The 72,089-nt window shown below is 47.8% G+C and overlaps 2 protein-coding genes and 1 long non-coding RNA gene across 3 annotated transcripts in view; 1 reads left to right on the top strand and 2 right to left on the bottom strand.

The window, feature by feature from the left end:
- LOC137545164 (uncharacterized) overlaps window positions 1-26,458 on the bottom strand; it is a 153,555-nt gene extending 127,097 nt beyond the window's left edge. The window contains exon 1 of the mRNA XM_068266277.1: window positions 26,382-26,458. Coding sequence (XP_068122378.1) covers window positions 26,382-26,454 — 73 coding nt within the window. The 5' untranslated portion in view covers window positions 26,455-26,458. The remainder of the gene's footprint in view (window positions 1-26,381) is intronic.
- Window positions 1-35,879, top strand: part of LOC137545165 (uncharacterized) — a 63,251-nt gene extending 27,372 nt beyond the window's left edge. The window contains exon 2 of the long non-coding RNA XR_011026005.1: window positions 35,553-35,879. This is a non-coding gene — a long non-coding RNA (uncharacterized lncRNA). The remainder of the gene's footprint in view (window positions 1-35,552) is intronic.
- A 6,849-nt stretch (window positions 35,880-42,728) lies between these two features.
- LOC137545300 (uncharacterized) lies at window positions 42,729-59,719 on the bottom strand. The gene is made up of 5 exons (XM_068266416.1): window positions 59,542-59,719; window positions 58,745-59,008; window positions 57,146-57,243; window positions 56,086-56,311; window positions 42,729-43,265 (listed from the first exon to the last, which is right to left on the bottom strand). The coding sequence occupies exons 1-4, from the start codon at window positions 59,717-59,719 to the stop codon at window positions 56,123-56,125; spliced, it is 729 nt and encodes a 242-aa protein (XP_068122517.1). The 3' UTR covers window positions 42,729-43,265; window positions 56,086-56,122.
- Window positions 59,720-72,089: the final 12,370 nt, after the last annotated feature.

Here is a 72,089-nt window from a genome sequence, read left to right as displayed (position 1 = left end):
CTTATTCTTTTTAGTTAGCCAATAAATAGTATCATCCTGATTTAAACTCTTTTTTTGTGATTTTCTTATCGATTTCCATAGAAACTAATCAGAAAAGTCGCTCAAAACAGTGGTGTGGATCCAGCATTACAATGTTCATACAGGCGCATGGTTGGGACCTGGGGACAGAAATTACTGTATATCAGAATTGGTGATACATTGTGTATGTTCATACAGGCGCATGGTTGGGACCTGGGGACAGATTACTGTATATCAGAATTAGTCATACATTGTGTATATTCATACAGGTGCATGGTTGGGACCTGGGGACAGATTATTACTGTATATTAGAATTGGTCCTACATTGTGTATATTCATACAGGCACATGGTTGGGACAGAGATTATTACTGTATATCAGAATTGGTGATACATTGTATATGTTCATACAGGCGCATGGTTGGGACCTGGGGACAGAGATTACTGTATATCAGAATTGGTCATACATTGTATATATTCATACAGGCGCATGGTTGGGACCTGGGGACAGAAATTACTGTATATCAGAATTGGTGATACATTGTGTATGTTCATACAGGCGCATGGTTGGGACCTGGGGACAGATTACTGTATATCAGAATTAGTCATACATTGTGTATATTCATACAGGTGCATGGTTGGGACCTGGGGACAGATTATTACTGTATATTAGAATTGGTCATACATTGTGTATATTCATAAAGGCGTATGGTTGGGACCTGGGGACAGATTATTACTGTATATTAGAATTGGTCCTACATTGTGTATATTCATACAGGCGCATGGTTGGGACAGAGATTATTACTGTATATCAGAATTGGTGATACATTGTATATGTTCATACAGGCGCATGGTTGGGACCTGGGGACAGAGATTACTGTATATCAGAATTGGTCATACATTGTATATATTCATACAGGCGCATGGTTGGGACCTGGGGACAGAAATTACTGTATATCAGAATTGGTGATACATTGTGTATGTTCATACAGGCGCATGGTTGGGACCTGGGGACAGATTACTGTATATCAGAATTAGTCATACATTGTGTATATTCATACAGGTGCATGGTTGGGACCTGGGGACAGATTATTACTGTATATTAGAATTGGTCATACATTGTGTATATTCATACAGGGGCATGGTTGGGACCTGGGGACAGAAATTACTGTATATTAGAATTGGTCATACATTGTGTATATTTATACAGGCGCATGGTTGGGACCTGGGGACAGATTATTACTGTATATCAGAATTGGTCATACATTGTGTATATTCATACAGGCGCATGGTTGGGACCTGGGGACAGAGATTACTGTATATTAGAATTGGTCATACATTGTGTATATTCATACAGGCGCATGGTTGGGACCTGGGGACAGAAATTACTGTATCAGAATTGGTCATACATTGTGTATATTCATACAGGCGCATGGTTGGGACCTGGGGACAGAGATTACTGTATATCAGAATTGGTCATACATTGTGTATATTCATACAGGCGCATGGTTGGGACCTGGGGACAGAGATTACTGTATATTAGAATTGGTCATACATTGTGTATATTCATACAGGCGCATGGTTGGGACCTGGGGGACAGAGATTGTTACTGTATATTAGAATTGGTCATACATTGTGTATATTCATACAGGCGCATGGTTGGGACCTGGGGACAGAGATTACTGTATATCAGAATTGGTCATACATTGTGTATATTCATACAGGCGCATGGTTGGGACCTGGGGACAGAAATTACTGTATATTAGAATTGGTCATACATTGTGTATATTCATACAGGCGCATGGTTGGGACCTGGGGACAGAGATTATTGTATATCAGAATTGGTCATACATTGTGTATATTCATACAGGCGCATGGTTGGGACCTGGGGACAGATTATTAATGTATATTAGAATTGGTCATACATTGTGTATATTCATACAGGCGCATGGTTGGGACCTGGTGACAGATTACTGTATATCAGAATTGGTCATACATTGTGTATATTCATACAGGCGCATGGTTGGGACCTGGGGACAGATTACTGTATATCAGAATTAGTCATACATTGTGTATATTCATACAGGCGCATGGTTGGGACCTGGGGACAGATTACTGTATATTAGAATTGGTCATACATTGTGTATATTCATACAGGCGCATGGTTGGGACCTGGGGACAGAAATTACTGTATATCAGAATTGGTCATACATTGTGTATATTCATACAGGCGCATGGTTGGGAGCTGGGGACAGATTACTGTATATCAGAATTGGTCTTACATTGTGTATATTCATACAGGCGCATGGTTGGGACCTGGGGACAGATTACTGTATATCAGAATTGGTCATACATTGTGTATATTCATACAGGCGCATGGTTGGGACCTGGGGACAGAGATTACTGTATATCAGAATTGGTCATACATTGTGTATATTCATACAGGCGCATGGTTGGGACCTGGGGACAGATTATTACTGTATATCAGAATTGGTCATACATTGTGTATATTCATACAGGCGCATGGTTGGGACCTGGGGACAGAGATTACTGTATATTAGAATTGGTCATACATTGTGTATATTCATACAGGCGCATGGTTGGGACCTGGGGACAGAAATTACTGTATCAGAATTGGTCATACATTGTGTATATTCATACAGGCGCATGGTTGGGACCTGGGGACAGAGATTACTGTATATCAGAATTGGTCATACATTGTGTATATTCATACAGGCGCATGGTTGGGACCTGGGGACAGAGATTACTGTATATTAGAATTGGTCATACATTGTGTATATTCATACAGGCGCATGGTTGGGACCTGGGGGACAGAGATTGTTACTGTATATTAGAATTGGTCATACATTGTGTATATTCATACAGGCGCATGGTTGGGACCTGGGGACAGAGATTACTGTATATCAGAATTGGTCATACATTGTGTATATTCATACAGGCGCATGGTTGGGACCTGGGGACAGAAATTACTGTATATTAGAATTGGTCATACATTGTGTATATTCATACAGGCGCATGGTTGGGACCTGGGGACAGAGATTATTGTATATCAGAATTGGTCATACATTGTGTATATTCATACAGGCGCATGGTTGGGACCTGGGGACAGATTATTAATGTATATTAGAATTGGTCATACATTGTGTATATTCATACAGGCGCATGGTTGGGACCTGGTGACAGATTACTGTATATCAGAATTGGTCATACATTGTGTATATTCATACAGGCGCATGGTTGGGACCTGGGGACAGATTACTGTATATCAGAATTAGTCATACATTGTGTATATTCATACAGGCGCATGGTTGGGACCTGGGGACAGATTACTGTATATTAGAATTGGTCATACATTGTGTATATTCATACAGGCGCATGGTTGGGACCTGGGGACAGAAATTACTGTATATCAGAATTGGTCATACATTGTGTATATTCATACAGGCGCATGGTTGGGAGCTGGGGACAGATTACTGTATATCAGAATTGGTCTTACATTGTGTATATTCATACAGGCGCATGGTTGGGACCTGGGGACAGATTACTGTATATCAGAATTGGTCATACATTGTGTATATTCATACAGGCGCATGGTTGGGACCTGGGGACAGAGATTACTGTATATCAGAATTGGTCATACATTGTGTATATTCATACAGGCGCATGGTTGGGACCTGGGGACAGATTACTGTATATCAGAATTGGTCATACATTGTGTATATTCATACAGGCGCATGGTTGGGACCTGGGGACAGAGATTACTGTATATCAGAATTGGTCATACATTGTGTATATTCATACAGGCTCATGGTTGGGACCTGGGGACAGAGATTACTGTATATCAGAATTGGTCATACATTGTGTATATTCATACAGGCACATGGTTGGGACCTGGGGACAGATTACTGTATATCAGAATTGGTCATATATTGTGTATATTCATACAGGCGCATGGTTGGGACCTGGGGACAGAGATTACTGTATATCAGAATTGGTCATACATTGTGTATATTCATACAGGCGCATGGTTGGGGCCTGGGGACAGATTATTACTGTATAAGAATTGGTCCTACATTTGGGACTCATGGAAAAATTTAATACAAGATGTGTTCGGTTTTCCAATCTCTTTGACTGCCCCCCAGGCCCTTTTATATATGGCTAATGATGAAGTTCCTGGAAGTTTCCGGCCCTTATATAGATACATGTTATTGGCTGCCCAATGGTCAATAGCCCTCCAGTGGAAATCCACTGGTTTGGAGTTAGCTTTGGTTACTCAGCGTCTTGACTTGATGATGTTAATTGATCGAGTGTATTATTATAGTGTTGAGAATATAACAAGATTTGATCTTATTTGGGATGCATGGAAAACGTATAGACAATCTTAGTTCCCCTTGGACAGATGTGTGATGGGTTTCTATTTGTTTGAATGCCTCTGACATTCGGGACTCTTGTGTTTAGACAGGATGTTATTTTTCTTTTCCCTTTTTTGTTTTTTTTATTTTTCTGTTTGTTTTTATTTTGGGGTTGGTTTTAGTTTAGAGGTTTTTCTTTCAGTCAAGAAGAGCAACGTACTATAGAACTTATTAGATTGGACTGATCCCTAGGATCTCAGTAGGAGGCACTCTTGTGCCCCATTTCCTAGGTTGAACGGTATGGACATTGGTATTTCGCTCTTCAATATATATATGCGTAGGATGTGTATCCATGTTTGATATTTTTTTTTTATTTGTTCTGCTATCTCTAGCTGCTTGTTGTATTTGCCTTATTTTACAATAAAGCTCTTTATAAAAAAAAAAAAATAAAAGCAGTGCGGCTTGTTAAAAAAAAAAAAAAAAAATTGGTCCTACATTGTGTATTTTTACTGACATATTTGCGGGGACCTGAGGATTGCGTTTACTATAATGAGATTTGTGTGGGCACACACACAGTCTGTTGTGACTACGATTGTCTTTAGCTACACTGTATGTGCTGCACACTGTAGAGGGCAGGATAACTGCATGTTATGCGATACATACATCGTCCAATCAAAGACCACTATTAAAGTTCACTGTTGTGATCGCCGTTACAATTTCCAGATGGCAATAATATATAAGATGCTTGACCACACTTTCTGCTCTCAGAGTCATTATCCTAGAGGAAGATGCTACACACAGTGCATTACTGTTTCTAGAGCTACAAAACCACGCCGCCAGGTGTTTGTGATCCGTGACTTTATATGGGACATGATAGGTTTTTATTTCAGAAAATATAGGAGGTTTCGTGTACTAGGGCAGATGGCAAAAGTTGTGTTTACATTTTGCTAGGTGTAAGAGGTTTAAGCACACTGCTTTAAAAAGGACACTGTAGTGAGAGGGATATGGAAGCTACCATATTTATTTCCTTTTAACCCATACCAGTTCCCTGGCAGTCCTGCTGATCTTTTTGGCTGCAACAATGTCTGCGGCTAGGTTTCCACTTGTGTGAATTTGGGCCGATTTCTCGGCCACGATTTTGGATGGAATTTGGTAGCCTATAGAACTCTATGCAGAACATCCAAATTCCTGGCCGAGGAAAAATCTGAGGCCCTGCGGCATAATTGTGCGCGTCACCGGCCAAATCCCATAGCCATGCATAGCGCGGCTAGAGGGATTCAGCTCAAGACATCACAGATGTGCCGGCATCGTGACTCGCAAGAGGCATGCCGCACACCAGTGGAAACTGGGCCTCTCACACATCTGAAACAAACACGTTGCTAATGGGGCCAGATTTTAATCGCAACACCTGATTTTCATCCTCGCTCTGTGTCTGGAAATATTAGAGACATCAGATCAGCCAGGAAATTGGCATAGTTTCACAGAAGGCAGTCTTACTACTGAGTCCCTTTAAGTATACCTGACCTAACCTGATACAAAGCTAACTAAGGTAAGCACAGAGGTATGATCATGCTGGATCCACATACCTCTGTGTGTTGTCCATTCCTCTAGTGGTCTCCACAATCAGGCCTAGTGCACACCAGAGCGGTTCGGCTGCGGTTTGCGATCCGCCTGCGGGTGCGGATCCGCTTGGGTAATGTATTTCAATGGGCTGGTGCACACCAGAGCGGGAGGCGTTTTGCAGAAACTCATACTCCCGGGCTGCTGCAGATTTTGGATTGCGGATGTGTTTCTGCCTCAATGTTAAGTATAGGAAAAACGGAGCGGTTTGCCAGGCGGTTTTTGTTACAGTAGCTGTTCAGTAACAGCTTTACTGTAACAATACATGAAATCTACTACATCAAAAACGCTTCACAAAACCGCAAAATGCTAGCTGAAACGCTACAGAAAAAGAGTTTCAAAATCTGCTAGCATTTTGCGGATCTGCTAGCGGTTTTTGGTGTGCACCAGGCCTCTCTCCTTAAAATATAACTTCTGTGTAAAGGCAGGTAAGAGGAGGTAACATTGCAGCGAGCCCGCCTCTTCCTGTCAGAGAATTTGACTTTAGGCAGAAGTCAGATTTTATGAGGAGTAGGGATGGTCAATGTGATGCAAATAATTCTGAGTTGATGCAGGATTAACCAGTTCACCCCCAAGGGTTTTTACTCTTAACGGACCAGAGCAATATTCACTTGTCAGTGCTCCTCCCTTTTATTCCCTAATAACTTTATTACTACTTATCACAAGAAAATGATCTATACCTCGTTTTTTTCGCCACCAATTAGGCTTTCTGTGGGTAGTACATTTTGCTAAGATTTTTTTTTATCCTAAATGTGTTTTAATGGGAAAAAAACAAAAAAAAATGAAAAATTATTATTTCTCAGTTTTCAGCCATTATAGTTTTAAAATGAAACATTCACGTGTGGTTAAAACAAACACCGTTTATTTGCCTAGTTGTCCCGATTATTAAACCGTTTAAATTATGTCCCTATCACAATGTATGGCGACAATATATTATTTTGAAATATAGGTGTTATTTTTCTGTTTTTTTTTTTTGTTCTGGCCATAATTACCAGCCCCTACATAAATTAAAATTAATTTTCCCCCATAAAATATAGATTAGAGTCCCTAAGGCAACTATTTATTTATTTTCAGCTGATTTTTATTTACAGGTGTTTTTTTTTGGGGGGGGGGGGGGGGGGGGGGGTTGGAAGTGTTATTTTATTTTTAGCAATAGTGTGTATGTACTTGTGTATATAGCTGTGTAATATACTTTTTGGCCACAAGATGGCGCTAGTGAACACTCTCCCGTATAGGAAGTGATCACTTTTTTTTTTTTTTACTCTTAAACTGTAACATTTCCTGTTTTTATGAATGGAGGTGGCCGCTGTTCGCGGTCACGTCCATTCACTCCAGGCACTGCGATTGGGTAGAGGACCGCTCGGTCCTCCTCCCCAATCACTCAGCACGGGATCCCGACGGTAATGGCGGCGGTAGCGGCGCACACACGAGCGGAGCGGCGGCGGGAACGCGCGACGTATTAAAACGTCATGTTGCCATTAACAGGGAAAAGCATGACGTTTTAATACGATACATTGCCATTAAATGGTTAAACACATTTTGTATTAAAATTTATGCAGCTGGAAAATGGACCACAAGGTTTAAATTGATCCATTTTCAAGCTGCACAGATTTGCATCCAGAATTTGCATAATCATGTATCAATTTGGAATGATTTGCATCTCATTGATCAAGGAGTGATAACAGAATGGGGAGGAGAGGAACAGACTATACACAGAGGTTTGGGGGTCCAGCATGATACCGCTGTGCTTATCCTAGGTAGCATTGTATCGGGTCAATTGTGCTTTGAAGGATGTAACTCCCCTTTCATAACAAAAATAAGCCATGAAACAATCATATAATAGCAAATATCATCGCCAAGGAACAGTGGAAACCGCCGCCGAGAAGAACAATGTCCAAAAGTTCAGAGGTCAAGCATGCATCAAAAGTCAGCGCAGGTTTATAAAGTCGTATGTAGGAAATGGTAAATTCTTCACCACATCCGCCAAAAATCAAAACAAGAAAAGGCTTACCAGCTCCCAACAACCCACATTATAAGGTTGTAAAATGGCTCAGGTCACAGATCACGACGTCTGATGTTCCCTGGACGTTAAGGTCCAGTGGACATCCGTATGGAGGTAAAGTTTCAGGAGTTAACATAAAAAAAAACCAGCAATATCTAAGCGTAACCAGTTTATTTAGATAAAAATTCAGTGTTCTCCCCAGAATTTTTTTCCAGCCGGGTGGCATGAAAAAGTAGCCGGGTGGTGTAAAATGGGCGTGGCCACGACTTGCTGGAAAATGGGTGTGGCAATGACATTTGCGTAGCCAACTGTATTGTAACAGTAACTCAAAAGGGCGCTTTTCCCCCAAAATACAGTTAGGCAAATTGTCCATAAAGGTTTTAAAAATTAAACATTGTTTCCCCCCCACAAAAACAACATATAAGGCAGCATTTCCATTACACCAGATGTCCAATGCGGAAACCATTACTCAGAAATTCAAAAAGGTCAGGCTGGTTGGGTGGGCAGGTAGGTCAGGCTTGTAGCTAGTGAGGTGGATTAGTGTGTTAGATAGGTCAGGCGGCTGGCTAGTGGTATGGGTAGGCAGGTAGGTCAGGCCGGTGGCTAGTGGGGTATGTGGGTGGGTAAGTACGTCTGGCTAGTGGGGTAGGTGGGTGGGTAAGTACGTCTGTCTGGTGGCTAGTGAGGTGGATGGGAGGCAAAGTAGGTCAGGCTGGTGGCTAGTGGGGTGGGTGGGTAAGTAGGTCAGGTTGTTGGCTAGTGGGGTGGGTGGGTAAGTAGGTCAGGTTGGTGGCTAGTGGGGTGGGTGGGTAAGTAGGTCAGGTTGTTGGCTAGTGGGGTGGGTGGGTAAGTAGGTCAGGTTGGTGGCTAGTGGGGTGGGTGGGTAAGTAGGTCAGGCTAGTGGGGTGGGTGGGTAAGTAGGTCAGACTGGTGGCTAGTGGGGTGGGTGGCAAAGTAGGTAAGGCTGGTGGATGGTAGGTCCGTAGGGTGGGTGGGTAATTAGGTCCGTAGGGTGGGTGGGTGGCATGGCAGCAGGTTGCTCCTTACATCGTGTGGTGTGAGAATCCTATCCTCGGCTGCTTCCTGAGCGTGTCCCCCAGCTGCAGCACTCGCTCCTTGCTGTCAGACAGGGCGCAGGCTGCGGCACTCATCCCTGCTGATTCTCCCGGGTGATATCCCACCATCCGTCTCTGCCAGCCAGCGGCGTGCGTCCCACCATCCGTCTCTGCCAGCGGCGTGCGTGCCAACCACATAGGGGCGGGTCCCCAGCAAGGCAGTCTCCTATTGGCCGCTGGGCAGGGCGGATGCGCGTTGATTGGTGGAGGACGCCGATTCATCCCGCCCAGTTCATCGCTGGGAGAGAAGCTTACTCCACTGTGAGGAAACTTCGTCAAAAGTGTCCCTGGCTCGAGGCTGCGCGGCCGCCATTTTCTCGAGGATCGGTGCTCAGCAGAGGGTAAATACTTGGCGCCGGAGGGGTTTTAAAACAGGCGGGCGGGGTTTCAAATCAGCCGGGCGGCCCGCCCACTTAATTAGCCCTGGGGAGAACACTGAAAATTATGTATAAGTAGTATAAGTTATTAGTATAATAAGTAGGTACAAAAACAATAACTCTCATACGGTGCCCATAAACTGGGAACCCCGGAAGATTACTGCGCATGTAATGGTCAATCGTAGGGCAATAGACAATGGTGCCGCCTGTTACCTTCCCGACCGGTTTCGCAATCTTGCGTCATCAGGGGAGAAAAATTAGTTTTTTTTATGTTAACTCCTGAAACTTTAGCTCCATACGGATGTCAACTGGACCTTAACGTCCAAGGAACATCAGACGTCGTGATCTTTGACCTGAGCCATTTCACAACCTTATAATGTGGGTTGTTAGGAGCTGGTAAGCTTTTTCTTGTTGTTTTTTGGCGGATACCTATCCTTGAGCATTTGATGTATTGTAGTCGTGAACCAATCATTACACAAATCCACACCATGGTCTAGAGCACACTTTCTCAACCAGGGTTCCTTGAGGACTCTGCAGGGGTTCATTGGAATCCCCCCCCCCCCCCCCCCCCATCATGGGGGAAGTATAATAGAGCACATTATATAATAGGGGGACTGTAAAAAGAAGCATTAAATCGGAGGTCAGACTTATAAGAACTAATAAAAAGCACTAGGATAAGGAGACAGTATAGTGGGGGGGGGGGGGGGGGGGGGCAGTGAAATAAACAGCCACACCTACTTTTAAAGACCACGCGTTCTGTAAAATGCAGGGGCTCCTCGGGATCACACACATCCAGAAAAGACTATGGGTACCCATACAGTTATAGATTTGCAGCAGATTTGATAGATTTCTGTCAGATGCCTGTCAAGTCAAATCTGACAGGAATCTGATGTGTGCCACACACTAGTAACAGATTAGCACACATCTAAGTGCATTATTGGACCATTCGATCCAATGCAACTCAATGGGCCATCAAGCTGCTGCCAGAAGCAAATCTAGCTCCGTCCCTCTGTTCCAGCGCTGGCTCCCCAGAAACCATACTTGCCTGCTCCAGCCCAGCCACGGCTCAGGTGGAAATAGCTGAGTACAATCGGGTCCTACTCTACTGTGCAGGAGATTTGTGTCTGCGCAGTAAAGTTGACCCAATCAGGCTCGGCTATTTCCGCCTGAGCCGCTTGAAAGGCCACGGCTGGGCTGGAGCCAGGGCTGTGGAGTCGGTACAAAAATATTCCGACTCCAAGTCTGACTCAGTTTCTGAAACCACGACTCCAACTCCGACTACCCAAAAATTGCTCAGACTCCGACTCCTTAGTCTAATACTTAACAGGGCTGTGGATTTTGTACAAAAATCATGTGACTCTGACTAACTCCGGGTGCCCAAAATTGCCCCGACTCCACAGCCCTGGCTGGAGCAGGCAAGTATGGTTTCTGGGGATCCAACGCTGGAACGGAGGGACGGAGGAGGCTCAGGGAACAGAGATGGCACAATGTTCTGACTTAAGAACAGATTCAGTTTAAAGGGGAACTTCAGCCTAAACAAACATACTGCCATTAAGTTACATTAGTTATGTTAATTAGAATAGATAGGTAATATAATTTTTTACCCACCCGGTTTTAAAAGAACAGGCAAATGTTTGTGATTCATGGGGGCTGCCATCTTTTTGGTTGAAAGGAGGTGACAAAAAGCAGGAGACACAGTTCCAACTGTCCTGTGTCCTGATAACCCCTCCCAGTTGCACACGCTAGGCTTCAAATGTCAAATTCGAAATGTAAAAAAAAAAAAAAAAAAAATTGCACCAAAACAGCAGAACTAGAAAAACATCAGAAATCCCATCATGCTTTGTACAGCATCAGGAGAAAAAAAGCCCGGGCAGTTTTCTTCTGTGCAGCTAAAAGTGAGACTTGTATTAGAGAAACAAAGTTCTGATGCTGTGAAACTGTTAAAGAAACACAAAACCTTTTCAGTGCTGCTGAGTCGATTTTTAGTTCGGAGGTTCACTTTAAGAACAAACCTACAGTCCCTATCTCGTTCGTTAACCGGAGACTACCTGTATAGCAATGTGCATTGTGTAAAGTGCTTTAGCAGGCAGCTGCTAGTTCAGAGTCACAAAGAGTAATATGGGGTGAATGCAGAGCGGCTGATAGTCTACACCAAATTTCCCAACCTTCTTGAAGTCGTGACACTTCACACCAAACACTCAGATCTCCGTGACACATCACATCTGTATAATAGATAAATACGAATAACCATAGTATGGATGGAAAGAGTACATTATCCTGAATACTCTTAAAAATGAAGCCTAGATCCTTTCAGGAATATTAAGAAAACAAACCAAACAATCAGCAGGACAGTTAGCCGCCAAACCCCTCCCCCCCCCCCCCCCTCTCAGATTTTGAATGATCGCACTGCACCACATGTCATAGCCAAGGTTACAATGGACCTGAACTCTTGCACAGGACAAAAGAAAAATAGAAAGATATGCACCCTGTATGTATTTCCAGAGTTTAGCCTGTTTAACCACTTGCCGACCGCCCACAGCCAATTGGCAACGGCAAAGTGGCACCCCCAGGACCGCGTAACGCCAATTGGCGGCGGCACCTGGGGGACTAATTAGCCAGGGATCGCGCGCATCTGCCGGCATTAAGCTCCACCCACCCGCGGCATCAACCCGGCGGCTGTTCAGAAGCACCGGCGGGTTGTTAACCCCTTGATCGCCGCATTGAAAGTGTATAATACACTTTGTAATGTATACAAAGTGTATTATACAGGCCGCCTCCTGCCCTGGTGGTCCTAGTGATCGAGGGACCACCAGGGCAAGTTGCAGCTGCGTATGTAAGCACAATAGCACACTGATCCTGCCCCCTGATCGCCCACAGCACCCCTCAGACCCCCCCCCCCCCCCGATCACCCCCTCAGACCAGTTTTCACCCAATCATCCCCCTCCTAATCACCCCCTGTCACTGTCAACGCTATATTTTAGATCAGGTCCTAAACGGCCCCCTGGGGGCTCCTGATCACCCCCCCAGCATACTGTATACATCTATTCTCCCCTGTAATCACCCACTGATCACCTGTCAATCACCCCGTCACAGCTACCCATCAGATCAGACCCTAATCTGCCCCTTGCATGCACCAAATTACCTGCCCACACACTCAGATTGCCCTCAGACCCCCCCCCCCCTCCCCCAATCACCTCGCCAGTGCATTGCTTGCATCTATTCTCCAGGGCTGTGGAGGCGGTACAGAAATCTTCCAACTCAGACTCCTCAGTTTATGAAGCTACAACTTCGACTCCAACTCAGACTCCGGGTTCCTAAAACGACTCCGGATCATTAGTCTAATGCTTAACAGGGCTGTGGATTTTGTACAAAAACCATCAGAATCCGACTCCTCAGCTTATGAAAACGACACCAACTCCGGGTGCCCAAATTTGCCCCGACTCAGACTCCACAGCCCTGCTATTCTCCCCACTAATCACACCCTGATCTATCAATCACCCCATCACCACCTGTCACTGCTACCCATCCGATCAGACCCTCATCTGCACCCTCAGACACCCCCCCCGGATCACCTCGCCAGTGCATTGCTTGCATCTATTCTCCCCTCTAATCACACCATGATCGCCTATCAATCACCCCGTCACCACCTGTCACTGCTACCCATCAGATCAGACCCTAACCTGCCCCTTGCGGGCACCTGATCACCCGCCCACACCCTCAGACCCGGCCTCAGATTGCCTCCCATGTGCATTGTTTACATCTGTTCTCCCTTCTAATCACCCATCAATCACCCCCTGTCACTGCTACCCATCATACCCATCAGAACAGACCCTCATCTGCCCCTTGTGGGCACCAAACACACCCTCAGACCCTCCCCCCCCCCCCCCCCCCCTAATTGTGGCTGAGACCAACAGTTTTGCCATACAATACGCAACCGCCAATCCAAGAAGCTACCATGCTCAGCCTTTTCGGTGGAAACCACTCCAAGTTTCCGAACATAACATTTTTTGGGGACTTCTCCTTAACATGGGTCTAGTCAAAAAGAATGTATTGTGGTCTTATTGGTCTACGCACCCAATACATCACATGCCCATGTTCTCTGCTGCCATGTCCAGGTCACAATTTGAGAACATCCTGCGCTTCCTGCACTTCAGTGCCAATACAACCTGTCATCTAAGAGGCCACCCTGCTTATGACCGGTTCCACAAAATTTGGCCCCTCATAGACCACCTGTCATCAAAATTTGCAGATGCTTATACCCCTGAACAGGCATTTTGAGGCATTTGGTTTCCAGACTACTCCTCACGGTTTGGGGCCCCTAAAATGCCAGGGCAGTATAGGAACCCCACAAGTGACCCCATGTTAGAAAGAACACCCCAAGGTATTCCGTTAGGTGTATGATAAGTTCATAGATTTTATTTTTTGTCACAAGTTAGTGGAAAATGACACTTTGTGAAAAAAAAAAATCAATTTCCGCTAACTTGTGACAAAATAAAATCTTGTATGAACTCGCCATACTCCTAACGGAATACCTTGGGGTGTCTTCTTTCTAAAAATGAGGTCATTTGTCGGGTTCCTATACTGCCCTGGCATTTTAGGGGCCCTAAACAGTGAGTAGTAGTCTAGAAACCAAATGTCTCAAAATGGCATGTGAAATCCTAAAGGTACTCATAGGACGTTGGGCCCCTTAGCGCACCTAGGCTGCAAAAAAGTGTCACATGTGGTATCGCCGTACTCAGGAGAAGTAGTATGTGTTTTGGGGTGTATTTTTACACATACCCATGCTGGGTGGGAGGTGTGTGTGTGTGTGTGTGTGTGTGTGTGTGTGTGTGTGTGTGTGTGTGTGTGTGTGTGTGTGTGTGTAAAAAAAAAATAATTTACAGAGATATTTCTCCCACCCAGCATGGGTATGTGAGTACGGCGATATCACGTGTGACACTTTTTTGCAGCCTAGGTGCGCTAAGGGGCCCAAAGTCTTATGAGCACCTTTAGGCTTTACAGGGGTGCTTACAAATTTAGCACCCCCCAAAATGCCAGGACAGTAAACACACCCCACAAATGACCCCATTTTGGAAAGTAGACACCCCAAAGTATTCAGAGAGGCATGGTGAGTCTGTGGCAGATTTCATTTTTTTTTTCTGTCACAAAAGTTAGCAGAAATGGAAACTTTTTTTTTTGTCACAAAGTGTCATTTTCCGCTACTTGTGACAAAATAAAATCTTCTATGAGCTCACTTGAGATAAAAGTCTTTGGAAAAGGCAAGATCAGACCAATTTTACCCCCTTCCATGTAGTATGAGAGCCATACTCTACACAGTCTATTCTATGGAGCTGCACTCCCCATCAGACAGAAATCTTACCCCCTTCCATGTAGTATGAGAGCCACACCTACACAGTCTATTCTATGGAGCTGAACTCCCCATCAGACAGAAATCTTTGCAAGATGCAGCACACAAAGATGCTGTACAGACACAAAAGATCAGTATCTGCAAAAGATCTGTTCCTGCAAAAGATCCATTCCTGCAAAATTGCATTCATAGTCTGAGATCTGCAGATCATCATACACACCTTTGTTTAAAGTGGACCCAAATTTAAAATACAAGATTTCAGAAATAAAATCTTTTTTCTAAATAATAAATAGCAGCTTTTTTTCAGCTGCATGATGACAAATATAAAATATTTTACATTTATTGGAGGAACCCCTCCCTTTCTTTCATATTGCCGGGATATTTCCAGCAAACTGGTGGAGTAGGTGGTGTCCAGCAAAGGAGGAATTGCCAAAGGTGCGTACACACGTCAGATAAAAGTCTTTGGAAAAGGAAAGATCACAGACCAATTTTACCCCCTTCCATGTAGTATGAGAGCCACACCTACACAGTCTATTCTATGGAGCTGAACTCCCCATCAGATAAAAATCTTTGCAAGATGCAGCACACAAAGATGCTGTACACATTCAACAGATCAGTATCTGCAAAAGATCTGTTCCTGCAAAAGATCCATTCCTGCAAAATGCATTCATAGTCTGATATCTGCAGATCCCATACACACCATGTTTAATGGACATTCATCTGCAGATCAGCCAATTATCTGAAGATCCAACCTGATGGATCTGATCTACAGGTAATTGTCCGTTAAACAAGGTGTGTATGAGGTCTGCAGATATCAGACTATGAATGCGTTTTGCAGGAATGGATCTTTTGCAGGAACAGATCTTTTGCAGATACTGATCTGTTGCATGTGTACAGCATCTTTGTGTGCAGCATCTTGCAAAGCTTTTATCTGATGGAGTTCAGCTCCATAGAATAGACTGTGTAGCGTATGGTTCTCATACTACATGAAAGGGGGTAAAATGGAAAATGAAAGATCACAGACCAAAAGACTTTTATCTGACGTGTGTACCCACCTTAAGGCCCCGTTCACACTGCACGCGTTTCCAGCCGCGTTTTGGAAACTCGTGCAGGTGGCCGACACGCACGACATCAGACATTGCATAGAGTGCAATGTCTGATGTTCACACTGCATGCGTTCCGGACCTGTGCGGTCCGGGAACGCATGCTGCATGCATTTTTTTGTAAAAACGCGTGGCTGTCCCATTCACTTTTCAGTGATGGGATCAGCCACGCAACGCACACAAACGCGGATGGCGTGCGTTCGTACGCGTTGCGGTCCGCATGCGTTCCGCACGCATAGCCATCCGCGTTTGTGATGTGAACGAGGCCTAATGGCTGCCACCTGTATAACTTGAGTTATGAAAAGAGAAGGGTGAAAAGCATGCACTGAAATGTTCATAGGCTTGAAGAAGTGTTTATTAATCTTTGTATGTGTCAGAGTGGTGCAACTAAATATTTTGAATTAAAAAAATGTTTGGTTTGGGTCCACTTTAACAGACTTCATCTGCATATCTGGCAATCATCTGCAGATCTGAAAATCCATCCTGGTGGATCTGATCTGCAGATGATTGCCTGTTAAACAAGGTGTGTATGATGATCTGCAGATCTCATAGAGTATGAATGCATTTTGCAGGAATGGATCTTTTTCGGGAAGAGATCTTTTGCAGATAATCTTTTGAATGTGTACAGCATCTGTGTGTGCAGCATCTTGCAAAGATTTCTATCTGATGGGGAGTTCAGCTCCATAGAATAGACTGTGTAGAGCAGCGGTGGCGAACCTATGGCACGAGTGCCGGGCCCGGCACACGTAGCCTAATCTGCTGGCACGCCACCGCTGCTTATGAACTGGCCGCAGCGTCTACTAGACGCCGCCGCGCCAGTTCATAGCCCGCAGCCTCGCAGTCTCCCGGGAGGCAGACCAGGGCTACGGCAAGATGGCCGCCGAAGCCCTGTACTGGAGACAAATAGTCTCCAGTACAGGGCTTCGGCGGCCATCTTGCCGTAGCCCTGCACTCTGCCTGTCAGCGGCAGCACGGGAGACTGCAGGAGGAACGTCCGGGGGAGAATGAGATGCGCGCCAGAGCCCAGCCGAGATAGAAGACTTCTGTCAGGTGAGTACATTACTTTTTTTGCAGGTGAAATGCGGCCACTGTTTTACTTTCTGCTAAATGCTGTTTCCCACATTGTGTTTATTTACTTTTAAAATGCGGCCCGCTGCGTTTGTTTTCTGGTGAAATGCGGCCCGCTGCGTTTGTTTTCTGGTGAAATGCGGCCCGCTGCGTTTGTTTTCTGGTGAAATGCGGCCCGCTGCGTTTGTTTTCTGGTGAAATGCGGCCCGCTGCGTTTGTTTTCTGGTGAAATGCGGCCCGCTGCGTTTGTTTTCTGGTGAAATCAGAATCATTTTTATTTCGCCAAATACAGCAGAGCTATATTCGGAATTATTTGTGGTACACATGGCATAGACATAGTACAAGAAGACAAGACGCACAGCATAAACAATTTAGAACTACGTTAATTGCATTAATGGTATAGGTCTGACCCTTACTAGTAACAGTCCCGGGTCATCAGTTAGTGTTTTCTACCCGCCGGGCAGGAGCAGTCCAATAAAATACTAATAATAGTAGTAGTAATGATGATGATGATGATGGCCCTCATACAGACCCTGGGCAGTTGAGAACGAGGGCGAGCAGCGGCAGGAGCTGACTGAGAGACCCCGCTAGGGCATGCCAGTAGGCGAGCCTGACAGGGGGTGGTTGGAGTTCAGCAGCCGAACCGCTTGGGGGAAGAAGGTGTTCTTCCGCCTGGTGGTTTTGCATGGTATAGTCCTGTAGCGGCGGCCCAATGGGAGGAGCTTGAAGTAGCGACTGCCTGGGTGGGAGGGGTCACGGGAGATCACAGTGGCCCTCTTCCTCATCCTAGCGGAGTGGAGGAAATCAAGAGGTGGAAGAGGAGACCCAATGATCTTCTCTGCGTCAGTTATGACTCTCTGCAGTTTGTGCTTGTCGCTGGCCGTTGCCCCCCCGTACCAGACAATGACTGAGGAGCAGAGGATGGATTCTATAGTGGCAGTATAGAAGCTTGTTAGCAGTTTCCGGGGCATGCCGAATCTCTTCAGTTGGCGCAGGAAGAACAACCTCTGCTGAGATTTCTTCTGAACTTTGGTGGTGTTCTGCCCCCACTTCAGGTTGCTGGTGAGAGTCGTGCCGAGGAACCGCACTGATGTCACCCTAGAGACTTCGGTACCCCCGATGAGGACAGGTGGGAGGGGAGGAGGGTTCCTCCTGAAGTCTACGACCAGTTCAACTGTCTTTGCGGCATTTAGTACTAGGTTATTGTCTCTGCACCAGTTGCAGATTCTCTCGACTTCGCTGCGGTATTCATGTTCTCCGTTGCTGCCAATTAGGCCGATGATAGTGGTGTCGTCTGCAAATTTGATCCTTCACAGAGTCGGCGGATGAGGTGCAATTGTTGGTATAGAGGGAGAACAATAGTGGTGACAGTACACAGCCTTGTGGAGCCCCTGTATTGGTGGTTCTAACGCTGGAGTAGCAGTTGCCGAGCTTCACCTGTTGCGTTCTGTTTGTCAGGAAGTCCTTGATCTATGTTCGGAGGGTGGGATCTACTCCGAGCTGCGTCAGATTGGTGTGCAGGATGTCCGGGCAGATCGTGTTGAACGCTGAGCTAAAATCCAGGAACAGAATCCTAGCGTAGGAGGCAGGGTTGTCCAGGTGCTCGGTGATGTATGCCAGGCTGGCATTGATGGCGTCCTCCACGGATCTGTTTGCCCTATAAGCAAATTGGAGCTGGTCGAGGTGGGCGTCCGTGTACCTCTTCAGGTGGGCAAGGACCAGCCACTCAAGGAGCTTCATAATGTTGGAAGTTAGGGCCACTGGTCGGAAGTTGTTGTGCTCAGTGCTGCCGGGTTTTTTGGGGACTGGTACAATTGCGGACCGCTTAAAACAGGAGGGGACTGTGCCGTCCGATAAAGAACAGTGTGGCCCGCTGCGTTTGTTTTCTGGTGAAATGTGGCCCACTGCGTTTATTTTCTGGTGAAATGTAGACCTCTGCGTCTATTTTCTGGTGAAATGTGGCCCACATTGCAAGATTTTCTGCTGAAATGTTGCACACATTGCGTTTATTTTCTGGTGTCTGGGGTAACTGTTGCTGCATTTATTATTAAAGTGAACCGAGCACCTTTTTTTCACTCAGGACATTTCTATAGCACATGAAAAATGTATGCCGACTATCTGTTTCATTATTAAAATAAACTTTAATTTTACCTTGTATTTTACATTCAAAGTTGTTAAATTGGCCTGTTTGAGCAGGCCTGCCGACCGTCCCCATCCGCAGATAGTTCAGGAACCTCTAATTGTTTTATTGCGCTAATTACCAAGAGATAAACAAAGCCTTTCATCAGCAAAGGGGGTGAATAATTAGGAGTGTGTTTTCAAAGCGGTCGGCAGGCCTGCTCAAACAGGCCAATTTAACAACTTTGAATGTAAAATACAAGGTAAAATTAAAGTTTATTTTAATAATGAAACAGATAGTCGGCATACATTTTTCATGTGCTATAGAAATGTCCTGAGTGAAAAAAAGGTGCTCGGTTCACTTTAAGGGCTCATTCACACTACAGAACATATGCATGAATGCGATTTCATGCATGCGCTGCCAACGCACAGGGATCGCACGGAATGCACGTTGTGGTGCGCTAAAGCGTGGACGTCGGCAGCTGTACCCATCGGGGAAACGTATGCGATGTGCGTTAAAATGTTCCTAGATGTGTTACAACGTAACGCATGGGAACGCACAACTGACAGCGCAGCACATAGTGTGAATGAGCCCTTAATGGTCATAGTTGGCTATATTTGCTGCTTTGGGGTTATGGCGGGTATAAATAGTATCATACAGTTTCTGCACACCCATGATGCGAATCCTCGTTTCACCACATCATGGCGGAAACACTGCTTTCTTATGCCTCGCTGTTACATCATTACGTTAGCTCCGCCCATACAATATCATGGCCACGCCCATTTTTCGGCGCAGCCCCACCCCCCATTGGCACTCGGAGATAAATAAGTCGGTGTTAGGTCGCAGTTTGGGCACTCGGCCTCTGAAAGGTTAGCCATCACTGGTGTAGAGTATCAGGGCTGTGGAGTCTGAGTCGTGGAGTCAGGCAATTTTGGGTGCCTGGAGTCTGAGTCATGAAAAAATGCACCGACTCCAACTCCTAATGAATTTGTAACTGTAATTAAAATAGAAAATGATAAAATGTTCTATTTCTCAGATAAGTCATTAAAAATGTGTATATATACAGTAATAGCTGTGCTTAGTCCACAAAAATGAAATAAACCAATCAAAATTAGTTAGTTGTGCTGCTTCAATAAAGCAGTCCCCGTATTTTTAAAGTCAGATATACATATCTGATTGTGACTGTATATATGATGTGTACACAGGAATCTCTTTTATATATACACGAAATAACATCTATGCTGTAAGAATAAAGCCTGATGTGTAGCTGTGTCACTAATAGAGATGGTCAATGAGATGGAAAGAATTCTGCATTGATGCTGATTTATGCAAATGTATGCACTCCCTTTGCTGATGAAATCAAATAATTTGATATGTTGTTAAAATTTGGTTTGGTGACTACAAATTAAATGGTACCTGAGAAGAATGAAAAGACGTTTTATACATACCTGGGACTTCCTCCAGCCCCCTTCAGGCTAATCAGTCCCTCGCTGTCCACCTCCACCACCTGGATCTTCTGCTATGAGTCCCGGTAATTCAGCCAGTCAGCGCTGTCCGGCCGCATGCCGCTTCCACAGCCAGGAGCATTCTGCACCTGCGCAATAGTGCTACACAGGTGTAGTATGCTCCCGGGGGCGGAGTGTGTGCATGCGCACTACGCTCGACTGGCTCAAGTACCTGGACTCATAGCAGAAGATTCAGGTGGTGGAGGAGGACAACGAGGGACTGATTATCCTGAAGGCGGCTGGAGGAAGCCCCAGGTATGTATAAAACTTTAATTTCATCTGTCTCAGGTTTACTTTGTTACACAGTAGTACTATACTCTACATATACACTCCCCACAGAGCTGCAGGGAATCCACTGAGAATGTTGTGCACATTGAACACAGAGGTGTTGTCTGTTTACAATCTCCTCATTCCCCTGCAGAGTACCTGCACATCATTCTTACATGTCCCCACAGTTACATTGCCTAGGGCCTGATAGATGTTCTTTGTTCCGGTTTGTACCTTTTACAAGTACTCTTACCAAGGACTAGTTTTAGTCTATGACTAAAGGGAATAAATATAGTAGTTTACATATCCTTCTCACTTCAGTTGTCTTGTAACATTCCTAAGCGTTGGCAGTTAAGAGACGAATTTCATGTTACATACTTTTAATCAAGAAAATTGTAATATGCAAATTAGAGGAGTCTGAGTCGAGGAGTCTGAGTCGGTGGAATCCTAAACTGAGTAGTCGGAGTCGGTGGATTTTTGGACCGACTCCACAGCCCTGTAGAGTATGGCTCTCATACTACATGGAATGGGGTAAAATTGGTCTGTGGTCTTGCCTTTTCCAAAGACTTTTATCTCAAGTGTGTATGCAGCATTAGTGAATACTTTGGGATATCTTCTTTCCAAATGGGGTCATTTGGGGGGTATTTATACTATCCTGGAATTTTAGCACCTCATGAAACCTGACAGGTGCTCAGAAAAGTCATAGATGCTGGAAAATGGGAAAATTCACTTTTGGCACTATAGTTTGTAAACGCTCTAACTTTTACCCAAACCAATAAATATACACTTATTGGATTTTTTTTTTCTTCTTCTTATCAGACATGTAGCACAATAAATTTGGACAAATTTATATAGAAATGTTACTATTTGAAAAATGTCAGCACAGAGTTAAAAATTTTTTTGACAATTCATGTCTTTTTGATGAATATAATAAAAACTAAAAATCACACCAAAAGAAAGCTGTATTAGTGACAAGAAAAGGAGGTAAAATTCATTTAGGTGGTAGGTTGTATGGCCGAGCAATAAACCGTTAAAGCTGCAGTGGTCTGAATGGAAAAAAAAAAGTGTCTGGTCCTTAAAGGAGTTATCAGGGCATAAAGAGTAAAATAAGTGGTACTTACCGGGGGCTTCCTCCAGCTTCAAGCTCCCAGGACCTCCCTCGCCGCAGCTCTGGCTTCAGCCGTTCGCTGGAGCTCCGACCCGGTCCCCGGCGATGACGTCAAAGCGACCTGGAGATCACTCTGTAGTGCGCCATCGGTGCTGCCAATCACCGCCATGTGGGTCGGAGCGGAGTGCGCAGGCGCAGAACTACTACCACCTGCGCAATCCGCTCCGGTCCACGTGGCTATGATTGACAGCGCCGATCGCGCAGGCGCAGTACAGGTCGCTCTGACGTCATCGCCGGGGACCAGGTCGGAGCTCTGGCGAACGGCTGAAGCCAGAGCTGCGGCGAGGGAGGTCCTGGGAGCTTTGGGCTGGTGGAAGCCCCCGGTAAGTACCACTCACTTTACTCTTTATGCCCTGATAACTCCTTTAAGGGGTTTTAAGACTGCAGTCCTTAAGTGGTTAATTCCCCCTCATCTGTGTCTAATCTTAAGGTGCGTATACACGCACTACGGCTGCCAACGACGGGTCCGTCAGACCCTCCCGCTGGGCGGACTTTCAGGTGACAGTAGTGCGTGTGTACGCACTGTCGGCGGACTGATAAGGCTGTTTCTGAGTGGATCGTTCAGAAACAGCCTTATCAGTCTGCCGACAGTGCGTACACACGCGCTACTGTCACCTGAAAGTCTGCCCAGCGGGAGGGTCTGACGGACCCGTCGTTGGCAGTCGTAGTGCGTGTGTACGCACCTTTAGTTGTAATTTGATCTCTTCCCTGTGTCACATGACTGTCACGGCAAATAAACTCATTTGAAAGCACAAGGTGTTAACCCTATAGGTGGCCATACACTTGTTAGATTAGCAGCAGATAGATCAGTAGTAGATTTTTTTTGATCTATCTAAAGTGTTTAGGAACATTTTTTACTAGGAACAGATTTCCAATAGATTTCAGTATGAAATCTATTGAAATTGATCTGATGGCATTTTGTTGCCATCAGATTTCCATTAGGTCAAATGCAAATTGATAAGGCATCTCCAGAGATGAGCCAAATTTTTCCAACGTCCTATCGATTGAAATTGGCCGCAAATCTATTGATTGGTTAATCTATTTGTGATCGATCTGTCGATCGATCAAAAATCTGCTGAGTGTATGGGCCCCTTAAGTCTGCTTCCATGAATCAGAATTTATGGAATAAAAGAGCTTTATACTACTTTGGTGGTGCCGATCCGAGTGCATTTTGACTACAGAGGGCCCCAAGAGGCACTGGGGCAGGGATCAAGGCACACCCCTTGGTTCATTGGTGCTCCTACCACTTGCAATTTTGGACTCAGGAAGTACACACTGCAGATTTTAGGGTTTGTATCAGCTGTAACAAATTTTCTTCTGTAAAGGATATTATGCTGTTGTGTATTTTTTAGAGCAGAGAGGAGTTCTGGATTCAGGTCCCCTTAGGGCCCGTTTCCACTAGAGCGAATCCGCATGCGTTGTCTGCATGCGGATTCGCATAACTAATACAAGTGGATGAGACTGTTTCCACTTGTCAGTTGTTTGGTGCGTTTTTCTGTGCAGGATTTTTCTGCACGGTAGGGCCTGCAGAATTCGCCTGCTTGTGGAATGCAGGCGATTCGCAGGCAATGTATTTAATAGGGGAAAACGCACATGCGTTTTTTGCCGCGATTTCGCGTGCGAAATCGCACTAAAACTAATGTACATTGAGCCAGGCAGTGACATGGTTAAAATCGCTGATAGCCTGTCTATGCGAAATCGCATGCGAAATCGCGGCAAAAATCGCATGCGGAATCGCATCCGCATGCGATTTTGTCAGCGGTGGAATCCCAGCGATTCGCACCGCACTAGTGGAAACGGGCCTGTTCCTGTACCTGTTATAGCCTGTTGTGGGGCTGCAGATAGATTGAAGAGTCAGCCATGGCTTTGTTTGGTGATGCACTGCGGTGTGTAATATGGCTAGCCACATGGCAATGCAGCATCTATAGTGATGATTACTCTGCGGCTGGTGCACTGCGGTACAACAGGGTTTATAGTAAGGCACTTCATGCACAATGCGCTTTTAACAGGTACGGAGAAGCATAGTTTTTATTGACTGTATGCGACGCAGCGCAGCTGCAACATGCGGTACGACTTTTTCCTCTCGCTGCGTTCCTGTTACACGGAACACCACAAAGTCCCACTGTGAACGTGAATGGTATTTATCACATACTGTATATCTGCTTCTGTTTCTCAGCATTGAGGACACTGATAATCCACAACTCCATTTGCAGACATGCAGCCCCAATCTTGCATGGAACCACCACTGTGCTTCCTGCAGACACATGTCGTACAGCCCTCCAGCCTGTGGTGAACACACCGCCTTGTGCTGAAGTCACACATTTCTAGTTACAATTCATCAGTCCAGGCCACCTGCTGGCATTTTTGTGCATTGCGGTTCTTATCTTGCATAGTTGAGTTATTTTGTCTGTAGTTCTTACATGAAGAGCACCATTACCTGGGTGCCACAGGTGAGGTGATGGCTTTCTGCTACAGGAAAATACACACCAGTTCCTACGTTTTCATGCATAAGTCAGTTGTTTGGCCTTATTGCCATGCTGGATCTATAGTTGTTTGGTCACAATTCTTTTATGAAGACCACCTCTAGCCAGACTGTTGCAGACAGTAGATAGGTGTAATCACGGGTTTCTGCCAGTTCTGCCGTATGGGGGCATTCTTTTCTTGGTTGTTATCCTCAGCACATGTCTACAATAGCACAGCACAAACTTACTAGACAGATGTAATCACAATGCACTACATCTCCCAGTATTCATTGTGGCAGCCTGTGACCAACAAACAGAATCAGCTGTGGCATGGACCCAGACTGAGGACAGCATAGACACGATGCTAGAGCATAGCCCCCCCCCCCCCCCAAACATAGCAATGCTCGACACCTCCCATGCTAAATGGTTCTCAGGCCCGACCCTCCACAATGCCTTGGTTGGGGATTTAGACTGATGGATCATCTTGTCTGGGAGGAGGGCATTGTTAACCTCCTGACTCCTCCCACTGTCGTGCGTCATCCCGCTTCATGGGCTAGAAACATGTTTGTACAGAACTCTTTCTGCAGTAGACAGTAATTGCCAGTTCACACTGTCCTAAAAAAATATTATGTTTAGCGGAACAGAATTTAATGGATCCCATTTGAATCAATTGGATCCATTCACATCAGTCTGTCTGATGCCTCACACTGACAGATCACTAATGGAGCGAAACCCACAGATGAAAAAGTGGTGCCTAATTTAAAAACGGATCCGTTAGATGGAATAGTTTTTACCTGGAACGGTTTTGGATCCGTGTAGTGTGAACCCGGGCCCATTTTACACGATTGCTGGGATTTTCCAACTGCAAGGCCACTGCGATAATATGGTAACTGCGGTACCCTTTTGCCTCCGGTGCACTTTGGTTTTTGGCCAATTGCAAAGCGCTGCTGCTTCAGCCTTTAAAAGGCCACTATCGCGAAAATTGTAAAATTTAAAATGCATGTAAACGCATACAAATAAGTATGTTTCTTGCAGAGTAAAATAAGCCATACATTACTTTTCTCCTATCACTTACAGTAAGTAGTAGAAATCTGACATAACCGACAGATTTTGGACTAGTCCATCTCTTCATGAAGATTTTCCTCAAGTCTTTATTATTTCTAAGGAGACCATCCCTGAAAAGGATTTATATAAAGATGCAGACTGCTACTCTACCTGTTTGCACACCTTTTTGGCAGTTGGGCAGAGCAGCTGCCGTTCACTGTGCTTTAGAAAATAAACAAAACCCTGAGAATCCCCCATGAGGAGATGGGTTAGTCGAAAAACCTGTCAGATTTCTACTACCTACTAAATAATGACAGTAACATAGGCGAAAAGTCATTTATGGCTAACTTTACTCTGGAAAAAAATGTACTTCTTATTTGTAAGTGTTTACGTTCTTTTGTATTTTTACGATAGTGGTCCTATAATTACTTTTTAAACTCCAGGCGGAAAGCGCAGTAGTAAACTCACTCGGTGGAAATAGAGATTGTGCACATTTGCTATGCGGATCACTATATATCTTTGTTGGGAAAAAAGTCATTTTATAAAAACCTGAATGGAAATTAAAAAAAAACAAAAAAAAAAAAAAACTTCTGTATGTCACAATCTGATGATAAATTTAAAATTCTTCACTGCTTGAGTATGTGTGTTTTTTACTGAATTAAATTACCTGATGGTAAAAGTGACGCGCCCCGCTTGATGACACTTCCCCGCCCCCTTACCTGTCTCTGGGGGACCCCAGCTGTCAGGCCCCTCCCCGCACTGCTAGCAGCGTACAGAGCATATAGCGTCACTCACTTGCAATGCCCGGCACGCAGCTCAGCACACAGCCCAGCCGGAGGATGTGCCACCAGAAGCTACGCTGCTCCATTCTCGCCATCCTACCTAATACAAGGCAAGTGTCGCTATGTTCCTATAGGTGTTTTTGTGCAGCTGCGCATGTGCAGTGCTGGAGGTATGACGCGCAGGAGGGCGGGGCCAGAAAGGGTGGGTGTGCGCGCGCCCGTGCTTACAGGCTAAGGTCACTAGTGTTGAATGATGCCCAAGTGGAAGCTGCAGCTCACATAAGGGGCGCGCTCCACGTGATCAGCGTCAGCCAGTCACAGCTTGCGAGAGCAGCCGCCATAACTCCGGGCGGAAGATCACGCCCGCCGAGCTTCCGCCCTGACAGGAACTCACATGTGTAGGGTCCTGGGGATTGTGGGCAGCAATTTATTTACGTGTTACTACATTACGTGAATTGTGCAAGAGCGTTCCGACCATAATTGCCGCCGGTGCGCAGCGGGCCCGGTGTAGTGAAAAATTTTGCTACCCGTCATATTTTGCAACTTGCCATAGAGGACAGTGTATGACTGTGTAGGCGTGGCTCCTCTCTGTTAACACGCCTGTAATTTTTTGCAACCACAGATCCCATTGGGCTAGAAGAGGGATTGTTCCCTCCAGGGGGGGTTATTAGTTGAGCAAGAGGGGGGGGGTTGCTCCCTGGGGGGGGGGGGGGGTATTAGTTGAGGAAGAGGGGGGATTGTTCCCTCCAGGGGGGGTTATTAGTTGAGCAAGAGGGGGGATTGTTCCCTCCGGGGGTGGGGGGGGGGGGTTATTAGTTGAGCAAGAGGGGGGGGGGTTGCTCCCTGGGGGGGGGGGGGGGTATTGAGGAAGAGGGGGGATTGTTCCCTCCAGGGGGGGTTATTAGTTGAGCAAGAGGGGGGATTGTTCCCTCCAGGGGGGGTTATTAGTTGAGCAAGAGGGGAGGGTTCTGTGTGAGAATAGGGTTTGGTTGGGTTGCATTTTCTGATACAGTTAGGTTAAAGTCAATGGTTAGGTTGCACTTTCTGATAGCTATACGTATAAATAAATGCAACCGGTTGCAAAATCTGATAAAGTTGCAAAAAATTTCACCACACCGGCACAGATCAGAGCGGCTCTAATGTGTTACACCTGCTGGGAGTGTGGCGTGTGGGGAGTATTCTACTATAACATTATCTGACATGGAATAATACGCAATTATCACCTAAAGAAAAAAAGTCTGGCGGCAGCAGCTTCCCCTGATCAGTGTTAGCAGAGCTGTGATTAGAATGGCTGCACAGATGTATAGGGGGTATACAGGGAATGCAAGATGTGATAAAGGGGAAGCATTAGGTAGCTGCAGAGGGGTGGCAGGATTAGGTGTAGGAAGGGGAAGCATTAGCTAGCTGCACATGGGTGGAGGGATGGGGAACCATTAGGTAGCTGCACAGGGGTGGCAGGATTAGGTGTAGGAAGGGGAACTATTAGGTAGCTACACAAGGGTGGCAGGATTAGGTGTAGGAAGGGGAAGCATTAGCTAGCTGCACATGGCTGGAGGGATGGGGAACCATTAGGTAGCTGCACAGGGGTGGCAGGATTAGGTGTAGGAAGGGATAGCATTACGTAGCTGCACAGGGGGGGTGGGGAACCATTAGGTAGCTGCACAGGGGTGGCAGGATTAGGTGTAGGAAGGGGAAGCATTAGATAGCTTTACAGGGGGGTAGAAAAGGGAAGTATTAGGTAGTTGCACAGGGGAGGCAAGATTAGGTGTAGGAAGGGATAGCATTAGGTAGCAACTTCTGTGGCTGGAGGACATGACTAGCTGGATGTGTATGGAGTGGGCAGATGTAACGTGGCATATGCTTCGGTGGCTGGCACCACATGACTGGCTGGTGCAGCTGGATGTGTATGGAGAGGGCATGTGTAACATGGCATAGACTTTTGTGACTGGGAGAGCATGACTGGCTGGTGCAGCTGGATGTGTATGGAGTGGCAGCAGGTGTAGGGGGGGACATAGAACTCTATGGTTGGCAGGGCATGACTGGCTGGTGCAGCTGGATGTGTATGGAGTGGGCAGGTGTAGGGGGCATAGACCTCTGTGACCAGCCTGCCAAAACCAAGCAAAAATGAGATCTTCCGATTATAAACGGGATGGTATGTCAGAGAAAAATCACAGTAAAGAAAGAAAAGTTGAGGAAAGAGAAGTGAGGGACAGACTATGCAGCCCGGGAGGCTGGGGAGAGCTAGAAAGGAAGGAATAGGAAGGCGAGATCCTGCACTGTGCGTCTGTTCAGGCGACCCCCTCCCCGCTCAGAGTAAATGCTGCTGTGTAAATAAGGAAAGGTACCCTGAACGCGATAACTGTTGTGTTTTAGGAGAATGGGAACCTTAGCTAGCCACAGTGATTTTATATTCATCTGATTCTAGAAAAATATTCCAGCAATCCCATGTTTGTGAGAATATTTCCTCTCTGCCATATAGGGCGTGTGTCAAGGACTCTATTTGGTATATGAACAGCAGTAAAGGTGGCCAGACATCAGGCAACTTGGCTGAGTGACCATCCGATTCGCTTACTATAATCGGATGAAAATCGATGCTGCCAAGTGCATGTACAACCGTCAATGTGCCCAATAATATCGGGCCGAAATTGGTTGCATTTATCACTCGGACATGGTGCAAGATGTCAGGCCGACTTACTAGATCGGGTGTGTGGCGGTAAAGGCGTGTAATAACGGGATGAGTGACGAATGTGACATCCCCCGGCGCTGTTTCCGCAATGTATAAATGTGATGTAAGTGTGCGTTTAAAGCCATTGGGATCTGCTTGAAAAAAACAAAAGGCAGATACTTAAGGAGAGGGAAGGCTCTGTGTCCTGTAGCGCCTTCCCTCTCCTCTCCCGGTGCTCTGGTTTAGGCGGCAGCTCCTCTGTTCATATTACCCTGCCGCTGGGGGACTCCGGAAGTCTTCGGAAGCCGAGTCCTCCCAAAGATAGGCAGCTCCATACTGCGTACGCACGAGAGAGGGCGCTCACACGTGCGCAGTATGGAGCGGCCCGTCTTCGGGAGCTCTCGGGCTCCCAAAGACTTCTAAAGTCTTCCTCATGGCGGCGGAGACAGCAGTATTTGACCAAATTGGTTGAATGCTGCTACAGGGGATCCAGCACTGCACCGGGAGATGAGGGACGGCTCATTAGGACCTAGAGCCTTCCCTCTCCTGCGGTAAGTATCTGGATTTTGTTTTTTTCAAGCAGTTCCCATTGACTTTAACCTCCTTAGCAGTAACCCCGTGCTGGACACTGGGTAAGCCGCCGCGAAGGATTCCTCAGGCCCTGCTGGGCCGATATGCATAATTTTTTTTTTTCAAACACGCAGCTAGCACTTTGCTAGCTGCGTGTTTGGTCTGATCGCTGCCGCCGATGCGCCGCGATACAGGCCCCCCCCCGCATACCCCTTGCTCAAGCAATTCACAAACACTTAAAACAGCAATAGTGTAGTTCCACTCCTCATACAATGTCCTATACAATACACATGCAATATAATGGGGTTTTAAATTAACAATCAACGTTTATTCTTCAGTGTTCAAATTTCTTCTAGATTGCAGACAGGTACCTCAAGAACCACATACAGGACTCCACATCAAAACAAAGGACTGCCTGACACATGTTTCACGGCCAAAGACCGCTTCCTCAGAGGCACCCAGTACATACACATATCAATTGTTGGTTCATAGGTAAAGTCAAATCGCAATCTGTAGAGAACAGGAGATCTGTTCTCCTAGACGGAACCCAGGACGCTGAAGCGCATTACCTATTTTCCATGGATGCGCTTCAGCGTCCTGGGTTCCGTCTAGGAGAACAGATCTCCTGTTCCCTACAGATTGCGATTTGACTTTACCTATGAACCAACAATTGATATGTGTATGTACTGGGTGCCTCTGAGGAAGCGGTCTTTGGCCGTGAAACACGTGTCAGGCAGTCCTTTGTTTTGATGTGTAGTCCTGTATGTGGTTCTTGGGGTACCTGTCTGCAATCTAGAACAAATTTGAACACTGAAGAATAAACGTTGATTGTTCATTTAAAACCCCGTTATATTGCATGTGTATTGTATACCCCTTGCTCAGCCTGGCCAATCGCCGCCAGGCTGCGCTATGGGGTGGATCGGGACTCCCTGTGACGTCGGCGACGTCACTCCGTCACCATGGCGACGGGGGAAGCCCTCAAGGAGATCCCGTTCAGAACGGGATTTCCTTATGGGCAAGCGGTGATCAGGGAGTACGGGGGGACGCCGCAGGGAGGGGGGAAGCATGTAGCTAGCGCTAGGCTAGCTACATGCTAAAAAAAAAAAGTGAAAAAAACCCTCCCGTGGCCGCGCAGCCGCATTCATCATACCGCCAGGGAGGTTAAAAGATACCCGAAGTGACATGATGAGATAGACATGGTATGTACAGTGCCCAGCACACTAATAACTATGCTATGTTCCTTTTTCCTTTCTCTGCCTGAAAGAGTTAAATATCAGGTATGTAAGTGGCTGACTCAGTCCTGCCTCAGACAGGAAGTGACTACAGTGTGACCCTCACTGATAAGAAATTCCAACTATAAAACACTTTCCTAGCTGAAAATGACTTCTGAGAGCAGGAAAGAGATAAAAAAGGGTCAATGGTTCATAGATTTTAGCTCTGACACACTTCAATGAATGTATCATTGTGCAAAAACAATAAAGCAGTTAAAGCTTAAAAGGCATGTTTAAACAAAAAGTAAAACTGGAATATCTTAAAAAGTCATTTTTAGGAGAAGAAAGATGGATACAATCATTTATTTCATTCATTTATTTTCGCCTCGGGTGTCCTTTAAGGCCCAGTGCACACCAAAACCTCAAGCAGATCTGCAAAACGATAGCGGTTTTTGGAGCAGATTTCAGAGCGATTGTAGCCATGTTTAGAGCGGATTTCTAAACATACCTAGCGGTTTTGGTGCGTTTTTGTGAAGCAGATTACACAATTTGTTACAGTAAAAACTGTACTGAACAGCTTCTGTAACAACGCCTGGGAAACCGCCCTGAAGTCGCGTTTTTTTAGAGCGGTTTGTGTTTTTCCTATACTTTACATTGAGGCAGAAACGCTTCTGCAAACCGCAGACGTGCAGCAGGAGGCACGTTTGTGGTTTGCTACAAATCTCAAACCGCGGGTGTGCACCATCCCATTGAGATACATTGAGCGGTTTGACAGGCGGATGCGGCCGGCGGATCGCATCCTAAACCGCTCGGTGTGCACTGGGCCTAAGACTATGTTCACATTATAAATCATCAGTGCTATTTTAAGGGCTGAGCAATTTATTGCAATTTAAAAAAAAAAAAAGCTCCTTTCCCTACGCTTTATAAGTGCTTTTTAAACGCTTGTGCAGAGCATTTTTTTTTTACTTCCTGACACAAGTCAGGAAGTGAACTCTTCCACCAGGAAATGAATACAATGTATTTATTCATGAAAGCGCTCGGAAAATCGCAATACAAAGCACTTTTCCAAGTGCTTTGCGATTTCCCTATACCTTCCATTGAGCCAAATCACCTCAAAATGGTACAGGCAACAAATTTAGGAGCGGAACGCAATTGCATTGCGCAGATGTTAACACTCTCATAGGGAATCATTGCACAATTGCTTTTAGGGCACTTTTCAAAATTAACGGCACTTAAAAAAAACCTAAAACACTCTCTAGGTGTGAACAAGCCCTTATACATAAGCTGTCCTGTTGTGTAGCGCACGTCCGTCTTCTGCAGCTCTCTACTAGCCATATACATGCTGCCAGCGCACAACGTCACATGCGCCATGCTGGCAGCCTGTGTGTGGCTAATGGAAGAGGTGTATGGGCAGCAGACAGCTCTTTAATCAGATTCAATCAGAGAGAGATTTATCTCTTGGTCAAATCTGCCCCTCATTGCCTGGTGTATGGCTATGTAGCCGCATCGCGTGTAATGGAAACGGGCCCTAAGGCTGGATCTCTGGATCAGGGTCATTCTGCTTCTGAGCTGGTTCAGGGATGTGGAGTCGGTACAAAAATCATCCGACTCCTCAGTTTGTGAAACCTCCGACTCCAGGTACCCAAAATTGTTCCGACTCCTCTACCCCCACTCCTTAGTCTTATTCTTACCAGGGATGTGGAATCGCTACAAAAATCATCCAACTCCGACGACTCAATTTATTGAATCCTCCGACTCCAGGTACATAAAATTGCTCTGCATCCTGTATGGTCACAGCAGATCTGATGAACTTTTTAACAGATCCGCTGTCACCATATTTATCATATTTTTTGGACTATAAGAAGTACTTTTTCTTCCCAAAAAATGTGGAAATCTAATATACTGAATACAGGGAGTCCCTCACTTATGAACGCTGGCTGATACGAATCGCCGCAATGTCGGGGACGCCCTGCATTGTCCTTCATTTCTGACTGGGGATAATGCCTCTGAAGCCTGTAGATCAGTGATGGCTAACCTTGGCACTCCAGCTGTGACAAAACTACAAATCCCATCATGCCTCTGCCTCCCTGAGTTATACTTAAAGCTGTCAGAGTATTGCAATGCCTCGCCGGACTTGTAGTTCCACCACAGCTGGAGTGCCAAGGTTAGCCATCACTGCTCTAGAGGCTTCCCGCTCTGTCATCCAGTCCACACTGCTAAGCATGGATCCCCCAATAGAATCTGACAAGAGGTTATTGGATTCCAAGGTTGCCACCGCGCACCTTTTCACGCACAGGCGTGGTCGCTCTGCACCCGTGCAAGGACTGCCATGCCTGCACAAGCAAGGCCGTGCCAGAGGAGTCTTTTGACATTGTGTGAAGGAGGGTCCTGGGCAGCAGTGGAGGTCCAGATGGGGGGCGGGGGAAGACTCTGGGGGAGGGGTTAAGCCTCAGCTGGAGAGGAGGGAGGAGTATTCTGATGCTGAGAGCTGAGCAGCATCCATGTCAGCCCATAAATATTCTGCTCACAGCAGCCATTAGAGTTTGGTGAGCAACAGCCACCCAGACACTATCTACCAGTACCTCACTCCCCACACCTGACTCACAGCCTGATTACAGACAGTGCGACAGCCAAGGGGCTTGCACACTGTATGCACAATTTACCATAAAGCGCTGCATACACTGTACATTGTGGAATGCCACAGCTGCTATACAGGCCTTGTGTGCATCATAGGCCTTGTTCCCACTATGCTCGCTGCCGTGTGCATTTCGGCAGCGTGTATAGCGTGTAACATGCAAATTCATAGACAGCAGTTCTGCCGTTCTCATCCTATGCGCTGCGCTGCAGAACGATGCGCTATCACACTGCTGCATGCATATTTCAGGAAACGCATCACTGACCCCTTCACTGTAGTGAACGGGATCAGCGGCACAGATGTTGTGCAATCGTACAATGCGTTCCAATCGCACGCCCATCTGTGCAAAATGATATGGACGAGACCTAACGGTGTCATCCTCAAGCCTGGTAGTCTGAGCTGTGATTGTGTGTATTACATACTGTTAGCTGTGACACAGACCAGTGTGCTTGTGCTTTTTCATTTATTTACTTTGTGAGCCTATATATCATGTTCAGGGCTTGTTTCCACTGTTGCGACGCGATTTCGGCCGCATTCCGACGCTTGTAAAAACGCATGCGGATGCGTTTCCACATGCGTTTTTACCCGCGATTTCGCATGCGATTTCGCATGGCAGGGTGCCATGCGAAATTAACCATGACACTGCCAGGGCTAAATAAAATTGAAAAGTGCGAAATCGCACGCGAAATCGCGGGTAAAAACGCATGTAACAAACGCATGCGTTTTTACTATTAAATACATTAGCGGCGATTCGCACGGATTCCCGACGCAGGCGAAATCGTTGGCTCTTTTGTGCGTTTTTTTCACGCTGAAAAAAACGCACCTCAACAACGCTACAGTGGAAACAGGCCCATCCACTTGTATTACATGTGCGGATCTGCATGCGTTGGACGCATGCAGATTCGCGATAGTGGAAACGAGGCCAATCTAACAGAAATCTGTTCCCCAGCAGGCACGGTGTTTCTGGAACAGTTTAGGTCACTTTATCAAACAGAAGTTGAACTACCTGTGAGCAGGCAGGCATAGCTCCCAAGTGTCCCTTTTTTGGAGGGACAGTCCCTCTTTTGGAACCAAATCCCTCTGTCCCTCTTTCTTCCACATTTGTCCCTCTTTCAGGACTCTAAATGATGTTCCCATCCTTTAAATTGATATTTCTTATTTTCAAATGTTACTATGAAGGAAAATGAACCAGGAGAGAAAGGACCAGCGTGGTTTGAATTATAAAACAGGATCTATTTCTCATAGAATATTTATGGTATGCATGACTAGGGGGTGTGTTGGGGGTGTGGCTTAAGTGTCTCTCTTTCTGATCTCAAAAAGTTGGGAGGTATGGGCAGGGGAGGGTGGTGAGGCTCTATGGCTGCAGGATTGTGCTGTATTCATCAGTATCACACCAGCAGTAACAGCAATACTCTCTTTAGCCCAAGGTGGACGGGGTGGTAGAGAACTTATTATTGCACAATCGATTGCTCACTGTATCCAGCCGTTATTGGTGTGTGTATGGCCGGCTCCACATACTGAGGATCAGCTCTGACTCAGGATTTCATGCTACATGTAGCTCTCTGCTCACACGTGGCGGCTGGCAAATCACAGGCACCTCTATCTGCTTATCAGTTACCCTGGCAACCATGCTAATCACCTGCCGGCTAGTAGATTGGCAGCTAGTGGCTGTGATTTGCTGGCCGCCACTTCCGTGTTAGCAGAGAATTGCATGCTGGGTGATTTCCTGGCTGCTCAGGATGTGGGGAACAGTGATGGATCCGGAGATCAGGTCACACATGCCGGTGATTGATAATAAGATCTTCTCTGCCTGATGAGGTGATCGATGTGAGTCTCCCTCACTTCGCTGCAATATCTGCTTTATGAAATCACATTACATAATATGAGCATTACATATGGAGGGTGTATCTGTAATAAGCTGTATAAGCTGGACATGTGGTATGAGGAGCGGCATTGTGGGTAATGTCTGGTTTATGGAGTAGCTGGAATGTCACTAGAAATGTAGAACTGTAGTGCAGAGACAGGAAGTGTTGTGCCTTAACATTCCCTCCTGTGTGATATTTCCTGCCGCCGCCCCTCTAATCTCCTCTGTTCTGTCCACAGGAAACCGGCAGATGACCCCCATTCCTGTAACCTGCACAGCCGCCAGCCTGGAGGTCTGAGACACGCCCCCTGGAGATGATCACACTGCAGAGCAGCAGCACTGGGCTATGACATCATTCATCTGCCTGACCCCGCCCCCTTCCCAGCTCCAGTCACCAGACTGCTGAGGTCATGTGACTCATAATTCTATCCCCAATAAACTGTAAGTGCATAAAAATGTCACATTTATAATGGAGACCGGCTATTACAGGTGGGTGAGTATGATCCCGATATCTCACCATGTGAGTATTTCTATCCTCTGTATCAATAAACAGACTTCGGCCATGATCTGATCTGTGGTGTTTGTACTTATTGTGATTGTGCTGTGTGTGGATGTATGAACACGATTTGTGGTCGGTTGTCAGGTCTGTGGGTGGTGCTGGTGTGAGACAGACAGGAGGAGACCAGCGCTGATCAGAGAATCTGCTTCATACGTCACCCAGGAGAGGAAGCTGCGGTGGGCAAATCATAGACTATCCACTGATAAATAAGCTCAGTTCTCTCCTCGGCTGCCAGGTAATTGGTGGCATCAGCTTTGATTTGCTCCCCTCCCCCGCAGCTTCCTCTTCTGTGTGAGATTTGCATAGAAGGTGAATTCTCTGTTCTGTAATGCTGGGTACACACTGTGAGATTTGCTGTCAGATCAATTATTTCCAACATGTCTGATCTGATTTCAGATCGATTTCCGACTGTTTTCTGTTCACTCCTATCGGAAATCAGATCGGACATGTTTGAAATACTTGATTTGACAGCAAGAGGCTGCAGAATAGGGGAGACATAAGAAGCTGTAGAGGTGGAAGCCCCCATTATTGTGCTACCATTATGGGGGAGGGGCTCCCATCTGCTGCAGTGCATTGTGGGGGAAGGGGTCCCATCCACTGCAGTGCATTGTGGGGGAGGAGGGACCCATCTGCTGCAGTGCAATGTGGGAGAGGCGGGGACCCATCTGCTGCAGTGCATTGTGGGGTAGGCAGAGACCCATCTGCTGCAGTGCATTGTGGGAGCGAGGGGACCCATCCGCTGCAGTGCATCATGGGGGAGAGGGTCCAATCCACTGCAGTGTGGGGGATGGGTATACATTTTGCCTTGTATCTCTGGGTAATCCCTGCAGCTGATATATCAATGTGGATGGTCAATAAAATGCAAATAATTCTGTGTTGCTGCAGGATTACACAATCTATGTATGCAAATTCCACCTCGGCAAGATTGGATTGGTCGATTTCAAAGCTGGATATATTTGCTTACATGTTGCATCTTTTTCATCATCCCCAGTCTTGTTAGATCAGCTGCAGGGATTACCCCGAGATATGAGGAGAGTCGTATAACCCCTCCCCACAATGCACTGCAGCAACCAGCAGATGACCCCCATTCCTGTAACCTGGGCAGCCGATAGCCATGGAGCTCCAGTGCCTGGAGGTCTCAGACACGCCTCCTGGAGATAATCACACTGCAGAGCTGCAGCACTGGGCTGTGACATCACTCACCTGCCTGGCCCCGCCCCTCCAGACATGCACTGGTGCAGAGAGAACTGCAGCCAATCAGGTTTCAACTCTTATGTGAATTCAAAAACGAGACCGCTGTAAACATGAGCTGCACTGCACTACTGTCCTGAGAAATCAGCCTCAGATATCTCACCCCCTGCTGGGGTAACCCTGATGGGCAGCTTCTTCCAGGCAGAACCCAGCTATTCACTTGTAGCTGTAACCACTTGTTTCTCTGCTGATGTCTCAGACTCATTCGCACAGCATGAGTCAGACCATTGTCTGTAGAGGAAGATTAGGACTTTATATGTGTCACTTCTGCAGGGCAAACCTGCTACTAATATTGGGCATAAATGACAAGCGTTATTCCTGTTTATTGCCCGGACAATGGAGTGAGTTCTCCTTAAAAGGGAACCCGAGGTGAGGTATATGGAGGCTGCCATATTTATTTCCTTTTAAGCTATACCAGTTGCCTGGCAGTCCTGCTGATCCTCTGCCGCTAATACTTTTAGCCATAGCCCCTGAACAAGCATGACTCAGATCAGGTGTTTCTGACATTGTCAGAACTGACAAGATTAGCTGCATGCTTGTTTCTGCTGTTATTCAGATACTACTGCAGCCAAATAGATCAGCAGGGCTGCCAGGCAACTTGTATTGTATAAAAGGAAATAAAAATGGCAGTCTCCGTATCACTCTCACCTCAGGTTCACATAGAAGTCAGCAATGGCTCCTCCACGTTTCTCACTTTTAGGAAGAAAACGCAACACAACCCGACACAAACAAAACTGATTTTCTGTTAACATTTTCTAGTGACAACCATCCGTAATTGTGCACAACATATAAGCCCCGCCTCCCTCACACCCACTTGGGGGAGCCCTTGTCACCTCGTTGTATTCACAACTTACAAGATTTTTATCCTGGAGTTGAAGTTGCTGTTTGGTTACTATTGGTCTGTCCTTGGAAGTCCTACATAATCTGCCTGGTAACAATCTAATGCTGGGAATACACAGTGAGATTTTTCAGCAGATTTATGTCCGAGTGATTATCTGATGGATTTTCCCCCCCAAAAAATTTTTTCTTATCACTTTTCATTCATTTCTATGAGAAATCGATTACAAAAATAGAAAATAAGATCGAACCTGTTGGAAATTACCTGTTGAAATCATCTATCTGCCAAAATATCTCCTGGTGTATTCCCAGCATAATACTGATGCCCAAATACAATGACTATGCTGCCATCTAGTGGCTGCTTCTGGTAATGCAGTACTATTCACTGTTTTTCCACTACAGTTTTGCCTGCCCGAAGTAGAAGGCTTTTGCAAGTATTCAGTCTCACATGAGTAAGATATCCCATCTCATGATGCTTCACTTCATAAATTCTCTATGCAAATGTGCATCAAGAAGACGGATCAATCAATTTAAAACTTAGTAAACCTGATTGGTCCATTGTCAAACTGCATACATCATGAACTTCCAATTATTTTCATCTCATTGATCATCCCTAGTCAACTCATTGAGCTTAATGCGCCCCCTACTGGAAGGTATGCCAAATACTTGTGCCTTTCTAACACAGAAGGTAATTAAAGGGAACCTAAACTGAGAAGGATATGGATTTTTCCTTTTAAAATACTGGTTGCCTGACTCTCCTGCTGATCCTGTGTCTCTAATACTTTCAGTCACAGCCCCTGAACAAGCATGCAGATCAGGTGCTCTGACTGAAGTCAGACTGGATTAGCTGTATGCTTGTTTCAGGTTGTGATTCAGCCACTACTGCAGCCAAAGATCAGCAGGACTGCCAGGCAACTGGTATTGTTTAACAGGAAACATCCATATCCCTCTTAAAGTGTAACAGAGATGGTCTTATACTAAGATTCCATACTTACCCGGGGCTTCCTTCAGTCCCATAAGCACGTCTGAGTCCCTCGTCCTCCTGCGATCTGCTACAATCAGCCCTGGTAACAGGCTCAGTCGGTGTCAGTCGAGAGGTTTGCGCTTGTGCAGTACACCCGGACAGACACGACAGCCAGTTACCGGGGCTGATTGCAGCAGACCGTGGGAGGATGGCGAGGGGCTCAGACATGCTTATGGGGCAGGAGGAAGCTGTGGGTGAGTATCAAATCTTAGTATAAGGACATCTCTGGTTTCCTTTGAAGCAAACCTGTGAGTTGATAGGATCAGATCCTTACCTCTGTAGAAGGAAGACTTTACATCCACCAGAGGCCTCCCACGTTCTCCTCCAGACCACTCCATCTCACCAGGGCCCTACCTGTGAACAAGCATGGCCACACTGTGCAGGTACGGAATTACTCCTGCACGGGTGAAAGAGCAGAGCGAGAGTCTCTGTTACTGCGCAAGTACGAGCCGAGGCTGCGCTCACACACAGAACCTTGTCGGGGAGGTTTGGGGGTCCCAGTGCTGAATTGGAGGTGAGGGGGGGGGGGGGGCCGAGGAAGCCTCTGATCAGCCACTTTCATGTCACTTTAGAGGGATATTTCCTGGTGAACAATACCGGAGGCCATAAATGAGGGGAAACCAGCGACTGACGTGTTACATAAAGACAAGAAAGTATGTTTCATAAAAATATACAGCTTTATTAGCGTCCATTAGAATAATTACTAAGCAATGGCTTACAATTCTATTAGCGGCAGAAATCACCTTTATATGAATTTATATAAAACACTTATACTGTAATCCTATAAAGACATAGCTGGGGCCAGAAATCCACAGGAGTATAGGACACTCCTACTGATAGGTCCATAGATGTCTCCTGACCTCCAGCAGCCGAGAGCAAAATAACCGACTTCTCAACTCGTTTCTGTTTTACAAAAAGCCTGACCTATAAACAAACTATCGGCACATGGAGAAACTAAATTGAGCATAAGCCACTGAGGCTGAATGTGAATGATTGCTGCAGTTATGAAGCAATAATATTCTATGAACCATGGAAAATAGTCACAGATTCTGTTATTAAAACCTACATCAGAAAATCCTTGTTAATATGCTGAACACTACAGAACAGATCACATAATAATGCTGTACAATATGGATAGAGGAAAGAAACAAGAAAAGGATAAAACAGTCATATGTACACATAGCACAATAAATGTAAGTAGAAAATAGTGCAATAGTATATATACTCCACATATACCACTATATACAGGAGACGCCCCCTAGTGGTAAAAGTGTATAAAGTGCAGAAGGCAGAACAGGAAGTACGGAGATTCAAACCCAGGTGAAGTGCAATGTATTACAGTGAAAAGAATTTTCAGGGCCCAACCTGGGATGGGGGAAGGAGGGGTGACTGTATATTAGTGTGGCCAAAGTGGGTGTGGTCATAACATGAAATGGGAGTGGCCATGACATGGGCGGAGCTAACTAATGTAAGGGAGCTAACTAATAAGCTAACCAGTGGGCCAGAGTTACCTCCCATAACACAGATAGGCAAAGTGACTGTAAACACATACACACATAGGAAAGCAGTGTTTCCCCCATGATTTGGTGAAATGGGAGATTCGCAACATGGATGTGCAGACGACAAATCTGCAGAAACTGCATGATGCTATTTATTAGCATACCATTTAGTAAACATGAGCCCCCAAAGTGCCAATTGCTGCAACAATAACCCTAAAGTAGCAAGTACAGTCACTATGACCATCAGGTAATAAATGTAGCAAGTGTAATCTCCAACACAAGTAATGCAACAACCATTGCCTCTGACATGAAATGTAACAATCGTTACCTCCGACACATGAAATGCAACAATCGTTACTTCCGACACATGAAATGCAACAATCGTTACCTCCGACACATGAAATGCAGTAAATTGGAAAGGTGACAAACATTGCCTCCCATACGTCAAAATGCAGTGGGCAACAGGGTGACACTGAGTAGGAAGTGTGACACTGAGTGAGGGGGAGGGTGACACTGAGACAGCCCCTCACCTTCTTCTCTGTCCCGCCTTGTGGCCTGGCTAGCTGGGAGGGTTCCCCACCATCTTGTTCTCCATCCCTGTGGCTCTGTCCCCTCATGCCCCGGCTACTGCTGACGTCGTCAAAGATGTCACACACAATCAAGAAGCTCTCTGGGGGCGGGGCTGGACAGATGCGCAGGAAATTGTGTTGGAGCGGAGGATATATCAGAGGGCGGAGCTCAAGAGCATAACTCATATACTACATGAGTCCCTGAGAGACAGCAGGATCCTGTTGTGGGAGGAGTAATGGGCGTGGCAGGAGTGCAGAGCTGGGGAGGGCATATCTCATATACTACATGAGTCCCTGAGAGCAGAATCCTGTTGTGGGAGGAGTAATGGGTGTGGCAGGTGTGCAAAGCTGGGGAGGGTGTATCTCATATACTACACGAGTCCCTGAGAGACAGCAGAATCCTGTTGTGGGAGGAGTAATGGTGTGGCAGGTGTGCAGAGCTGGGGAGAGCGTATCTCATATACTACATGAGTCCCTGAGAGACAGCTGAATCCTGTTGTGGGAGGAGTAATGGTGTGGCAGGAGTGCAGAGCTGGGGAGAGCTTATCTCATATTACATGAGTCCCTGAGAGACAGCAGGATCCTGTTGTGGGAGGAGTAATGGGCGTGGTAGGTGTGCAGAGCTGGGGAGGGTGTATATCATATACTACACGAGTCCCTGAGAGACAGCAGAATCCTGTTGTGGGAGGAGTAATGGTGTGGCAGGAGTGCAGAGCTGGGGAGAGCTTATCTCATATTACATGAGTCCCTGAGAGACAGCTGAATCCTGTTGTGGGAGGAGTAATCTAGCCCTGTTTCTATGGGCAGGCGGGTGGGGGGGGGGGGTGTTTGGGGTGCTATAAGGGAAGGAGGCGTTGTGAGGAAGAGGGGGGGGGGGGGTGCAGCGGCAGCACATGGGACTCAGCCATGGGGAGAGGGACCCGACTCCTCCCTCCCCCTCGGGTCCCCTCCATGCGCCCCCTTCTCCATAGATGACAAATCTAAGCTCCAGACATGTCCACGTGTTGCCAGGCCTGGAAGGTGAGTACTTACTAACTCCCTGCTACCACACTTGTCATCAATGGAGAGGGGTGCATGGAGCGGACCTGAGGTGAGGGAGGAGTCAGGTCCCTCTTTCCATGACCGAGTTCCATGTGCTGCTGCTGCTCCCCCATCCTGCTCTGTACAGCCTGCGGGAAAAGATGGGGGGGGGGAGGGGCAAGGTGAGACCTATACTAAAGGCACCTATGGCTGGCTAACCTATACAGGAGGCACCTATGGCTGGCTAACCTATACTGGAGGCACCTATGGCTGGCTAACCTATACTGGAGGCACCTATGGCTAGGTAACCTATACTGGGGGCACCTATAGTTAGCTTAACTATACAGGAGGCACCTACGGCTGGCTAACCTATACTGGAGGCACCTACGGCTGGCTAACCTATACTGGAGGCACCTACGGCTGGCTAACCTATACTGGAGGCACCTACGGCTGGCTAACCTATACTGAAGGCACCTATGGCTGGCTAACCTATACTGGGGGCACTTATGGCTGGCTAACCTATACTGGTCCACCTACAGCTGGTTAATCTACACTGGGCACCTATAGCTGGCTACCTATACTGAGGGGCTAAATATCACATAGCAAATAACATTTTTGAGCCCATGGGGAAAGGAAGGGGCAATTTTAACACCCTTGCCCTGGGTGCAATTTAGCCTAGAAACTGCCCTGGAGCAATGGATGTGGGAAGTGTGTAGAGCTGGGAACTCCTGGACACAGATTTCACCAACCAGAGGCTGCAAGAAAGAGAAGGAATTGATATGGGGTTTACGTCTCCAGTATTGATCAGCCAATTAAATGTAACTTTGGAGAGAGCGACCTTTTCATTGTATCCACACAGAGGAGGATCAGACCAGTCATCCCAGGAAATATTATAGTCTGCGTGACGTGGTGACATCACAGAGGCGTCAGCTGTACGGGGAATCCTATAGGCCGGGCAGGATTGTCACAGGAGGAGGCGGTCACCAACACATCAGGGATTAAAGCGGTCACATTCATGTTCCGACTCTGTGGAGGAAGGTGCAGCTCCTGGACTGACTGGCTCCTGAATTCTGCTGTCATTTTATTCCCACAGTCATAGGATGGAACTCCAGCAGCATCAGGAGGAAGATGGAGGTGAAATGGTGGCAGATGTGACGATATTCCCTCCATCCTCTGCTTCTGTATGGCCTCTCCTGCAATATATAATGCAATACGAGCCGTCACTTCCTGTATAGAATGATGTCACTTCCTGTCAGACAAGGAACAAGCAATACTGTTTTATCTGTCTTGCCTGCTGCATGTACGGCCCACTCCTCTCTCCCTCTAACACAACAGGCTACTCAGCTGGAGACATACAAAGTTTCTGTACATCACTTGCTCTGAAAACCATACAGATCACTGACACATATAACAGAGAGTCAGTATGTAGAGAAACATTGTGCCTCAGAATAATAACATACAGCAATTAGTAGCAATAGCTTCCAAATACACATATGGCATTGGCGGTAACAGCCAGTCCTGAATTCCTCCAGAAACGTTAGTATTAGACCGAAGCTTATGGAGGAATCTGGGCCTGGCGGTGCTGGTAATGCCACGCGTGTGCTGGGAAGGTGCAGTCAGTCTTATATTGGCCTGGAGGTGCTGGTAATGCCACGCGTGTGCTGGGAAGGTACGGTCTGTCTTATATTGGCCTGGCAGTGCTGGTAATGCCACGCGTGTGCTGGGAAGGTGCAATCAGTCTTATATTGGCCTGGCGGTGCTGGTAATGCCACGCCTGTGCTGGGAAGGTGCAGTCAGTCTTATATTGGCCTGGCGGTGCTGGTAATGCCACGCGTGTGCTGGGAAGGTGCAGTCAGTCTTATATTGGCCTGGCGGTGCTGGTAATGCCACACGTGTGCTGGGAAGGTACGGTCAGTCTTATATTGGCCTGGCGGTGCTGGTAATGCCACACGTGTGCTGGGAAGGTGCAGTCAGTGTTATATTGGCCTGGCGGTGCTGGTAATGCCACGCGTGTGCTGGGAAGGTGCAGTCAGTGTTATATTGGCCTGGCGGTGCTGGTAATGCCACGCGTGTGCTGGGAAGGTGCAGTCAGTTGGTCTTATATTGGCCTGGCGGTGCTGGTAATGCCACGCGTGTGCTGGGAAGGTACGGTCAGTCTTATATTGGCCTGGCGGTGCTGGTAATGCCACACGTGTGCTGGGAAGGTACAGTCAGTCTTATACTGGCCTGTCGGTGCTGGTAATGCCACGCGTGTGCTGGGAAGGTGCAGTCAGTTGGTCTTATATTGGCCTGGCAGTGCTGGTAATGCCACGCGTGTGCTGGGAAGGTGCAGTCAGTCTTATATTGGCCTGGCAGTGCTGGTAATGCCACGCGTGTGCTGGGAAGGTGCAGTCAGTCTTATATTGGCCTGGTAGTGCTGGTAATGCCACGCGTGTGCTGGGAAGGTGCAGTCAGTTGGTCTTATATTGGCCTGGCAATGCTGGTAATGCCACGCGTGTGCTGGGAAGGTGCAGTCAGTTGGTCTTATATTGGCCTGGCGGTGCTGGTAATGCCACGCGTGTGCTGGGAAGGTGCAGTCAGTCTTATATTGGCCTGGCAGTGCTGGTAATGCCACGCGTGTGCTGGGAAGGTGCAGTCAGTCTTATATTGGCCTGGTAGTGCTGGTAATGCCACGCGTGTGCTGGGAAGGTGCAGTCAGTTGGTCTTATATTGGCCTGGCAATGCTGGTAATGCCACGCGTGTGCTGGGAAGGTGCAGTCAGTTGGTCTTATATTGGCCTGGCAGTGCTGGTAATGCCACACGTGTGCTGGGAAGGTGCAGTCAGTTGGTCTTATATTGGCCTGGCAATGCTGGTAATGCCACGCGTGTGCTGGGAAGGTGCAGTCAGTTGGTCTTATATTGGCCTGGCGGTGCTGGTAATGCCACGCGTGTGCTGGGAAGGTGCATTCAGTGGGTCTTATATTGGCCTGGCAATACTGGTAATGCCACGCGTGTGCTGGGAAGGTGCAGTCAGTCTTATATTGGCCTGGCCGTGCTGGTAATGCCACGCGTGTGCTGGGAAGGTACAGTCAGTGTTATATTGGCCTGGCAGTGCTGGTAATGCCACGCGTGTGCTGGGAAGGTACGGTCAGTCTTATATTGGCCTGGCAGTGCTGGTAATGCCACGCGTGTGCTGGGAAGGTACGGTCAGTCTTATATTGGTCTGGCAGTGCTGGTAATGCCACGCGTGTGCTGGGAAGGTGCAGTCAGTCTTATATTGGCCTGTCGGTGCTGGTAATGCCACGCGTGTGCTGGGAAGGTACGGTCAGTCTTATATTGGCCTGGCAGTGCTGGTAATGCCACGCGTGTGCTGGGAAGGTACGGTCAGTCTTATATTGGTCTGGCAGTGCTGGTAATGCCACGCGTGTGCTGGGAAGGTGCAGTCATTGCTCTTATATTGGCCTGGCAGTGCTGGTTATGCCACGCGTGTGCTGGGAAGGTACAATCAGTTGGTCTTATATTGGCCTGGCAGTGCTGGTAATGCCACGCGTGTGCTGGGAAGGTGCAGTCAGTCTTATATTGGCCTGGCGGTGCTGGTAATGCCACACGTGTGCTGGGAAGGTACAGTCAGTCTTATACTGGCCTGTCGGTGCTGGTAATGCCACGCGTGTGCTGGGAAGGTGCAGTCAGTTGGTCTTATATTGGCCTGGCAATGCTGGTAATGCCACGCGTGTGCTGGGAAGGTGCAGTCAGTCTTATATTGGCCTGGCAGTGCTGGTAATGCCACGCGTGTGCTGGGAAGGTGCAGTCAGTTGGTCTTATATTGGCCTGGCGGTGCTGGTAATGCCACGCGTGTGCTGGGAAGGTGCAGTCAGTGGGTCTTATATTGGCCTGGCCGTGCTGGTAATGCCACGCGTGTGCTGGGAAGGTGCATTCAGTGGGTCTTATATTGGCCTGGCAATGCTGGTAATGCCACGCGTGTGCTGGGAAGGTGCAGTCAGTCTTATATTGGCCTGGCGGTGCTGGTAATGCCACGCGTGTGCTGGGAAGGTACAGTCAGTCTTATATTGGCCTGGCGGTGCTGGTAATGCCACGCGTGTGCTGGGAAGGTGCAGTCAGTCTTATACTGGCCTGGCGGTGCTGGTAATGCCACGCGTGTGCTGGGAAGGTGCAGCCAGTCTTATATTGGCCTGGCAGTGCTGGTAATGCCACGCGTGTGCTGGGAAGGTGCAGTCAGTTGGTCTTATATTGGCCTGGCAGTGCTGGTAATGCCACGTGTGTGCTGGGAAGGTGCAGTCAGCTGGTCTTATATTGGCCTGGCGGTGCTGGTAATGCCACGCGTGTGCTGGGAAGGTACAATCAGTGTTATATTGGCCTGGCAGTGCTGGTAATGCCACGCGTGTGCTGGGAAGGTGCAGTCAGTTGGTCTTATATTGGCCTGGCAGTGCTGGTAATGCCACGTGTGTGCTGGGAAGGTGCAGTCAGTTGGTCTTATATTGGCCTGGCAGTGCTGGTAATGCCACGCGTGTGCTGGGAAGGTACAATCAGTGTTATATTGGCCTGGCAGTGCTGGTAATGCCACGTGTGTGCTGGGAAGGTACAGTCAGTTGTCTTATATTGGTCTGGCAGTGCTGGTAATGCCACGCGTGTGCTGGGAAGGTACGGTCAGTCTTATATTGGCCTGGCAGTGCTGGTAATGCCACGCGTGTGCTGGGAAGGTACAGTCAGTGTTATATTGGCCTGGCGGCAGGGCCGGACCGAGGCAGAGGCAAGAGAGGCTCCAGCCTCAGGGCGCAGTGCAGGTGGGGGCGCAAAATTCACTCAGCTATCATTCCCTTATTGTGTTTGAAGCAGAGAGAAATAAGAAAAGGGGATACATGGCATTGACTGAAAGCCAGATAACTAGAGATTAAGGTGTTGGGGAGGTTGTGGGCCCTGTGGCACCTCTTAGTCTAATAGCAATCAGTGTGTGACGGCTCGGGTGGGAGGGATGGAGGGGCGCACTTTAGTGTCTCAGCCTTGGGTGCTGGAGGACCTTGTCCCGGCTTTGCCTGGCGGTGCTGGTAATGCCACGCGTGTGCTGGGAAAGTGCAGTCAGTCTTATATTGGCCTGGCAGTGCTGGTAATGCCACGCGTGTGCTGGGAAGGTACAGTCAGTCTTATATTGGCCTGGCAGTGCTGGTAATGCCACGCGTGTGCTGGGAAGGTACAGTCAGTCTTATATTGGCCTGGCAGTGCTGGTAATGCCACGCGTGTGCTGGGAAGGTACAGTCAGGTGGTCTTATATTGGCCTGGTGGTGCTGGTAATGCCACGCGTGTGCTGGGAAGGTACGGTCAGTCTTATATTGGCCTGGCAGTGCTGGTAATGCCACGCGTGTGCTGGGAAGGTACAGTCAGTCTTATATTGGCCTGGCAGTGCTGGTAATGCCACGCGTGTGCTGGGAAGGTACAGTCAGTTGGTCTTATATTGGCCTGGCCGTGCTGGTAATGCCACGCGTGTGCTGGAAAGGTACATATGTCAAACCAACCACAGACATGAATCCCCCATATACCGCACCACACCAATATATATCAAATATAAGGAGCTTTATTGTTCACATAATTGCGCAAGAAAATATAAAACCAATTAAAAACAATCTCCAGATTGACTCTGATATATAGAGAGCCAATGCCACTCCCAAGTGCCCAGTGAGAGGTGCAGACCACAGTCGGCTGTGGTCTGCACCTCTCACTGGGCACTTGGGAGTGGCATTGAGTCACGTTTGAATATAATTCGCCACTGAATTGATGTTGTTGTGACATCTAAGTGTATTATGTCAACATTGGCCTGTATGGTTGGAATATTCCCCCGTTCTTATATATTTTGCTTTTTCTTCTGTTTGTTTTAAAGTGGACCCAAATTAAAAATACAAGATTTCAGAAATAAAATCTATTTTCTAAATTATAATAATAAATAGCAGCCTTTTTCGGTTGCATGATGACAAATATAAAATATTTTACATTTATTGTAGGAAACCCTCCCTTCCTTTCAAATTGCCGGACAAAATCCGGCAAACTGTGGTGTCCAGCAATGGAGGAATTGCTAATGGCTGCCCCCAGTATAACCCTATTTATGAAAAGAGAAGGGTGAAAAGCATGCACTGAAATGCTCATAGGCTTGAAGGAGTGTTTATTTATCTTTGTATGTGTCAGAGTGGTGCAACTAAATATTTTTAATTAAAAAAAATGTTTGGTTTGGGTCCGCTTTAAGTAACATTCTATTCGGATTTCTGGGAAATATTGGATCGAATCTCCTTGACAAGCATCTGGATTTGAATCATGGGATCGATTGGCCTGTTCGTTCTTACAAGAATAGTTCCTATTATTAAATGTATTCTGAATTGTTGGGCCACAGATTATTATGGAGAGTATAAATATATGTGTAATTGCTGGATGTCTCTCCATCCTTTGTGATGTGTGTCATATACTTTTGCACCACTAGAGACCCTCAGTATCTTAGTCTCAGAGCTGGATGAGCTTGTTTGTTCATTATTAGTGACTAGCCAACCCGCGTCGTAGCATACGCCGCATCTATCTATCTAATAGAGTACGTGCCTCAACCTTGAAGCAAGAAGAAGTAGGCTTTCCATGAGAAAATGTATGCGTGCTCAAACACCAAGTTTAACCCTAGCAAGTCTGGCTTTGCAAATCCGGCCTAATTGGCTATTCATGAGGCAATGCTCATGCAAATATGCATTAGCTTTCGCATGCCAAACTATGCAGGGTCCAAAAACCAATACCGCAAAGCGATCGCCCTGCGGGAATTAGTTCATGCTACATTAGCACTATCCAGGAGCGCCACAGGGAGGATTCCGAATGCCCCCATACAACCGGGGGACTGCGGGGTCCCAGGCTCTCCCACTGCCTGGGAACCACAGCGGCACCCCGGAGGGGGAGGCTGGGTGGCACAGCTGCACACCCCCCCCAAGTGTGGTCAGCGCCGGGGAGAGCCATCCGCACCCACCTCCCAATATTAAAAACAGGCACTTACCTTAACGTCCATTGCGTTCTGCAACATGCACATTAACTTGGGGGCACCACATGAGAAAGGAGTGAAGCATGGGTCACCCCGAGCTTTAGAGCTCAGGGCTGGCTCACATACAACACTCCGGGGTGGGGGGAGGACAGGCGCAGACAACTCACTCCAGGGCTCACACCACCAGAGCAAGCCATCCACCACCTGCCTCCAAAGGATACAACTGCAAAAAATGCTTTCCATGAGAAAAATTTTGCGTGCTCAAACACCAAGTTTAACCCTAGCAAGTCTGGCTTTCCAAATCTGGCCTAATTGGCTATTCATGAGGCAATGCTCATGCAAATATGCATTTGCTTTCGCATGCCAAACTATGCAGGGTCAAAAAACCAATACCGCAAAGCGCTCTCTCGCTGCCTGGGAACCACAGCGGCACCCCGGAGTGGGAGGCTGGGTGGCGCAGCCGCCCCCCTTCCCCAAGCGTGGCCAGCGCTGGGGAGAGCCGTCCGCACCCACCTCCTAATATTAAAAACAGCCACTTACCTTAACGTCCATTGGGTTCTGCTACATGCGCATTAATTTTCTCATGGAAAGCATTTTGTGCAGTTTGTATCCTTTGGAGGCAGGTGGTGGATGGCTTGCTCCGGTGGTGTGAACCCTGGAGTGAGTGCGCCTGTCTTCCCCCCCCCCCCCCCTCTGGAGTGCTGTATGTGAGCCAGCCCTGAGCTCTAAATCTCGGGGTGACCCATGCTTCTCTCCTTTCTCATGTGGTGCCCCCAAATTAATGCGCATGTAGCAGAACGCAATGGACGTTAAGGTAAGTGCCTGTTTTTAATATTGGGAGGTGGGTGCAGACGGCTCTCCCCGGCGCTGGCCACACTTGGCCCCCCCATGGAAACCACAGCGCCACCCAGCCTCCCCCTCCGGGGTGCCGCTGTGGTTTCCAGGCAGTGAGAGAGCATGGGACCCTGCAGTCCCCAGTTGTATAAAAAGGGGGCATTGGGAATCCTCCCCGTGCCGCTCCTGGAGGCCTGGAGCACACCAAAAACTGCTAGCAGATCCGCAAAATGCTAGCAGATTTTGAAACATTTTTTCTTATTTTTCTGTAGCATTTCACCTAGCATTTTGCGGTTTTGTAAAGCGTTTTTGGTGTAGTAGATTTCATATATTGTTACAGTAAAGCTGTTACTGAACAGCTTCTGTAACAAAAACGCCTGCAAAACCGCTCTGAACTGCCGTTTTTCAGAGCGGTTTGCGTTTTTCCTATACTTTACATTGGAGGCAGAAACACCTCCGCAATCCAAAAAATGCCTCACCTCGGGAGTATGCGTTTCAGCAAAACGCCTCCCGCTCTGGTGTGCACCAGCCCATTGAAATACATTACCCAAGCGTATCCGCAGCCGCAAGCGGATCGCAAAACGCTTCCGAACCGCTCTGGTGTGCACTAAGCCGGATAGTGCTAATGTAGCATGTAGCAGGGTGACTGCTTTGTGGTATTGGTTTGTGCATCTAGGGTAAGGCCTCTTTTCCATGGACTGTTGATAGGCAGTGAAATGCCTCTCAAACTCTCACAACTGCTCACTGCTGCCTGGTAACTGCTTGCTGCTGCCTGGTAACTGCTTGCTGCTGCCTGGTAACTGCTTGCTGCTTCCTGGTAACTGCTTGTTGCTGCCTGGTATCTGCTCACTGCTGCCTGGTAACTGATCGCTGCTGCCTGGTAACTGCTCGCTGCTGCCTGGTAACTGCTCGCTGCTGCCTGGTAACTGCTCGCTGCTGCCTGGTAACTGCTCGCTGCTGCCTGGTAACTGCTCGCTGCTGCCTGGTAACTGCTCGCTGCTGCCTGGTAACTGCTTGTTGCTGCCTGGTAACTGCTCACTGCTGCCTGGTAACTGCTTGCTGAGCACACAGCTCAACAGTCCGTGGAAAAGAGGCCTTAAACTTGGTGTTTGATCACGCATAAATTTTCTCATGCAAAGTACTTCTTCTTCTTGTTTGAAGGTTGAGGCACTTAGTCTATTATTATTAGTGATTAGTGATGTGCATTATACGTGTAAAAATTTGTGGAGATTTGTGATTGGATATATATATGTATATATGTATAAACTTTTGACTATATGTTAATTGTGTATAAAACTTGAATGTATATGTGTTTTTTCTATTTTTCTAATTTGAAGAGATGTGTTCTATCTGGTCGGCTCCTCTCCTATCCGCTCTGGGCTCTCTCTTTCACTTATGCAGTCCAGCGCACTTGCGCGCTTTGTGTTTTGAATTGTTTATAGTTGCCTTGACTACGCTCTGCCCCCCTGACTTGACTGCAGTGCGATGAGACGGAAGGTGCGTTCCATGCGAACGCGACCTTTGCGTCTCAGTGTACGTGGCCACGTACGCTGTGACTGGTTTGACCCGCCCCTTCCGACAACGCACTTCCTATTTATACGGGGGACGCGTAGGCGTCCAATATGCCCGGTAGAAGCCGCTAGAAGCGGCGAATCGCGAAGGCTGAATCTCCCAGGCTGACACCACTCTTCCTCCTCCAGTCCTTTACTCGGTGAGTCTTCTTTGCACACCAACGGTTTGGGTTCATCATCCACTTATTTTCTCTTTTTTTCATTTTCATTTCACTGCTCGGTAACTTTACTGTTTTCAGTGTTGCTATACTTACCAGCTTCATCCACACTTTATGCACTTTATTACCACTCCTGACTAATTTTTCAGGAGTGGCTTCTATGCACATTGCACGTGTCACTTTTCTCATCCGTGTTTCTACTTATGGATTATTGTGGTTGAGTGAAGGGTTAGGCTTTATTTATTTATATATCTATTCATTCATTACTGTATTTCATTACAGCCATTGGCTCTCTATATATCAGTGTCAATCTGGAGATTGTTTTTAATTGGTTTTATATTTTCTTGCGCAATTATGTGAACAATAAAGCTCCTTATATTTGATATATATTGGTGTGGTGCGGTATATGGGGATTCATGTCTGTGGTTGGTTTGACATATTTGCTTCTTTGAATCCTTTCTGCACACACAATTAGGTATTATATTTGCATGAATGAGCTTAGTTACAATTGATACTGGTGCTGCCCATCATTTTGAGGTATGAAGTTGCTGGTAAGGTACAGTCTTATATTGGCCTGGCAGTGCTGGTAATGCCACGCGTGTGCTGGGAAGGTGCAGTCAGTCTTATATTGGCCTGGCAGTGCTGGTAATGCCACGCGTGTGCTGGGAAGGTACAGTCTTATATTGGCCTGGCAGTGCTGGTAATGCCACGCGTGTGCTGGGAAGGTACAGTCTTATACTGGCCTGGCAGTGCTGGTAATGCCACGCGTGTGCTGGGAAGGTGCAGTCAGTTGTCTTATATTGGCCTGGCCGTGCTGCTAATGCCACGCGTGTGCTGGGAAGGTACAGTCAGTCTTATATTGGCCTGGCAGTGCTGGTAATGCCACGCGTGTGCTGGGAAGGTACAGTCTTATATTGGCCTGGCAGTGCTGGTAATGCCACGCGTGTGCTGGGAAGGTGCAGTCTTATATTGGCCTGGCAGTGCTGGTAATGCCACGCGTGTGCTGGGAAGGTGCAGTCAGTTGGTCTTATATTGGCCTGGCCGTGCTGGTAATGCCACACGTGTGCTGGGAAGGTGCAGTCAGTTGGTCTTATATTGGCCTGGCAGTGCTGGTAATGCCACGGCGTGTGCTGGGAAGGTGCAGTCAGTCTTATATTGGCAAGGCAGTGCTGGTAATGCCACGCGTGTGCTGGGAAGGTGCAGTCAGTCTTATATTGGCCTGGCAATGCTGGTAATGCCACGCGTGTGCTGGGAAGGTACAGTCAGTCTTATATTGGCAAGGCAGTGCTGGTAATGCCACGCGTGTGCTGGGAAGGTACAGTCAGTCTTATATTGGCAAGGCAGTGCTGGTAATGCCACGCGTGTGCTGGGAAGGTACAGTCAGTCTTATATTGGCCTGGCAGTGCTGGTAATGCCACGCGTGTGCTGGGAAGGTACAATCAGTGTTATATTGGCCTGGCAGTGCTGGTAATGCCACGCGTGTGCTGGGAAGGTGCAGTCAGTCTTATATTGGCCTGGCGGTGCTGGTAATACCACGCGTGTGCTGGGAAGGTGCAGTCAGTTGTCTTATATTGGCCTGGCGGTGCTGGTAATGCCACGCGTGTGCTGGGAAGGTGCAGTCAGTGGGTCTTATATTGGCCCGGCCGTGCTGGTAATGCCACGCGTGTGCTGGGAAGGTACAGTCAGTCTTATATTGGCCTGGCGGTGCTGGTAATGCCACGCGTGTGCTGGGAAGGTACAGTCAGTCTTATATTGGCCTGGCAGTGCTGGTAATACCACGCGTGTGCTAGGAAGGTGCAGTCACTGGGTCTTATATTGGCCTGGCGGTGCTGGTAATGCCACGCGTGTGCTGGGAAGGTACAGTCAGTCTTATATTGGCCTGGCGGTGCTGGTAATGCCACGCGTGTGCTGGTAAGGTACAGTCAGTCTTATATTGTCCTGGCAGTGCTGGTAATGCCACGCGTGTGCTGGGAAGGTGCAGTCAGTTGTCTTATATTGGCCTGGCAGTGCTGGTATTACCACGCGTGTGCTGGGAAGGTAGGTCAGTCTTATATTGGCCTGGCAGTGCTGGTAATGCCACGCGTGTGCTGGGAAGATGCAGTCAGTCTTATATTGGCCTGGCAGTGCTGGTAATGCCACGCGTGTGCTGGGAAGGTGCAGTCAGTTGCTCTTATATTGGCCTGGCAGTGCTGGTAATGCCACGCGCGTGCTGGGAAGGTACAGTCAGTGTTCTATTGCCCTGGTGGTGCTGGTAATGCCACGCGTGTGCTGGGAAGGTGCAGTCAGTGTTCTATTGCCCTGGCGGTGCTGGTAATGCCACGCATGTGCTGGGAAGGTGCAGTCAGTCTTATATTGGCCTGGTGGTGCTGGTAATGCCACGTGTGTGCTGGGAAGGTACAGTCAGTCTTATATTGGCCTGGCAGTGCTGGTAATGCCACGCGTGTGCTGGGAAGGTACAGTCAGTCTTATATTGGCCTGGCCGTGCTGGTAATGCCACGTGTGTGCTGGGAAGGTGCAGTCAGTTGGTCTTATATTGGCCTGGCGGTGCTGGTAATGCCACGTGTGTGCTGGGAAGGTGCAGTCAGTTGGTCTTATATTGGCCTGGCAGTGCTGGTAATGCCACGTGTGTGCTGGGAAGGTGCAGTCAGTTGGTCTTATATTGGCCTGGCAGTGCTGGTAATGCCACGTGTGTGCTGGGAAGGTGCAGTCAGTTGTCTTATATTGGCCTGGCAGTGCTGGTAATGCCACGCGTGTGCTGGGAAGGTGCAGTCAGTTGGTCTTATATTGGCCTGGCGGTGCTGGTAATGCCACGCGTGTGCTGGGAAGGTGCAGTCAGTTGGTCTTATATTGGCCTGGCAGTGCTGGTAATGCCACGTGTGTGCTGGGAAGGTGCAGTCAGTTGTCTTATATTGGCCTGGCAGTGCTGGTAATGCCACGCGTGTGCTGGGAAGGTGCAGTCAGTTGGTCTTATATTGGCCTGGCGGTGCTGGTAATGCCACGCGTGTGCTGGGAAGGTGCAGTCAGTCTTATATTGGCCTGGCAGCGCTGGTAATGCCACGCGTGTGCTGGGAAGGTGCAGTCAGTCTTATATTGGCCTGGCGGTGCTGGTAATGCCACGCGTGTGCTGGGAAGGTGCAGTCAGTCTTATATTGGCCTGGCAGTGCTGGTAATGCCACGCTTGTGCTGGGAAGGTGCAGTCAGCTGGTCTTATATTGGCCTGGCAGTGCTGGTAATGCAACGCGTGTGCTGGGAAGGTACAGTCAGTTGGTCTTATATTGGCCTGGCAGTGCTGGTAATGCCACGCGTGTGCTGGGAAGGTGCAGTCAGTTGGTCTTATATTGGCCTGGCGGTGCTGGTAATGCCACGCGTGTGCTGGGAAGGTGCAGTCAGTCTTATATTGGCCTGGCAGTGCTGGTAATGCCACGCGTGTGCTGGGAAGGTACAGTCAGTTGGTCTTATATTGGCCTGGCAGTGCTGGTAATGCCACGCGTGTGCTGGGAAGGTGCAGTCAGTCTTATATTGGCCTGGCGGTGCTGGTAATGCCACGCGTGTGCTGGGAAGGTGCAGTCAGTTGGTCTTATATTGGCCTGGCGGTGCTGGTAATGCCACGCGTGTGCTGGGAAGGTGCAGTCAGTCTTATATTGGCCTGGCAGTGCTGGTAATGCCACGCGTGTGCTGGGAAGGTACGGTCAGTCTTATATTGGCCTGGCAGTGCTGGTAATGCCACGCGTGTGCTGGGAAGGTACGGTCAGTCTTATATTGGCCTGGCAGTGCTGGTAATGCCACGCGTGTGCTGGGAAGGTGCAGTCAGTTGGTCTTATATTGGCCTGGCGGTGCTGGTAATGCCACGCGTGTGCTGGGAAGGTGCAGTCAGTTGGTCTTATATTGGCCTGGCGGTGCTGGTAATGCCACGCTTGTGCTGGGAAGGTACGGTCAGTCTTATATTGGCCTGGCAGTGCTGGTAATGCCACGCGTGTGCTGGGAAAGTGCAGTCAGTCTTATATTGGCCTGGCAGTGCTGGTAATGCCACGCTTGTGCTGGGAAGGTACAGTCAGTCTTATATTGGCCTGGCAGTGCTGGTAATGCCACGCGTGTGCTGGGAAGGTACAGTCAGTCTTATACTGGCCTGGCGGTGCTGGAAATGCGCATGGTGTGCTGGGAAGGTACAGCGCCCCGCACCTCCCCTCCAACAACAAAAAAAACACAATGTCCTGTGTCCTGGTTTTCAATAGATTTTCATTATATTTGATGTCTTAATCAGATTGAATCTGTAAAGTATTGTCTTCCCCGCTGGCCAGCCTACTGATCAGAGAATACAGATCGATGCTCCGCCTACAATTCCCATCAGGCTCCGCACAGCTCCTCCTCATCATGGCTGCCAGTGGGTTATACAAGACTCCTCCCCCTCAGACTCCGCCCTGATCAGTATCTCCCCTCTGCAGCTATTATTCTGTACCTGGATGTGCTGAGGCTCTGCTGTCCCTTCTGTGTCTTCATATGGAGGGGGATCCAGGCTGTCTGGTGGGCACTGATCTATTCTCAGTGGTACCGAGAGGTTCATCCTGATTGGTGGATGTGGAGCCGTTCCGGGTGGGAGGAGCCACACCTTCCTCCAGGGCAGACAGAGGGTCAGTTTCAGGAGCTCCATTGCCCTGCACAGCTCTCCTCTCCCTGCAGGGAGTCTGGGGAGATAATACACACTGGTGATTACATAGTCTCCTTACCTGTGCCCCCCCCCCCCCTTAGCGATTCTATGTTCCAGTGTGAACTAAGCCTGAAGGTGCCCACACACTGATCAATGTTCCCTGGGGGATTAGATAACTAATTGAATCTGCCAGAGATCAATGCCCTGACATGGCCACCTGATTGTAATTTTGATCGATTCCCATCCATCAAAATTGTGATTATGCTGGAAAAATTATGGTGCTGGAAGGGGGGGGGGGGCAGGGCAGAGGAGTGGCGGCAGTGATTTGCACATTAGCCTAATAGCCAGTGACGCCCCCCAGCTGATAGTGCTCCCCCCGGGATCCCCTGCACAGTACTCGCAGTGCACTCATCACTCACCTCTCCGGCCACAGCACTCCCTCCAGTCTCTCCTTCCGCCCTCATCCTCCCCAGCACCCGACCTCCGTGACCTGGCAGCATGTTAGGTGAGTGTGTAGATGCCGCTGGGTCAGCAGTATTTGGGAATGGAGACAGGAAGGAGCGCGCTGGCCGGACAGGTGAGTGCATTCTGCTGCCACTAGTACTTTGCAGGGGCCCCGGGGGAGCGCCATCAGCTGGGGGGACCACCAGGCCCTGCTCTGTAATGGTCCTATATGTTTAATGGATTTCAAGCTGAAATCTGTTGAAGATCTACTTGCAGTGAGTGGCAGGAATTGATCAGATTTCGATCAGAGAGGTATCTATCTTCCGGACACGTCAGTGGAAATCTGCTAGTGTGTGGCCACCATAATTGTGAACAGAGATAGGAGTGAGAGGAGGAAGCATTGTGACTGGTTATAATTCTGCCTCACCTGATACACCACAGCGCAGATAATCCCCACCAGCAGCACAGCCAATAGCAGAGCAGCAATGGCCGCCCCATGTGTTCTTCCAGTAGATGAGCTGGGATCTGTCAGAAGAGAGACACACTTTATACAACACATCTGTGTGTGAGATATTACACAGCATACATGTAATGTGTGTATTCTGGGAGGTCATGTGATGTCTGCAATGTCACAAAATGGGCGGAGCTAGCACTTAAAGGACAACTGAAGTGAGGAATATGGAGGTTGCCACATTTACTTTTAAACCATACCAGTTGCCTGGCTGTCATGCTGATCTCTTTGGCTGCAGTAGTGTCTGATTCACACATCTGAAGCAAGCATGCAGCTAATCTTGTCAGATTTGTGTCAGAGCACCTGATCTGCATGCTTGTTCAGGGGTTATGTCTAAAAGTATTAGAGGCAGAGGATCAGCAGGATGCCAGGCAACTGGCATTGCTTAAAATGAAATAAATGTGGTAGCCTCCATATGTTTCTCACTTCAGTTTCCCTTTAAAGATTTAATCCACCATGTATTCTGCTCATCAGAGATTTATTGCAGGCGATATCCTGAGACCGCTGTGTGTCCCTTTATCAAGGCGTAACCTGAAGCCAGCCTGTATCATAAGGAAACAAAGCTAATGGAATCGCAGTGTAACATCTTTGTAAACTGACAAGGATAGTGTGGCAGATAGGAGTTCTGTGTGATATCCAGAGCCTATCAGGTGCTGTACAGAGGAGGGGACAATCCAATTACAGCACAGAGCCACTCACCAGTCAGAGCAGCAAGTATAGCAGCACTTGGGCTGATACACACAATCAGGGCCGGATTTGTACTCTTTACCGCCCTAGGCCACTGTCACCAGCCGCCCTCCTTCAGTATAGGTAGCGAGATGACCCCATCCCCCCTTCCCTCTAGTATAGGCAGCCAGATGCCCCCTCCAGTACACAGGTAGGTTGCCAGATTACTCCTCCCCCCTTTCCCTCCAGTATAGGTAGCCAGATGATTCCCTTAATCCCTCCCCCCCCCCCTTCAGTATAGGTAGCCAGCTCGCCTTCACACTGTAGCAACCATTAGTGTCAGGCAGGTAGCAGCAGAGTACCAAGGTCAGGCGCTCGCCTGATCACCCTGCATTGCAGGATTTGCAAGCTTGCAAATGCTGCACCAGTTTAGCCTGCTGCTTTGGTGCCCTTCCTCCTGTGATGCCCTAGGCCATGGCCTAGGAGGCCTTGGCCTAAATCCGGCCCTGCACACAATGCAATTGTCACAGCAGCTAGCTGACTCTGCCTTATACCCCTCAGAGTGTGTGGCAAGCCATGGTCTATCACACTGTGTGCCTGTGCATTCTGGGAGGTCATGTGACGTCTTACCTGTGTGATCCTCCATAAGGAAAGCATGGAAGAGACAAAATGGGACAATGTCACTATTCTGTGTCACTGATACAACAATCTCCCCCCTCTATACAGGTCACATGATCACCCCAGTACCCGCCCCCTTACCTGTGATCTCCAGCCGGTAGTCCCGGACCTGCTCACTGTCACCGCCCCTCTATACTGGTCACATGATCACCTCAGTACCCACCCCCTTACCTCTGATCTCCAGCCGGTGGTCCCGGACCTCCTCACTGACCGGGTTGGTGACCCTGACCCGGAATGTCCTCTCGGCATCATCTCTCTGCACACTCGGGATAATCAGCGTCCTGTTGTCATCTATCAGCCGGTATCTCTCAGGGAGACGCCCCCCGTCCAGCTCCCAGGTCACATGGCTCTCTTCTCCAGAGAACTGGACAGTCACAGCAATGTCCTCCCCCAGCCGGCTGCTGTTACTGCTTATGTTGTAGATGAGAACCGGATCTGCAATGATCAGGAGAAGGACACGCCCCATCAGTCATGTGACATCAGCACAGAGACATGGGATAGATTGCTAGCTCTTGTGCCCACACTGATCATGTGATCTGCAGCCCCTCCCCCCACATACACTCCCCATCAGTCATGTGTCACCAGCACAGAGACATGGCATAGATTGCTAGCTCTTGTACCCACACTGACCATGTGATCTGCAGCCCCTCCCCCACATACACGCCGCATCAGTCATGTGACACCAGCACAGAGACATGGCATAGATTGCCAGCTCTTGTGCCCACACTGACCATGTGATCTGTAGCCCCTCCCCCACATACACTCCCCATCAGTCATGTGACACCAGCACAGAGACATGGCATAGATTACTAGCTCTTGTGCCCACACTGATTATGTGATCTGCAGCCCCTCCCCCACATAAAGTCAGCAGTGTTACTGGCCTCTATGACATGCGGTATAGCGTCAGCTACCCCCATAGAGTACAATGGAGGTTACAGGGAAGTGTGATGCAGGATATGGACTCTTACCCAGCACACGGATGGATGTAGAGGTCAGGACTTTATCTCCAGCACCCCGATCCCGGACCTCATACACACAGGAGTCTCCCCTCCCAGCCTGGGGGAGGGTCCAGCAGCCCCTCCCCCACATACAGTCACCAGTGTTACTGGCCTCTATGACATGCGGTATAGCGTCAGCTCCCCCCATAGAGTACAATGGAGGTTACAGGGAAGTGTGATGCAGGATATGGACTCTTACCCAGCACACGGATGGATGTAGAGGTCAGGACTTTATCTCCAGCACCCCGATCCCGGACCTCATACACACAGGAGTCTCCCCTCCCAGCCTGGGGGAGGGTCCAGCAGCCGCTGTCTGTGTCCAGGTGGAGTCTGGGGTCCAGTGGTTTAGTGTAGTTGGTGGTACAGTTCAGATGAAGCAGCTCCTCCTCCTCCCCTCCACATCTCCTGGAGAGCAGCAGGGTCGGGAGCTCGTCAGGACACTTCATATCACACCGAGTGATGTCTGATCCGGTCTGTATGTATTCCAGGACTAATAATATAGAAATAAAATGAGAGAGTAAAAAACAAATCTAAGGAAGACATACACAATCGCTTTCACCCACGAGTGTATACTCATATTTTTGGACTTGAAGACACTCCTGACCATAAGACCACCCGAGAGAGGACAAAAACCAGGGTGAAAAAAGTGATACTAAACTTGGTGCGTCCATGGTGCAGAGGCGTCTTGTGGATGTTCTCCATCAATTATTATGTCCCCCTTGTACTACTTGTGTCCTCCAGTCTCTGCCTCTGTCCCCCATGCATCCGCCTCTTTTCCCCATGCATCCGCCTCTTTCCCCCATGCATTCACCTTTGTGTAGTTCTGTGTCCTCTATCGTCGAGGAGAGCTCGGAGGAGGGGAGGGGAGACCACAGAAAGGAGAGAGAGGATAAGGAAAGAGCAGGAAGAGAGCTCAGAGGGGGAGGAGTGGAGGAGAGACCACAGAAAGGAGAGAGAGGATAAGGGAAGAGCAGGAGGAGAGCTCAGAGGAGGGGAGGAGGGGAGGAGAGACCACAGCAAGGAGAGAGAGGATAAGGGAAGAGCAGGAGGAGAGCTCAGAGGGGGAGGAGAGACCACAGAAAGGAGAGAGAGGATAAGGGAAGAGCAGGAGGAGAGCTCGGAGGGGGAGGAGTGGAGGAGAGACCACAGAAAGGGAGAGAGAGGATAAAGGAAGAGCAGGAGGAGAGCTCAGAGGGAGAGGAGGGGAGGAGAGACCACAGAAAGGAGAGAGAGGATAAGGGAAGAGCAGGAGGAGAGCTCAGAGGGGGAGGAGGGGAGAAGAGACCACAGAAAGGGGGAGGGGATAAAGGAAGAGCAGGAGGAGAGCTCAGAGGGGGAGGAGAGGAGAGACCACAGAAAGGAGAGAGAGGATAAAGGAAGAGCAGGAGGAGAGCTCAGAGGGAGAGGAGTGGAGGAGAGACCACAGAAAGGGAGAGAGAGGATAAAGGAAGAGCAGGAGGAGAGCTCAGAGGGAGAGGAGGGGAGGAGAGACCACAGAAAGGAGAGAGAGGATAAGGGAAGAGCAGGAGGAGAGCTCAGAGGGGGAGGAGTGGAAGAGAGACCACATAAACGAGAGAGAGGATAAAGGAAGAGCAGGAGGAGAGCTCAGAGGGGGAGGAGAGGAGAGACCACAGCAAGGAGAGAGAGGATAAGGGAAGAGCAGGAGGAGAGCTCGGAGGAGGGGAGGGGAGACCACAGAAAGGAGAGAGAGGATAAGGGAAGAGCAGGAGGAGAGCTCGGAGGAGGGGAGGGGAGACCACAGAAAGGAGAGAGAGGATAAAGGAAGAGCAGGAGGTGGAGTCAGAGGGAGGAGGGAGGAGAGACCACAGAAAGAGAGAGAGGATAAAGGAAGAGCAGGAGGAGAGCTCAGAGGGGGAGGAGGGAGGAGAGACCACAGAAAGGAGAGGGAGGATAAAGGAAGAGCAGGAGGAGAGCTCAGAGGGGAGGAGGAGAGACCACAGAAAGGAGAGAGAGGATAAAGGAAGAGCAGGAGGAGAGCTCAGAGGGGGAGGAGTGGAGGAGAGACCACAGAAAGGAGAGAGAGGATAAGGGAAGAGCAGGAGGAGAGCTCAGAGGGGGAGGAGAGGAGAGACCACAGAAAGGAGAGAGAGGATAAAGGAAGAGCAGGAGGAGAGCTCAGAGGGGGAGGAGGGGAGGAGAGACCACAGAAAGGAGAGAGAGGATAAAGGAAGAGCAGGAGGAGAGCTCAGAGGGGGAGGAGAGACCACAGAAAGGAGAGGGAGGATAAAGGAAGAGCAGGAGGTGGAGTCAGAGGGAGGAGGGAGGAGCGACCACAGAGAGGAATTAGAGGTCACACCAGTCCTGCATTCTACAATCTGCTCTGTATAATGATTGCACTCTGGAGATATTACATGATTGGCAGTTATGTGATGTCACAGACAGAGGAGGATACAACTCTTACCCATTATGGACAGAGTCACTGGAGTTGATTCCACTCTTTTCTGATTGGCCCCTCTGGCCCATCGGCAGTAATAGGTCCCCCGATCTCTGAGGGTCACAGCAGTCAGTGTCAGGGCCAGGTCCCCCTGTGACAGGTTACTGGACAATGCGGTGCGTCCCGTGTACTGAGGATCCTGCTTAGAGAGGTCATCCCGACCATCACTGAACCTGTGCACCTCCATCTTGCCATTCCCATCCATCCTCTCCCAGAGAAAGAACAGGTTATCCACTCCCTGTATAGAGGGAAGTGTACATGGGAGTTGGACTGTATCCCCGAGATTAGCAGTCACAGTGGCGCCACCTGTGGGCAGAAAGAGAAAAATGATCAGAGTGCGGTAGACAGCTGTGTTGTGGGGCTCCCTCTAGAGGCCGGAAGCTTGTAGCCACACAGTGTTACTGCCACATAACTGATATGTAGGGAGGACCCCCCAGTACAGCCTCTCAGCTCTACTTCTGGGGTCTACAGAGATCTCATGTTAGAATTATAAGCATTCCTTTACATGAAGCGTTGTCCCCTCCCATTTCAGATGATATAATGCCTGCAATTGCTCTTCAGACTGGACACACACACACCTCTGCGTAATCACATACGGGGGGGGGGGGGGGGGTCAATGAGGTGAATACAAATATTATGCTAATGTTAATTAAAATATATGCAACTTGAAAAAAGACCAACCAAATGCTGCAACAGCTACACTCCGTTTCTCCATGTTGGAGCTGCATTAGTTTTGCATGAAATCACCATAACATTTATAATCATTACTAAGATACCTTGAAGCGCATATAGTGCAATAGCTTGATGTAGGCAGCACCCCGAGGTTCTCCTGAGTGCTGGGCGCCAAGTGGAGGCTTAGTGCAGCTGAAGCATGTGGATGCAGGTACTGGGTATCACATGGGTGCAGGTACTGGGTATCACATGGGTGCAGGTACTGGGTATCACATGGGTGCAAATACTTGGTGCCATGTCTGCACTGGGTGGGCTTTGTATGTCATGTGGGTTCATTCATTTTAGAACTTCTGGAATTCATCATGAAGAATAATTTCTCTCTCTTTAACAAACCGCACTAACTGCAGAGAAGAGGGGTTGCCATGGGGATCAAATGCTCCCCATCAGTGGCCAATTTATTCTTGGACCTTGTGGAAGCAGTAAGTGGTGTGGATGACATTGATGGAAATGTATCAGCCCCACATTTGGGGTGGTAATGCTTCATCAATGACCTGCTCATACTGTAGCAAAGAACATGCAACTTGTGTACAGAGTTCCTGGAGGGACTGAGTGACAACAAACTGAATATTAAACTTACCTACAATATATCTAGGGAGATGGTGGAGTTCTTGGATTTGAAAATCAAGAAAGGGGACCAGGACCAACCTTATTAACAGCTTACTTGATTTTGGCTCTTACTACACATGAAACTCAAAAAATATTCCAACTGGTCAAATCCATTAGACTAAAATGGAACGGTTCAACCCCAGAAGCATGTGAAGAGAAATGCTGAGATCTTAAAGCGGTACAAAACCCTGACATATTATTCAATAAAGACATGCTTTCCTATGTTTTATATGCCATACGGTTATCATATTTGCATTTGTGCATAAGTGTTATTATTCATTTAGAAATTATACGTTCCCAAAAGTACAGTTTTTTGCTTTGTGAGCTGACTTGCATTTTATTTATAACTGGTTTTATTCATTATGTATTGAAGGCAGAAATGCTTTGAGTCCAGGAGCTTCTCCACAGTCAGAGAATGTGTAACATTCCTCACTTGATACAATTAAGTAAACACAAGATAACATCATCTACACTTCAGATGCCTCTAGATTTCTCTGCACTGAACTTTCCAGCCCTGTGTGTAACCCTTTGAATGCTGGTTGTATAGAATATGCTGTAAATAATTTTTTAGAGCGAAGAAGAAATGCTGGGTTATATTCCGCTTTAAATAAAGATTCAGGGATAGGGTTACCCAAGGAGATGTTTTGAAACAGCCCTTAGGAGGGCCAGAGCAACACCGAGAGAGAATTTGCTGGTCACCGAACCCAAAAAAGGAAAACAACATTTACGAGATTGGTCACCTAATGCAACTCTTGGAACCACATCTGTGACATTCTCAAGAAAACACTGGCAGGTGCTACAAAACAACCTTATAATCAAACGATGCATAACCCCTCATCCAAGCACAACAGCCAGGAGAGCACCCACCCACAAAAATTTACTGAGTAAAAGCCATTTTTCCCTGGGAACACATAAAACTGGAATAACGGGCAATTTCAAATGTGGGAGATGCTCTATCTGCCCTTTGAGGAAAGTCACAAAAAAACCTTCAAAAGCAACACCACAGAACAGATGTTCAGTATTAGACAAACTGTCAAACGAGTGGAGTTATATACATGCTCGAATGCCCTTGTGGCAAGCAATATGTCGGGCAGACTAACAACCAATTAAAAATTAGGCTTTAGAAGCATGTTTCCTCCATAATATTGGCTGAGTGGGATAAGAACGACGGTGGCAGAACATGCCCTGGTCCACCATAGAGGTTATTTGGAAGATGGGTCCTTTATGGGCATAAAAGGATCACACAGGGTAAAAAGGGTGGCAACATTACCATCAGACTATTCAGAAAAGAACTCAGGTGTACCCATAGGCTAAGAAAAAGCAACCTCGGGGACTCAATGGCCTCAATTCGCTAAGCTTTATCAAACACTTTATCAAACGTTTCATAATTTACCTCATGGGTAAAATCTAATTTTGAATTCACTAAGGCGTTATAGATGTATTGAGGCTAGATTCACAGTGGGACGTTGCGTTTTGATGCCACGTTAAAGTCGCACCGCAAGCTTACAACGCAACGCGCCCAAAAAGTGGCAACGCAGCGTTACCGTCGCATACAGCAGATACAGTAAAAAATACAAGCAATGAAAAGTATGCTTCTAAGTCATTACTGAGCATGTGCAAACAGTCCAACGCAGCTAATAACGTGTATAACGCACAGCATGCAGCACTTTTACTTAACGTGCAGCGTTAGACACCAACGCAACGTGTGCACTGTGAATGGTGCATTGATTTTTCATTGCAGTGAGTTATTCTGCGTTAAATGCTGTTTTAACGCGCGACTTTAACGTCCCACTGTGAACTTAGCCTGAACGTTTCATTGCTAAAACATTTGATAAATCTATAACACCTTACTGAATTCAAAATTAGATTTTACCCATGAGGTAAATTATCAAACGTTTGATAAAGCTTAGTGAATTGAGGCCAATGAGGACGTTCATTTTGGTTGTTATTTAGGCACCTAACTATCATACCGTGTTTTGTTTTTATATTTCGATACTTTACACTTTTTCTGGTATTAATTTGTGTGATCAAAGATGAACAAGGGTGAGTATTATGACATCTTATTGGGCCTTAGTAAGTAGCCCTCTTTCTCCCCATGTGTTCTCCTCCTTTCCCTTATTGGTCTCATCTTATCCTTTCCGCTATGGGTTTAGGTACTCCCATGTAGGGATACAGGGACCTGACCTCTTTTATGGGTTCCCTATATTTCCCGAGTGGATTTCTGTGTTGAGAGAGTCCCTCATTCTGCGCTTGAGGTGAGCAATCTGGAGTTAGATTAGGTTTTAACCACTGCAGTTTACCTTTGGATTTTTGATGACTACACATGTGATGCTTTTAATCTTGATGTATGCGGCATGTCACTGTTTTTCTTTGAATTGGTACTGCCATTGTGAGCTATAAGTAATACAGTTTAATCAGGCCTGGACTTACATCACAGGAGCCTATAGGCACAGATGTCCGGAAACCTTAAACTCCGCCCTCCAAGAACCTACAAACCTCAACAGAACCGCACCGCAAGTGTGCTGCCTGGCTCAGCTCTCTCTTATCCCTTACTTCCCTTCCCTATCATAGCTACAGGTGCCCCTTAGTATTAGTTAGCCAGGACTACCCTCAGTATTAAGTAGCTAGTGGTGACTGAAGAGAGATCTTGTCAGTAGAATGCAGAGAGCTGGGTGAGTAACCTCTCATTTAAACTCATCAGGACTCTGTATAGGGGAGGAGAGAGGGAGGCACTCAGGGAGGGGAGTGAGCCACCTTTCCATTATCAGGTGCCTGTAGGCACATGCCTACTGTGGCTTATGGTAAATCCAGCCTTGTGTTTAATATTTATTAACCTTGTCATCTAACACCATTTCCCCTCTCTCGTTCTATTTTTACTGAACAAACAGAAATAAGATTGACCCACACAGAAGTAGCAAGAACACGACAAGCTCCTAGTAATATTTTTCTTTGTTGGATATATGTATGCAGGCAGGGCAGTTTCTAGGCTAAAATGTACCCAGGGCGAGGGTGTAAAAATTGCGCCCCCCCCCCCCCCTGCAGAGCCAGGTATAGGTGTCCCCAGTTTAGCCAGGTATAAGTGCCTGCAGTTTAGGTTAGCCAGGTCTAGTTGCACTCAGCATAGGTAGCCAGCTATAGGTCCCCCAGAATAGGTAGCCAGGTATAGGTACCCCAGTATAGGTAGCCAGGCATAGGTGCCCCAGTATAGTTGCCCCCAGTATAGGTTATCCAGGTAGGTGCCTCCAGTATAGGTACCTGGTATAGTTGTCCCCAGTATAGGTTAGATAGGCAGGTGCCCCCAGTAGAGGTTAGATAGGTAGGTGCCCCCAGTAGAGGTTAGATAGGTAGGTGCCCCCAGTAGAGGTTAGATAGGTAGGTGCCCCCAGTATAGATTAGATAGGTATATGCCTCCAGTATAGGTTAAATAGGTATCTGCCCCCCAGTATAGGTTAGATAGGTAGCTGCCCCCCATTATAGTTTGGATCGGTAGCTGACCCCCAGTATAGGTTAGGTTTGGTAGCTGCCCCCCCAGTATAGGTTAGGTTTGGTAGCTGCCCCCCCCCCAGTATAGGTTAGATTACTTAGCTGCCCCCAGTATACAGGGGTGTAACAATAGACCCTGCAAGGGATGCAGCTGCAGGGGGCCCAGAAGCCACAGGGGGCCCCATCCTGACAGACTGAACTAAGGGCAAGGAGAGAAAAAATCTTTCTGATCTTTCTAATGACTGCATCTGCTCAGCCACTGTTCAGAAATCATACAAAGATTTGTAGACAGTCCCTATCCAGTGTGCAGCAGGAGCAGGGTCTTGTGTACAGCCTGTTCTACCTTCAGCCTTTCTACCCCTCCCCAAGTGCTGTATCCTGTAGTGATGCTTGAAGAGTCTGGGTGTGGAGAGAAGGCGGGAGGGGGCCCTATCTAAAGTTTCGCAGGGGGGACCTGTGATTTCCAGTTACGCCCCTGCCAGTATAGGTTAGATTAGGTAGCTGCCCCCCAGTATAAGTTAGATTAGGTAGGTGCCCCCAGTATAGGTTAGATTAGGTAGGTGCCCCCAGTATAGGTTAGATAGGTAGCTGCCCCCCAGTATAGGTTAGATTAGGTAGGTGCCCCTCAGTATAGGTTAGATTAGGTAGCTGCCTCCCAGTATAGGTTAGATTAGGTAGCTGCCCCCCAGTATAAGTTAATTAGGTAGGTGCCCCCCAGTATAGGTTAGATTAGGTAGGTGCCCCCAGTATAGGTTAGATTAGGTAGGTGCCCCCCAGTATAGGTTAGATTAGGTAACTGCCCCCCAGTATAAATTAGATTAGGTAGGTGCCCCCCAGTATAAATAAGATTAGGTAGGTGCCCCCCAGTATAGGTTAATTAGGTAGGTGCCCCCCAGTAGGTTAGATAGGTAGCTGCCCCCAGGGGCGTAGCAATAGGGGGTGCAGAGGTAGCGACTGCATCGGGGCCCTTGGGCCAGAGGGGCCCACCCTCAACCACTGAATTAGCGCTCTATTGGTCCTATGCTGGTAATAATCACTTCTATAGGTGCCTTTATTGGTAGTAATCATTAACAAACTGTTCCCCATCCCCTCCTAGCACTTCTGACACTGTATTTGCCATTGGCAGGTTTTGGTGTGCTGTATCAATTGTTATGTATAGAGTGCTTGGGGGGCCCCATTGTAAAACTTGCATCGGGGCCCACAGCTCCTTAGCTACGCCACTGGCTGCCCCCCAGGGTGGGTAGGTAGGTAGGTAACCCCCCCCCCCCCCTCCCAATAGTAGAGGGGGAAGTCAGCCGCAGGGAGGGCAGCCCGACCTCTCCCTCCCTCCCTCCCTTCCTCTCCGGGCTGCCCTCCTGCTCCCCCCTCCGATGCAGAGCGCAGCAGCAGCCAGCAGGGAAGCGCTGTAATAGTAACAACTCACCTCCCTGGTTCCACTCGCTGGTCACTAGCCGCTGGTCTCCTCCTCTGCACACATGCTGATACACACGCTGCTTCTTGTTTAGCCGGAAGCAGCGTGTTTAATAGCATGTGTGCAGAGGAGGAGACCAGCGGCTAGTGACCAGCGAGTGGAACCAGGGAGGTGAGTTGTTACTATTACAGCGCTTCCCTGCTTGCTGCTGCTGCGCTCTGCATCGGAGGGGGGAGCAGGAGGGCAGCCCGGAGAGGAAGGGAGGGAGGGAGAGGTCGGGCTGCCCTCCCTGCGGCTGACTTCCCCCTCCATGAAAGCGCCCCCCCTTCTTCAGCGCTCAGGAACGGCCGTGTACGTAGGACATTGTTCGGCATTGCAATACTCTTTGGCCACCAGATGGTTCTGCGTAACCACAGTTACACACTTACAGCTGAAATATCACAAGTTCCTTCTGTATTAAGAAGGCAAATCACACAAGCATTGGTTTTTAGTAGGAGGGCTTTTGGTCTCTTTTAGTCCCCTGTACATTACTAGTGGTTTGGGTCACCCTGAGCTGCTTGGTTACTCTGCTGTATCCCATAGGGATCTATGTATTTTATTAATGTGTTGCAATTATGTACTGTGGCCACTAGATGGCATTGCCTATTTGATCATGTATTATATGATCTTCATTTGCTTGCTTTTTTTCCTCTTATTAATGACATGTAGTAGTTACTAAGTCAATTTAGTGAATCATATGTTCTCCAATACTTGACACTTTTTTGGTCCCCTTATAAAATGTACAGACAGGCTCTATGGCCTAGTGCACACCGGAGCGTTTCCGCTGCGGTTTGCGATCTGCTTGCGGGTGCGGATCTGCTAGGGTAATGTATTTCAATGGGCTGGTGCACACCAGAGCGGGAGGCGTTTTGCAGAAACGCATACTCCCGGGCTGCTGCAGATTTTGGATTGCGGATGCGTTTCTGCCTCAATGTTAAGTATAGGAAAACCGCAAACCGCTCTGAAAAACGGCACTTCAGAGCGGTTTGCCAGGCGTTTTTTGTTACAGTAGCTGTTCAGTAACAGCTTTACTGTAACAATACATGAAATCTACTACACCAAAACCGCTACACAAAACCGCAAAACGCTAGCTGAAACGCTACAGAAAAAGAAGAAAAAGCGTTTCAAAATCTACTAGCATTTTGCGGATCTGCTAGCGGTTTTTGGTGTGCACCAGGCCTAAGTGACGATTCAGGCACACAGAGGTGCAGGCTTCATTTGCAGCCTCGTGCATCCCAGCAGGACGTCAGATACCAGTGGCGTGTGCAATTTTATTATCATGTGACTCCGGCAGAGCCTAGAAAAGGTGGATCAGTTTTTAGTTCATTAGCATCCTTCATAAGCAGCCATCAGCACACAACCTTGTGTTGTGGATTTTTTTGGCATTTTTATGAATATTAATTCTGTCACTGCAATTACCGATTCTGCACTTTGTACTGACTCTGTATTTTGTACACTGGTGCATATCATTGTTTATATTATTTTGTACCCCATGTTTGTTTCAGACTTTGTACAGCACCACGGAATATGTTGGCAATTTATAAATCAATAACGTATCCAGCTTGATTATGCAATCTTACTCGCAACCACCCCTCTTGTAGACTCGAACAGTCTCTATTTTGACCTATGATACTGTATTGTTATCAAATCATTTGCATGATCTTGTTTTGTTGTGAGTTTCCGTATGTTCTACCTGTATGTTAACCCATTTATCTATTGTGCAGCGCTGCGTAAGATGTTGGCGCTTTATAAATACAATAAATAATAATAATAATAATAATAATAATAATAATAATAATAATAATCTGTCTCTCTGCCAGTGCCATTCACTTTACTAGTTGCCCCTAATATCGATTCATTTCCATTGATCTAACTGCCAACTGTTTCACAATTATTTATTCTAGCACAGGACACTTTATGCTCACAGCTGTTTGATATTGTAGCTAGGGTTGCCGCGGTATACCGGTATGATGGCATACCGCGGTTTGATTGTGCATGGTAATCATACCATGCACAATAGCGGTTTACTGGTTTTTGGGGGGCGGGCAACATAGCAGCGGGAATGCAACTTAGCAGCGGGCGCACAAATAGCGGCGGGGATAAGTAAATACTCACTTGCCGGCGGCCAGGTCCTCCATGCTGTACTGGCTTAATTCTACTACAATGGGTTTGTTTTCTATATGTAATTTATCACTGCTGCTGGCCCTCATATTTGATATCATATTTCATATCAGGGCGCAGTGTAGGAGGGGTGCAGGGCGGGGCCGAGACAGAGGCGAGAGAGGCTCCAGCCTCAGGGCGCAGTGTAGGAGGGGGCACACAACTCACTCAGCTATCATTCCCCTATTGTGTTTGAAGCAGAGAGAAATAAAAGGGGATACATGTGCTGTCTGATCACCACCTTGATATGCCTCAACCATGAGGTGGGATGGATTATCTCGGCAAAGAAGTGCTCACAGATTGCGAACACAGATTTAAGGTGACCATACATCAGGCGACTTTGCAGCCGATTTGTTTATTATATTCGGAATTGGATGAGAATCCGTACCGCTAAGAGCATGCGTGGATCGACAATGCAATCAATTTCGGTCCAAAATTAATCGCATTAAATCTGTCAGACATTCTGCAAAATGTCGGGCCATCTTGCTCGATCGGTGCGCGGCGGTAACCACGAGCGATATCAGGATGAGCAAAGAAACTCCCGGCGCTGTTCCTGTAATGTGTATGTATGTTATGTGTAAATGTGCGTTTATACATTACCTGTCCTGTGTCGCGGAGCCCGTCATGTCTTACGCTGCACTTCAATTAGCCGCATACACGCTGCAGGCGCATAGCACACCATGCTGGCAGCGTGTATGTGGCTAATAGAAGACAGACTGGCACTGTGACACAGGACAGGTAATGTATAAACACACACTTCCACATTACATACACAGCGGCGAGGCGGTGAGCTCGGCCGTTTCACAAGAGATTTTATGCTGAAATTGATCAGGAATCGGCCTGCAGTGTATGGGCAGCTGCCAGATCTCTCTAATCAGATTCAATCAGAGAGAGATTTGTCTCTTGGTCGAATGACCAAGAGACAGTGGTATACACATATATGCAAAATACAGAATGGGTACAAAATACAGAGTTAGTAATTATGGTGACAAAAGTAACTTGATTAATATGATGCATAACAAATTTCAAGACATAAAAGGGTGAGAGAGCCCTGCCCTTGAGAGCTTACAATCTTTGCGTTCAGATCTTGCAGAATGGGAGCAAAACCGGAAGCGTTGTGTTTATATTTTTGTTCACTGAATATGCTTGCAGTGACATGCTAGAAACCCTATCTGTATCGGTCATATTGGTTGCATTCAGACCAGAGGACTTTCCGGGCCAACTGCAGAAAAAATAGGAGGCAGAGGAGTAAGCCTGGAGGGCGCTCGTCCACGACATCTGGCGCATACTGCACCTTTGTACAACTACTGTGCAGGTCAGGGGTGAGCCTGGGGTGCCTGGCACCTGGGTGCAAGATTTTCTCTGGCGCCTATGGGCGTGGTTAAATTAACCGCGCCCAACCACATTACTACACCCACACCTACCTCTTTACGCATGCATGTGATACCCCATTCCTACCCCTCTTCCATGGGCTTGCTCCTGGCTGGCTTTGGCTGCCTGCGAGTCTGCTAGTCTCTGGACTGACGCAGACTGAGAGGTTCTGCGAGTGCGACGCAGTCACACACTGCGTATTTATGGCTGCCTGCGGCCACCCTACTCTCGTTCGCTGACGTCGGCTCCTCCCCCCTGCCA

This window comes from Hyperolius riggenbachi, chromosome 2 (assembly GCF_040937935.1).
Source record: "Hyperolius riggenbachi isolate aHypRig1 chromosome 2, aHypRig1.pri, whole genome shotgun sequence".
Taxonomy (NCBI): Eukaryota; Metazoa; Chordata; class Amphibia; order Anura; family Hyperoliidae; genus Hyperolius; species Hyperolius riggenbachi.
The sequence above is the reverse complement of the archived record's forward strand: the minus strand, read 5'-3'. Positions and strand labels throughout refer to the sequence as shown.

Coding starts and splice junctions, on each gene's coding strand:
- LOC137545300 (XM_068266416.1), bottom strand. CDS start 59,719: ATGGGGGGAGCTGACGCTATACCGCATGTCATAGAGGCCAGTAACACT. Junction 59,009..59,541: donor TACATCCATCCGTGTGCTGG/GTAAGAGTCCAT, acceptor TGATCATTGCAG/ATCCGGTTCTCATCTACAAC. Junction 57,244..58,744: donor CCACCGGCTGGAGATCAGAG/GTAAGGGGGTGG, acceptor CTCTTCTGACAG/ATCCCAGCTCATCTACTGGA.